At 36.1% G+C, this 72089-nt stretch overlaps 1 protein-coding gene across 1 annotated transcript; it reads right to left on the reverse strand.

Moving 5' to 3' along the window:
* Positions 1-34463: 34463 nt before the first annotated feature.
* LOC141707269 (cytosolic enolase 3) lies at positions 34464-50331 on the reverse strand. The gene is made up of 13 exons (XM_074510329.1): positions 50115-50331; positions 49852-50006; positions 48899-49073; positions 48016-48087; positions 47805-47921; positions 41159-41239; positions 39310-39386; positions 39136-39239; positions 38742-38840; positions 38522-38607; positions 37321-37407; positions 36699-36896; positions 34464-34932 (listed from the first exon to the last, which is right to left on the reverse strand). The coding sequence occupies exons 1-13, from the start codon at positions 50217-50219 to the stop codon at positions 34864-34866; spliced, it is 1425 nt and encodes a 474-aa protein (XP_074366430.1). The 5' UTR covers positions 50220-50331; the 3' UTR covers positions 34464-34863.
* Positions 50332-72089: the final 21758 nt, after the last annotated feature.

A 72089-nucleotide genomic window follows, 5' to 3' on the forward strand; every position in this document is an offset into this window, starting at 1 on the left:
GGATAAAAATTCCAGAAATGTATATGACTTTCAACGGATAATGAACATCCGTTGACAGAACAATTTTGACTTTCAACGGATAGGGAATATCCGTTGATGGAATAATCTATTTAAAAATCAAATTTGTTCTTGCAGCTAATACATTTCTGGCTTCAATTCAAATTGCAATAAGGACATGAATATTAAGAGTAATTAAGCATACCTAGCTCACTTACCAATCTTGTGAATGTTGATTCATCAAGTGGCTTGGTAAATATGTCTGCAATTTGTTGTTCACTTGGAACAAAATGAAGTTCCACTGTACCTTTCATCATATGTTCCCTAATGAAGTGGTACTTGATATCAATGTGCTTGGTCCTTGAGTGCTGCACAGGATTCTCTGTTATGGCTATGGCACTTGTGTTGTCACAAAAAATAGGAATTCTATCAACATGTAGTCCATAATCAAGGAGTTGATTCCTCATCCATAACACTTGAGAGCAGCAACTTCCAGCAGCAATGTATTCAGCCTCAGCTGTAGAAGTAGAGACTGAATTTTGCTTTTTGCTAAACCATGATACAAGCTTGTTTCCCAGGAATTGGCAGGAGCCTATTGTACTTTTCCTGTCAATTTTGCAACCTGCATAGTCTGCATCTGAGTAGCCAATTAGATCAAAACCAGACTCTCTAGGGTACCAAATTCCTAGATTTGGAGTCCCCTTGAGATATCTGAAAATTCTTTTAATAGCTACTAAGTGAGATTGTTTAGGGTCAGCTTGAAATCTAGCACAGAGACATGTAGAAAACATTATATCTGGTCTACTGGCAGTTAAATATAAAAGTGAACCAACCATGCCTCTATAACTTGTAATGTCCACAGACCTTTCAGTCTTATTTAATTCAAGTTTGGTGGCAGTGGCCATGGGAGTTTTTGCAGATGAACATTCTATTAAGTCAAACTTCTTTAAAAGATCATAAATATATTTAGTTTGACTAATAAAATTCCATCACTAACTTGTTTAACTTGTAAACCAAGAAAATAGGTTAGTTCTCCCATCATGCTCATTTCATAATTACTTTGCATTAGCTTAGCAAACTTTTTACAAAGCTTATCATCTGTAGATCCAAATATTATGTCATCTACATAAATTTGAACAAGTATACTAGAGCCATTAACATTCCTAAAGAAGAGAGTTTTATCAACAGTACCTCTAGTGAAGTGATTCTCCAAAAGGAATTTTGATAAGGTTTCATACCAGGCTCTAGGTGCTTGCTTCAGTCCATAGAGTGCTTTCAACAGATAATACACATAGTCTGGAAAATTTGGATCTTCAAACCCTGGAGGTTGACTTACATAAACTTCTTCCTCCAATTTCCCATTTAGAAATGCACTCTTGACATCCATTTGATAGACTTTGAAATTGGCATGGGCTGCATAGGCTAGAAAAATTCTGATGGCTTCAAGTCTTGCAACAGGAGCATATGTCTCATCAAAATCTATTCCCTCTTGTTGAGAATAGCCTTTAGCAACCAATCTGGCTTTATTTCTTATGACAATGCCATTTTCATCCATCTTATTTCTGAATACCCATTTTGTGTCAATAGGACTCTTGTTCTTTGGTTTGGGTACCAGCTTCCAAACTTTGTTTCTCTCAAATTGGTTCAGCTCTTCCTGCATAGCTAATATCCAATCTGGATCCAATAAAGCTTCTTCCACTTTCTTAGGTTCCTCCTGAGATAGAAAACTACTATACAGACATTCATCTTGAGTAGCTTTTCTTGTTTGCACTTTAGATGATGCATCACCAATGATCAGTTCAAAGGGATGATTCTTGGTCCATTTCCTTTGAGGTGGAAGATATACTCTAGATGAGGTGGCCTCAGTATTGTCATGATGTGAGATAGAGTGTTGATTAGTTGAAACTCCCCCTGAGTTGTTGGTCCTTTGCAGGGAACTTGGAGTTCTATCAACTGATGATGTAAATCGATTATCCGTTGATGAACTATGATCAACGGATGCTTCATTTTGTACTTCAACGGATGATGCATTATGTCTTTCAGCGGATACTGCATTGCCTCTATCAACGGATGCAGAATTTTGTGTATTATCCAAGGGCATGTTTTGAATCCCTTTTGAAGTGTCATCTCCATCAGTCTCTTCTTCACTATCATCACAATATATCTCAATGTTGTTAAATTTGAGTCTCTCATGGTGTCCCTCATCTGTTAGTCCATCAATCTTTTTATCATCAAACACAACATGCACAGATTCCATAACAATGTTGGTTCTTAGATTGTAGACCCTATAAGATTTTCCAGCTGAGTAACCAACAAATATCCCTTCATCAGCCTTTGCATCAAACTTCCCTTTATGGTCAGATTGATTTCTCAGTATAAAGCATTTACATCCAAAGATATGAAGAAAGTTTAGAGTTGGTTTTCTTCTCTTGAACAACAGATAAGGAGTCATGCCTTTAGCTTGATTGATCAAAGAAATATTCTGAGTGTAGCAGGCATAATTAACAGCTTCAGCCCAGAAATATGTTGGTAACTTTGATTCTTCAAGCATTGTTCTAGCAGCCTCAATTAAAGATCTGTTCTTTCTTTCAACTACCCCATTTTGCTGAGGTGTTCTTGGAGCTGAGAACTCATGCATGATTCCATTTTCTTCACAGAACAGCCTCATTGTCAAATTCTTGAACTCAGTTCCATTGTCACTCCTGATATTCCTAACCTTTAAGTCAGGATGATTATTGACTTGCCTGATGTGATTGATAATGATTTCACTTGCTTCATCCTTTGATCCAAGAAAATAGACCCATGAAAACTTTGAGAAATCATCTACAATCACTAAGCAATATCTTTTTCTTGCAATTGACAATACATTGACTGGTCCAAACAAATCCATATGTAGCAGCTGTAATGGTTCATCAATTGTTGTTTCAAGCTTCTTTTTGAATGATGCTTTCCTTTGTTTGCCTTTCTGATAAGCATCACACAAACCATCCCTTGAGAATTCAACAAGAGGAATTCCTCTAACTAAGTCCTTTTTGACTAGATCATTCATTGTCTTGAAATTCAAATGGGATAGCTTCTTGTGCCATAACCAACTTTCAACTGGACTTGCTTTACTGAAGAGACAAGTAATAGATTCTGCATCAGTAGAGTTGAAGTCAGCTAAGTACACATTTCCTTTTCTAACTCCAGTTAGAACCACTTTGTTGTCTTTCTTACTGGTGACAACACAGGCTTCAGAATTGAAGGAAATTGTATTCCCTCTATCACATAGTTGACTGATGCTCAGTAAGTTGTGCTTGAGACCATCAACTAATGCAACTTCATCAATGATGATATTCCTTGTTGAAATCAAGCCATATCCCATAGTAAACCCTTTGCTGTCATCTCCAAAGGTTATGCTAGGGCCAGCTCTCTCCTTAAACTCTGTGAGCAGGGAGAAATCTCCTGTCATGTGTCTTGAACAGCCACTGTCCAAGTACCATAGATTTCTTCTGTTTCCCTGCACACCATAAAATCAATCAAGTTGATTTTGGTACCCAAGTTTCCTTGGGTCCATTCATGTTAGCCTTTCTCCTAGACTTCATTCCTCCTGCATCTTTAGACTTAGGTAACTTTGAGTCAACCTTGATCTTAGATGTAGTTGGTTGAGGTGTAGGGTTAGTCACTGAATCATTTAGCACATTTGGAATTTGATAAGGCATGGATTGTGCAAACATGTTATTCCACATAGGCATTTTGTATGGCATTTGAGGCATACTAAATGCAGCAAGATAAGGATTGTTAAAATATGGCATGTTTGCAAAATGTGCATAAGGATTCTGTTGAGACATAACAGGCATAGCATGCAGAGGTGATGCAGACATATTAGGCATGGAAGAGGGTACAGGTTTGGGAGTTTTCTTAATAGATTTGCAATTAGCAGATAGATGATTAACACTATTACAATGCACACAGCTTTTTCTAGGAGCATACTTATCAGGTGTGTAATTGTTATGTTTGTTAACCCCTACCTTCCCATTTCTATTAGATTTCCTTTTTGTTTCCTTTTTATCCTCAACCACTTTGAGCCTATTCTTTAACTGTTCTAAGGTCATGTGTCCTATATTCACCTTACTGAAATCTTTGGATGTGCTTGCTTCTTCTTTGACAAAGTTCTTGGAAGTTGAACCAAACTTTTTGTTGAGTTTCTTTAGTTTTTCACTTTTAGAAACATCTGCCTGTTTTAATTGAGGAACCTTCAACGGATGCTCCTTTTCTTCCTTCAACGGATAATTTTCATCATCCGTTGATTCCACATCCGTTGACAGCCCATCAATTAATTCCATTTTCTTTTTGTTTTTATCCCAGGCAGTCTCACAAAATGATTCAATTCCTTGGACCTTGACAATTTGAGCACTAACATCCCTAGATGTCTTCCAGGCTTTAATCACCTCTTGCTCTCTCTCTAATTGATTAGAAAGTATTTCTACTTTCTTAACAGATTCAGCTAGTTCATTTTCAACAGATATACAATGTAGCTTAGTTTTCTCTAGGTCAATCAACTTATCTTCTAACACAGCATTTCTATTACTTAAGAACAGATTGTTCTCTTTAATCCTACTATTTTCTTTAGCAAGAGATTTAAGAGACACACGCAAGTGATACAATTCAGTAGACATGTCATTAAAAGCATCATTGCACTCTTCTTTAGTAAGCTGTGTTAAATCAGTAGTGATTACCTGGTTGCTTGATGAACTAACTTCATTTTCCTCAGAATCAGCCATGAGAGCCAAGTTGACATATTCCACATCTTCATCCTCTTCTTCTCCATCAGCTGCCCAGTCTTTTTCTTGAGTAATGAAAGCCTTCTCCTTTTGCTTGAGCAGATCAAAATATTTCTTTTTGTAATCTACTTGGTCAAATTTCTTCTTTTCAGTAGTTGGCTTTCTGCACTCACTTGCAAAGTGTCCACTTATACCACAATTGAAACACTTGAACTTGGATTTGTCCACCATGTTCTTATGAGGTTTAGTGGCTCTAGTGTTTTTCTTAAATTTCATCTTTGCAAATCTTCTGGACAGAAATGCAAGATGCTCATCAATTCCATCAGAGTCATCTTGGCTGGAGTTGTCTTCATTCTCAGCAACTTGCTCCTTCCCCTTGCTTGATTCTGATTTGCTTGTGCCATCTTTGGAGTTTAATGTTGATCTCACAGTTTCTTGTCTGCATTCTTTCTCATTTTCAGCTACCAAGGCAACTGAACCTCCTTTCTTTCTTCCCTTTTCCAATACCTCATCCTGTTCCAGCTCTAGTTCATAAGTCTTCAAGATTCCATATAATCTTTCAAGAGTGAAGTCCTTATAATCTTGAGAGTTTCTCAAGGAGACAGTCATGGGTTTCCATTCCTTTGGCAAGAATCTTAAAAATTTAAGATTTGAATCCTTCACCTGGTACACTCTACCATACAGCTTCAGTCCATTCAACAGCTTTTGGAATCTATTGAATGTGTCATTTAAAGATTCATTTTCTTCAAAATGAAAATACTCATACTGTTGAATGAGAAGCTGCATTTTGTTTTCTTTTACTTGTTCTGTACCTTCACACAGTAGCTGAACTGTGTCCCAAACCTCTTTGGCAGTTGTGCAATTTATCACATTATCAAACATATCCTTGTCAAGACCATTAAACAAAATGTTCATAGCCTTCTTATCCTTGTGGACTTCTTCTGTGTCTTCCATTGTCCATTCTGCTCTAGGTTTTGGAATGGATTGACCAACAACAATTGTGGCTGTAGCAACTGTGGCTACTTTGTGGGGAATGTGAGGACCATTCTCAATGCAGTTTACATAACCTTCATCTTGGGAGAGTAGATGAAGGTGCATTTTCACCTTCCAATGGTGATAACTGTCTTTGTCAAGAACTAGGATTTTTACTCCAATATCCTTCTTACTCATCTTTGTTAGTTTCCAAGAACTTTAAACTCTTTGTGTGTCAAGAGCCTGCTCTGATACCAATTGTTATTCCTAGTGAACTAACAATGAGATTTACAGAAGGGGGGTTGAATGTAAATCTCAAAACTTTTTCAAGTTTTGAGCAGTTTCAAAGGCTGTGTGTTTAAGATAAACAAGTGTGTGAATTACTTTAAGCTAATACAGACAGATATATATTCAAGCACAAAAGTACAGAACACAACAGACCTTAAAAACTTTTCTGGTGGATTTGTTGTTCCACCAGAGATGGTATTTCAGAAAATCTGTGATTCAAGAAGTTGATCACAGCTGCATCCTAGTACAAACTAGATAATTTTTCTCAAGATTTTTCTAAATAGCTCTGGAAAAATTCTATCTAATTACTAGCTGCTACTTGGTTTATATAACACCAAGTTTACAAGTGAAGACAAAGATAAAAAGTACAATAATAAAATAAGTTCTCCACTTGTTTCTTCTCCATTTTACTCCAGTGCATTGTTGACTATTGCCTCTTTATACTAGAGTAGAACGGCTGCTTTTTCTGATGTTCCTGAAATAGGCTACCACATCTCAGTTGTCTCTGTCAACCCATGTGCCTCTGTTTGTAGGTACAACTACCACTTGTCAACTGCTATTTAACAGAACATCCGTTGAAGCCTTCATCCGTTGATGGCTTTATCCGTTGATGTGTTAGCAGTTGAAGCTCTATCCATTGATGCACTCATCCGTTGAAGGATGTTATCCGTTGAAGCTTTAGAGACACCCGTTGAAGCTTTGTTTCTCATCCGTTGAAGGTCTTTAAGTTATCCGTTGACACCATTTCATTTATAAAAAATTACAAGGCATGAGATATTTACAATTGGCCTTCCTATCTGCATATCCTTTAGTAGTCAACATGACTTATAATTTCCCTCAACATTTAAGAATTATATCTCAAATTCAGAGACTGAAATGTGCTACAACACTAGACTTATTTCTAAGTAAAGCTACACCATCAACGGATAGCCAAAGTGGTCTTATCCGTTGAGGCTACAAACACTAGATTTCTACTTAAGTGTTTTGTTAAACATATCATCAAACTAATGCACATATATTCCTAACAATCAGTTAGAGTAGATGCAGTTTCATTCTTCTTGTGCAAGAAATACACCCAAGTGTACCTTGTGAACTCATCCACTATAACCATAGCATATTTCTTCTTTGCAATAGAGATAACATTAACTGGACCAAATAGATCAACATGCAGTAGGCGATAAGGCTCGAGAATTAAGGATTCAGTTTTGCTCTTGAATGTAGATTTTCTTTGTTTTGCCTTTTGACATGAATCACAAAGGCCATCAGGAGCAAATACTGATTTTGGCAGTCATCTCACAAGATCTTTCCTTACAAGCTCATTTATATTGTTAAAATTTATATGAGAGAGTCTTTTGTGCCAATTCCAGCTTTCTTTAATTGATGCTCTACTCAACAGATAGATTGCAGAACCATCAGAATTTGTTGAAAGTCTGGCTTCATAAATGTTACCATGCATGTAACCTTTCAGAACCACTTTGCCTGTAGAATTGCTTACAACTTCACAGTGTTCTTCAAAGAAATCCACATGATAACCTCTATCACAGATTTGACTCACACTTAGCAGATTGTGTTTAAGTCCAGAGACAAGAGCTACTGTTTCAATGATGACATTCCCAATATTTATATTGTCATATCCCAGAGTTTTTCCCATGTTGCCATCTCCATAAGAAACTCCTGGGCCAGCTTTCTCCACAAAGTCTGATAGCAGGGCTTTATTTCCAGTCATATGTCCTGAACATCCACTATCCAATACTAGGATATTTTTCCTGTTGCCCTGCAATCACAAAGACCACTAATGGTTAGTTTTAAGGACCCAGACTTGCTTGGATCCTTTGGCCTTTTTAAGTTTGTTAGCATTTGCAGCGGATTTAGTTTCAGAGTTTATGCTAACATGCTGTTTATCAGAGTTTATATCAGACTTTGCATCAGACTTTACACTAGAAGGAATAATGCTAACTTTCTTTAAAGAAGGTTTTATTTCATAATAATCATAGGACAAACTATGATATTCCTTACAAGTATAAATGGAATGCCATAAACTACCATAATGAAAACAAGGATTTTGTGGCTTAAACCTAACAAACTGACTCTTAACTCCTGATTTAGGAGGTAAAGAATTTATATCTTTATTTTTCCTGCAAAAAGAAGCAAGATGGTTAGTGTTTCCACAGTTATAACATTTCTTTCTAGGATCATTAGGAACAGGCATATAATTATTGCTTTTATTCACACCTTCCTTTTAATTCCTATTTTTCCTAGCTTCCTTTACATTATTCATATTTCAAATCTCTTTCAGCTTATGCTTAAGCTGCTTCTTCATCATTAAGCCTATATTTACTTCATCTAGTTTACCCTGTTCTAATTTGTCAGAAGTTGACTTTTCCTTAACTTCTGTCACAGACTCTTTCATCTTTTCAGAATCAGACTTTACAGTTTTTGCTACAAACTTAACAGGATTTACCTTTGGCTTAGCAGTCTGTTTAACAACAATTGGCTCAATTTGTTCAGTTCCTTTTTCACTTTTATCATCTCCATAACCTAAGCCCTCTTTCCAGTTTTGTTAGGTCCCAATATGTTTGTAGAAGGGGGGTTTAATACAAACTATACCGTTTAATCGAATTTAGTGCGGAATAAAAAATTGAAATAAAATTTAAGTTAAATAAAAATATTATTAAACTTGAAAGGTGTTATAACAACGGTATCGATTACAAGGGATTAATCTCAAATTAATTATCACAAATCTAGAATAAATTCGACATGAACTTTTTCTATTTTTGCAATAAAAAGATCAAATGCTAAAAGCAATTTGAGATTAAGTTCTAGGGATTTTGATCCGCTAGATAGTTACACAAGAACAAGAGAATGATTTCTAGTGGTTTGGATTTAACTTAAATAACTAGAAATTGATGATCTGAATTTAGCAGATGAAAGATGAAATATTTGCAGTTCTGCTTTTCTTTTGTTCTTGAAAATGGTTGACTTCTGTTGTAATGTTGAGTGAGATTGTGTTCTACTTCGTTTCTTTTATAATTCAATCAACAGAATTGAATTGAAGTGGCAAGACAATCGGTTGAACTAGCATGACAATCGGCATGACAATCTCCTGAACTAGCATGACAATCGGCATGATAATTTGTTGTACTAGCATGACAATCTCCTGAACTAGTAGAACTTTCGGTATGACAATCTGTTGAACAAGTATGACAATCTCCTGAACTAGTAGAACTTTCGGTATGACAATCTGTTGAACTAGTATGACTTTCGGTATGACAATCCAGATTGTCATACCAGTTCAATTGATTGTCATGCTGAATTAATATTGAATATAAATTCAAAAATCAATTCTGAAAATTCATAATATTAATTCAGAATTAATTAATCAATTAATTCAATTAATAAATAAATTAATCTTTGCAGATATAATTTATTTTCTTAATTAAACTATATGACTTAATTAATTAATAGAGAATTAATACTACTCTTCAACATCAACCATTCTTCTGAAAATCACTGAAACTTATGAATTAATTCCACCACTTCAATGTTGACACTCGATGTACTGTCTGGTTCATGAGTGACTAACTTCCATGACGTTTCTTCATGTCTTAACTTTGATAATCTTGATTTTCTTCAGATTAAATCCCTATAATTATCTGATACCCTGATGAGATCTCTGTCACTTGATTAAATCCACAATCTTCATTTATATCACTTAGGCTTGATCAATTTCTTGAACTTCTTCCAGTGAAGTAATTCCTCAAGTCTGTAGATGAACCTTGTTTCTGAATCCTTTGACAGATGTTACTTTGAGAGATCTCTTTGACGGTAGATCCACTATTTACTTGTTACATACTTATTTGAGTTAAGTTAAATCCTCGAATAAACAAATAGGCTATGACATATGCCTTTCAATCTCCCCCTATTTATTTGTTAGACAATAACAACAAATACCTAGAGGATAACTCAACTAACAAATAAGAAAAAGATGTAAACAGAAATGCAAAGTAAATAGCAGAAAAGTTCTGGATTATATTTAACATTTTCCAGATTCCAAATAGATGTTCCTCCAGACTGAACATATCTTCAAGTAGTTTCATCTTCTTTTGTACAACCACATTTCCTGTTGAGAAGCGCATATCTCTCTTGCTTCTCCCCCTATGAGAATCAACTGCTTAAAGGAGATCACCTTCGTTTACCACATCTCCCGTACAATAGGATCCGCAGATAAAAACCAATGGTACTCCCCTTTTGGAAAACAGTTTCTTCCCTTACTAGGAAATCACCTTGTGTTTACAACCTCTCCCGTACAATAGGATCTGTAGTTACAAACAACAATGGTGTAGTATAGTGTACAAGTGCTTTACCTTTTTCTTCCTCCCTGCTATTTCTCCCCCTTGGTTGAGGAATCCTCCAAACTATTACTTAAGCTTTTATCTCCCCCTTAGAGAAGGAATGTATGCCATTGTCTGAAGGAGTTCTCTTGTTTCACTTGGTTGGAAAAGAAATAACAAGTAGTTTCATCTTTCTTCCTCACTGTGAGTGTGTGATTTTGTTTAGTGTACCTCACATGTGTTTCACTCTTCTCTCTACTCGTGTTTACACTCATTCTCACAAGTGTATCACTCATCTCATACCTCCAAAATTCAGCTGTACCTGCAAGGAAAATCACCTTAGCCATCCTTAAGGAGGTCACAGGTGTTACAATGGGAGTTCGCAAATCCCCATCCTTGTTAAACTCGTCAGATGAATCTGAGTCATAATCTACAAGTTGCTAGTTTCCCTTTTAGGGTTCCAGATTTGAATTCTGGGAAAGTAAACAATGATCCAAAGAATTTAGCATAAAGATCAAGGTTCCCTTCTAATGTCTGTGAAGACACTTCCTTGTGACTCATCAGGTAAAATCTGAATCATTGTCAACAAGTTGCCGATCTGCGCCTATGTCAGATCCACTATCCGTAGATGCATCCAGGGGATTTAAGCCTGGGGAGGTAGACACTGATCACTGACATATGGCTTTTGGATCAGTATCATCTCCTAACACTTGTAAAGGCAATTGGTCCATTAAAGAACCTTGAATAATCGAATCTAACCTTAAAATGGTCGAAACTTTTGTTTTCGTCAACTCATCCTTTGTGTGTGTAACCTTTCCTTGTGCATCAAGAATTGTTTATGTTTGAGGTGGTGACACTACAACGGATACCCTGGCCGACAGACAAATTTCAATAGACGCACCCTGTTGAGAGAATGAATCTAGTAACTGTTTTTGTGCCTTTTCAGCCATTACATCATTTTGAGAAGATGTATGGGGGCTAGCAGTTGTCTCGGTTTAAATACTACTCATCTATGTAGGAGACAGAGCTGCTGGGTTGACTTCAGAACCTTCCTTATGTGGTGCACTAAGGCACTATCTCCCTCACGCCCATTCATACTTCATTTTAGTGGTAAGAGAGTGTTGGTTGGTTCTGTTTCTGTGTTTGTCTTTACAATCTTGGATAGAAGTTGTGGGTTTTCAACCTCATGACTGTCAATGAAAGAAAGCCATTGGAGACTGAACCTGTATCACAGAACATATGGCAATATAGAGATAAAATGTACTTAAGATCTATAATGAATGAAAATCAACCATTCTTCTGAAAATCACTGAAACTTATGAATCAATTCCACCACTTCAATGTTGACACTCGATGTACTGTCTGGTTCATGAGTGACTAACTTCTGTGACATTTCTTCATGTCTTGACTTGATAATCTTGATTTTCTTCAGATTAAATCCCTGTAATTATCTGATACCCTGACGAGATCTTTGTCACTTGATTAAATCCACAATCTTGATTTATATCACTTAGGCTTGATCAATTTCTTGAACTTCTTCCAGTGAAGTAATTCCTCAAGTCTGTAGATGAACCTTGTTTCTGAATCCTTTGACATATGTTACTTTGAGAGATCTCTTTGACGGTAGATCCACTATTTACTTGTTACATACTTATTTGAGTTGAGTTAAATCCTCGAATAAACAAATAGGCTATGACATATGCCTTTCAAGTTTCCACTACTTAATAAATTCTGAGTTGTTCTGCCAGAGTTAGTCCAAGTTCTGATAATCTCTCTTTCCTTTTCTAAGTCAGCTTTTAGAGATTCATTCAATTTTAACACTTCATTTGTAACATATAAAGCATCATCTTTTTCTTTCTTAGTTTGATGAAGAAAAACTAACTCCTTTTCTAAATAATCATTTCTCTTTTTATAAGCAAGATTTTCAGATGTTAATCTTTCACATGTTAAAGTCTGATCTCTATAATTAATGAACATGGTTTTAAGATATAATCTCAACTCAGTAATATCATCAGTATGAAAGACATAAGTTGTTTGAGGTACCTTCAATTCAGCAGTTTCAGGAATGCTGTCAGCATTTGCCATTAGGGCATAGTTCACTTCATGTTCAAAATCTGAAGTGTCTGTCCAGCTTTTCTTCTTTGTGACAAGTGCCTTGCTTTTGTCACTTTTTTCTTTCTTGCAGTCAGGATATATGTGGCCTCTTTCACCACAGTTGTATCATTTGACATTTGAGTTGTCTCATCTGTCAGACATTCCTCCTTTGCCTTCAGACTTTCTGAAACCTTTCTTATCAGAACTTCCACTTTTCCTGGAAAACTTCTTGCCTTTTCTGAATTTCATTTAGGCTATCCTTGTGATACCCTTCACCATATGAGCACAAAATTTCATCATCTCTTCATCAGCATCCATTTCAGGTAAACTTTCAGTTTTTGAATCATCATTATCAGAATATGATGACTCTGAATCAGACTTTATGACGAGAGCCTTTCCTTTGCCTCTCTTTGAGGCGACAACTTTAGGAGATTCCTCCTTAGCTTTAAGAGCAACTGTCCTTGACTTCCTTCAATGCCTCTTGCTCCTTTGATCAATCTCAAGTTCATAAGTCTTGAGCATACCATAAATTTCATCAAGAGTAGTTTCAGTAAGGTCATAGTTGTCTCTTATGGTAGTAGACTTCAAATCCCAATTTTCAGGAAGAGCTAAAAGGAATTTTAGATTTGAATCTTCAAGATCATATTCCTTGTCCACTAGTGACAGATCATTCAAGAGTTTGACAAACCTGTCATATAAGTCAGTTAATGACTCATCAGCGTTTAAGTCAAAGTGCTCATACTCTTGAGTGAGTATTGTCCTCCTATTCTTCTTGATTGCATCAGTTCCCTGGAATCTTATCTCCAAAGCATCCCATATTTTCTTTGCAGTTTTGCAATTAATTACCCTGTTTGACATGACATTATCAATGGCACTATGCAGCAAATGCCTTACCCTTACATCCTTGGCAATAGATGAGATGTCTTCAGCTGTGTACTCACCTTTCTTGTGGCACCCAAAAACCCGGGGTCAGGAGTCTCAGAAGCCATGCCATCTAAACTCACACAACTCACACTACAATTTGTAAATACTCACGCTTCACGACCCCATACTTATCAGACACACACTTACAGGTTATTGTCTTGGAAACGAACGATCATCACTAGAGTAATTTTATTACAACCCAAATATAATTAGTCTTACCGGGGAGTGACCTTTAGGTAAGGTTAGTCCGCCGGACAAATATACATTTCTCGTTTCTTATCTTACATAAATCATACTTATAAATAAGCCGAACTATAAACAACTGAAAACTAATCCAGCTTATTTTGACTACCTGAGGTACATCACCAAACAATCTATGGAACAGCTGGCCATTTCCTACCCGTTTCCTGGCTGTGGTTCTCATGGCAGGCATCTTGATTCACTGTTGTGTTGTGTCAATTTAAGAAAATAAGCGTGAGCTATAATGCTCAGCATAATAATGTACAGTATGGAAATGACTGTATGAAATCATCATATATTATATATATGTTTTATTCAAAAATAGTTTTCCTTGGTGTTACACACCTTCTTACGAAAATAATTCTTTAAGGGGGTTTTTATAACTTGTGAATACCTTGATAGTAATCTCAGCACCTAGGCTTGGGTTACGGTATTGCATCTCAATTCCAATTGGAAGAATTTGGACATTCACTGGAGCCACCGCATACGATGATCAGTCGTACTACGGATATAGTAACCTTTTTTACTAGTAGAAGGACGAAACCGTCATCTCTCGGGTATCACCCTGGCCGCATACGGGCTACGTGTCCTCATTTCGGGTATACACACACTTCGCAGGTCCATAGGTACATATTGTACCGTCTCCTGCGGTACCAGTAGCCTATCCAATACACGAAGTACTTGGATTCTACCCTTCCCTTGTCCTTTAGGAAATCCTATCATGTCTTGAGAACTCGAACCACATCGAAGTTCCTCCAAGCGTTTTGTTTGTTGATAGGCATATCTTTACTGTATATATATATGTACTTCCAAAAGTTTCGGAGGAAGTACTAAGGATGTGAGTTGACCGTTGTCAACAGATAATCAATAAGGGGAAAAGTTTCTCCTTGAAACTATATTCAAAATATTAATAAGTCGGGATAATATTCACCGACGATCTGAAATTATTCGAATGATACTTCTAAATCAGAAAGTATGTTTTATATCAGGATCTATGATTTTTAAATCAATAATAATCCTTTAATAAATAATAATTAATTAAATAATAGTCTATAATTAATTAAATGATAATTGATATTAATCATACCTCGAATGAGTTTACTCTCTAAAAGGCTTATTTAAAATAATATTCCTCAACTAGTTTGTATCTACATAATTAATAATCTATAATGATTAATCGGGTTTGAATAAATAAACGTTGAAGTATACTACTCCTATAATAAAGGAATACGTATATAATATTTATTATCCGAATAATAAAATATAGTTGAGGGAATATGATCGTTGGAAAATCGTTTTAATAAAAGTTCGAGGTGTTTTAATGTTTCGTAAATGGACGATGAGTCCCTTTAAAACGTACTATTATGGACTTATACCCGTCCTATAATATCTCCAGAATGATTTCCGAGTTTTATCTTAAATCCCGACCGATCCTCGGTCTTATATAATACATCACGCCTAAAGCGAAATAACATTTCACGATATATACTTATCGTACAACATCGCTATATTATGCGAAAATTCAACAACTACGTATCATGGCAAACATGATATTTATGCGAGAATATTAAAACAATCCTTTCACAACACAACAGTAAAAATGGAGTTGGGTTTGTAAACTTGCCTGGGTGTCTCGAGGTGGAGGATGCTCTAGGTTCCGCTCGGAAATCTATAACCATAAACACATTTCATTTTGTTAGGTTTCGTTTTAATTTACGGCAACTCGCACTCACGCGCTACTTATTATGTACCCTTTCAACTCATACTACCCTTAACATTTCTTTTAAGTCATAATCACATTATGGTTACTTCATTTTCCTAAGAATCTTGGGTTCATTCTCATTATCGTCGTCGGCTCCGCTTTAAGGATTCTTGCGGTTTCTACCCGCGCGGTCTCGGCTTCGACATTTTTATAAAATTGAGAAATCATTATTTTTACTTGAAATTTTTTATGACAGTTAGGAAACTCAATATGTTACTCTCTGTAAAAATTTCATGATTTATGAATACTTTTAAGTCTATCCTTTATATTTTCAAAGTTCATAATTCGTAGCAGTTTTTGTCGCGTAAATCACTTTTACTAAAATGACCATAACTTTTGATCCGTAAATCGGAATCAAGTGATTCAAGCGCCTAAACGATCCTTATAAAATTTTATACCTAAAAAAAGGTTATTTTTCACCAATATACAGTTTACAACTTCGGGACTTTCTGCAGAAACTTAAAGTTACGGTTTGTTGGTTTTAACGAAGTTACGTTTACGATCGGGGTTTCGTTTACGCCCTAACTATCAACACAACCACTAAAAATCATCATATCATCATCAACACACAAACTCATATCAAGAACATCATGTTTTTGAGGCAACAACAACCAACCTTAAATCTACTTAACTTAATCATCAAGATTTCATCAATAACACTTAGTAAGCTAGGTTTACTACCTCATACTAAACGGATCTTAAAAATGAACCTTAAATAAAGTTGGGCCAAAGATATTTTTTACCTTTCTTGAAAGCTTGTGATGTGTTCTTGAGGATGGTGGAGGCTTGGAAGTGCTTGGTATGATTTTTAGAACCTAAAACCACCATTGAAATCAAGAAACCAAAGAGAGGTTACTATTCACACTATTCACTAGTGAGTTTCTTGAATTTATTCCACCCATCAAACCTTGATAAAAAGAGATGAAAAATTTTCTTACCTTAGTTTAGTTTCTAGGAGGCTTGGGAATTAATTGGGTGATTTTACAAGAGCTTGAACTTGGAGTTTTGAATTCCAATTCTCCCTTTTTCTTCAATATAGCCGAATGGAACAAAAATGGGGATGGGGGGGGGGGTATTTATACTACTTGGTTGCTTCTCTTGGATGTTTGGATAGGTTGCTTCTTGGAAGGTGACTTGATATCTTTGCAATTTGATTTTATTCTTCCTAGGATAGCATTCTAGGTTTATTCCTTGTTGCCAAATCCATGGACATATCTTTGTAGCTTGCTAGCTTACAAGCTAACTACAAGGTTAGCTTCTTAGCACACTATTTGCTAGCTAGCTTGGTCATCCTATGGTTAGCTCACTATTTTATTAAGTAACCATGGTTACTTCCTTACCATGGTTTAGTTAGTGTGTTACGTTTATTTAATCGTTTACGCGTTTGCTCGGTTACTTAAACGTTCTCCGTAATACTTACTCATAAGTGGTTCGCAATGTAATTCCTTTCGTATTTATTCCTTATATTTTTATTTATCCTACTTGAATATAAATTCGTAGGATTTTAATCTCGTAATTATATTGTGATTCCCTTAATCCTCGATAAGTCGTAAAGACGGTCATTTTTCAAAGTTCGTTTTCTTCGAAAACTAATAGCGTTTACATACACTCATTTGGTACGTATAGTCGTAATATCAATTCTGAAACTCATTTTCTCATGCGCTACATAGTGTGGGCTCAAAAGTTTTTTTCCCGCCTGTCAGGGTTACTATTCATTAAACGTTTTACAAGGTCTCAAAAATTCGAGTTATTACAGTCTTCCCCTCTAACAAGGATTCCGTCCCGGAATCAATTAGAAAATAAGTGGGGATATCTATTCCTTATTGCGTCTTCAAGTTCCCAAGTTGATTCCTCAACATTTTAATTTCTCCAGAAGATCCTAACTAGCTTCACCGTTTTGTTCCTCAGCACTTGTTCTTTCTGGTCCATTATCCTTATTGGCTGCTCGATGTAGGTCAGGTCTGGTTGTAAGTCTACCTGCTCGTACTCTATTATATGTTGTGCATCGGCATGGTACTTTCTCAACATGGACACGTGGAACACGTTGTGTACTTGTTACAAATTAGGAGGCAAGGCGAGCTCGTAAGCTAGAGGTCCTATTCTCCTCAAAATTTTAAAGGGTCCTATGAATCTGGGACTCAGCTTCTCTTTCTTTCCAAATCTCATCATTCCTTTCCATGGGGATACGTTTAATAGCACAGAATCTCCTACTTCATATTCCCTATCCTTCCTGGTCTGGTCAGCGTACTTCTTTTGTCTGTCCTGGGCTGCTACCAGTCTTTTCCTGATGAGTCCTACCATTTCTCTGGTCTGCTGGACTAACTCTGGTCCTAATATCTTGTGTTCTCCGACTTCGTCCCAACACAGGGGAGAGCGACATCTCCTCCCGTAAAGAGCTTCATACGGGGGAATTCCTATGCTAGCGTGATAGCTATTGTTATAAGCAAATTCGATCAGGGGTAAGTGGTCATCCCAATTTCCTTTGAAATCAATGGCACACACTCGTAGCATATCTTCTAGGGTCTGAAAAGTCCTTTCGCTTTGTCCATCGGTTTGGGGGTGGTAAGGTACTCATGTTTAGTTTGGTGCCTACACATTCCTAGAGGCTTCTCCAAAATCGGAAATTAAACCTCGGGTCTCTATCTGACACTATAGCTACAGGAACGCCATGTCTCACTACAATTTCCTTCAAGTAAATATCTACCAACTTCTCTACGGTGTACCTTTCGTTGATTAGTAGTAAGTGTGCGGACTTGGTCAGTCTATCAATGATAACCCATATAGCATCGTGATTGGTCTTTTTCCTTGGTAAGCCTGTCACAAAATCCATGGCTATATGCTCCCATTTCCATTCCGGAATTTCTAGGGGTCGTAATAGTCCACTAGGTCGCTGATGTTCCGCCTTCACTCTCTGGCATGTCAAGCACTTGCTGACCCACTCTGCTACTTCTCTCTTCATGTTAGGCCACCAATAATATTTCTTAAGGTCACGGTACATTTTCGTACTTCCTGGGTGGATTGAATATCTAGAGCAGTGCCCTTCGTGCAGCAGCTCATCCTTCAATTCTTGCACATTCGGAATCCAAATCTGGGATGCATACCTCATGATCCCTTTCTCATCCTTCTCGTATCTCATTTCTTCACCGGTCAATGTCCCTTTTTCCTCACTCATCTTCTTTTCCTGACATACTCGTATCTTTTTAGTCAGTTCTGGTACTAGCTTAACCTCAAATAATCCTTCCGTTCCCTTACCGGTCACTCTCACGTCAATTTCCATCTTCTCAAATTCCTTAATCAACTCCTCCGATGTCATTATCATCTTGATTCTTTCCTTCCTACTAAGGGCGTCATCCACCACATTGGCTTTACCCGGGTGATACAAAATTTCACAGTCGTAGTCTTTTATCAACTCTAACCATCTCCTCTGTCTCATGTTCAGTTCCTTTTGAGTAAAAATATATTTGAGGCTTTTATGGTCAGTGTAGATCTCACATTTCTCACCGTATAGGTAGTGTCTCCAAATTTTTAGGGCAAACACTATGGCTGCTAATTCTAGATCATGCGTAGGGTATCTGCTCTCATATTCCTTCAATTGTCGAGAGGCATATGCTATAACTTTACCGTGCTGTATTAGTACACATCTTAATCCTTTAAGCGATGCGTCAATGTATATCACAAACTCTCCCTTTCCATCGGGAAGAGCGAGCACTGGTGCTGACACCAGTCTCCTTTTCAGTTCTTGAAAACTCTCCTCACATTTCTCTGTCCATACAAACTTTTTTGCCTTCCGGGTAAGTCTAGTCAGTGGACCGGCTATCTTAGCAAAGTCTTGCAAGAATCTTCGGTAATATCCTGCTAAACCCACAAAACTCCTAACCTCTGTTGGGGTAGTTGGTCTTTCCCAATTGGATACCGCCTCTATCTTGGCAGGGTCAACTAAAACTCCTTTGCTACTCACCACATGTCCTAAAAACTGAACTTCTCTCAACCAAAATTCGCACTTCGAGAACTTGGCATACAATTTCTCATTCCTCAAGATTTCTAAGACTATCCTCAAATGTTCTACGTGTTATTGCTATGTCTTTGAGTAGATCAGAATATCATCGATAAAGACTATCACACATATATCCAGGTACTTTTTGAACACTCTGTTCATCAAATCCATAAAGGTTGCGGGTGCATTGGTTAACCCAAACGACATAACTAAGAACTCATAGTGTCCATACCTAGTGCGAAAAGCAGTCTTCGGTATATCTTCCAGTTTGATTTTCAACTGGTGATATCCTGTTCTTAAATCTATTTTGGAAAAATATACAGCTCCTTTGAGTTGGTCGAATAGGTCGTCAATTCTGGGAAAAGGGTACCTATTCTTAATAGTCAGCTTGTTCAGCTCTCGATAGTCTATGCATAATCTCATGTTGTCATCCTTTTTCTTTACGAACAGTACTGGCGCTCCCCATGGCGACACACTGGGCCTTATCATTCCATTATCTAATAATTCTTGTAGTTGAGAAGCTAGTTCTTTCATCTCAACTGGGGCTAACCAATATGGGGCCTTAGATACTGGTGCCATCCCTGGTGCTAACTCTATAGCGATCTCTATTTCTCGGTCAGGTGGTAATCCTAGTAAGTTTTCTGGAAATACATCCTCGAATTCGTTTACTATGGGTATGTCCTGTATATTGGGGACTTCATTCTTGGTATCTATCACATAAGCCAAATAGGCCTCGTTACCTTTCCTTAACAATCTTGTTGCCTGAAGCATGGTCAGAAATTTTCGGTTCTGTCGTTGACCTTTAAACACTACTTCTTTTTTATTTTGCACTCTTATCTTTACTTTCTTTCGTTCACAATCTATTTGCGCTCCGTTACTGGATAACCAATCAATTCCTAAGATCACATCAAATTCTCCTAATGCGAATGGGATTAGGTCGACCTCGAAGATCTTCCCTTCTAATTTCAACTTGCATTTAGGGTGTACTTGATCTACAGGGATTATTTCTCTGTTTGCTATTTCCACTCGCAATGTCTCACGTAAGGGTATGGCATTAAGTTTTAACTTTTTAGCAAAATCTTGAGATATAAAAGACTTGGTTGCTCCGTAATCAAATAGGATATTTGCATGTTTGGAATTTAACAAAAGGGTACCTGCTATCACGTCAGTGTTTCGGACAGCATCCTGAATAGTCATGTTGAAGGTCCTAGCAGCTGGGGGTCGGTTAGATGCAGCTTTTCTCATCCCTGAGGCTGGAGGCTTCAACATTGGGCAATCCTTCTTCATGTGTCCTACCTTTCCACATTGGAAACACGTTACAATAGACCGGGTGCAGCTGTTGGCAAGGTGTCCGATTTGGTCACACCGGTAACATCTCAGAGGGGCTCTTGTCTGGGTACGCACTCCAAGGTGCCTCTTCTTACAGGTTTGATACTCTGGCATTGGGGCACGTGGTTTACTATGAAATGTTCCCCTAGATTGTCCGCCGCCTTGGCCAATGCTCTCACTCGGGGCCTTTCTGAATTCGGGGCCTCATGCAGGTTGGGACACCGCTCCCCTGACGAACCTGCTTGTAAGGCTCCTATTCCCGGTTCCTATTCCTTGACTTCCTATCTTCCTTCTCCTATTTTCCTTTTCTTTCACAATCTACTCACTGCCAGCTTCAATAATCGAGGCTTTCTGTACTAAGGTGGCATAGTTTGTCAGCTCTAACACTGCTACTCGGTTATGTATCCACTGTTTCAGACCAACCTGAAACCTTCGCGCTTTCTTTTCTTCGGTATTCACAAACTCAGGCACAAATCTAGATAACTCAGTAAATTTGGCCTCATATTCTGCCACAGTCATCTTATCCTGTTTCAACTCCAGAAACCTAATTTCCATCTGGTTTTCCATAAACCTATGGAAGTACTTGTCTAAGAACAGTCGGGTAAATCTATCCCATGGAATCACAGCATCTATTTCTAGATTTTGTTTGGACTCCCACCAGTAGTTAGCTTCTCCTTTCAGGATGTAAGAAGCGAAAATGGTCTTATGTTGTTCCTCAACACCTAGTATCTCAAAGGATTTTTCTATTTCTTTGAGCCAGGCATGTGCTTCAACGGGGTCGGCAGATCCTAAAAACTCTGGGGGTTTGAGAGATTTGAAGGCTCTAAAGGTAGTAGCTGCAGTCTGTTGGGCAGCATGGGGCTATAGTGGAATAGGCTGTTGGTTCAGATTTGCTCTTAGCAGTTCCATAAATTCATTCATGGGGTTCCCTCCCTGATGGGTATCCTCATCCCCTTCTTCTACATATTCTTCCTCATCATATTCATTATAATCTAGGTCTTCTTCACCTTCCTCATTTACTACTGGGTCACCTCGTTGTTGGTTAACAGATTCTGCGGGCTGTGCCCTGGTTCCTCTTATACAGGGTGGCATTGTTCTGATAAAGAAAATTGGTCACATAATTATAACAGTTGGGTTATTTTATTCATATGTAAGCATGTCATTTATTATCTAACAGGTTTTATAAAGTGTAATAATATAGACATCATTTCTTAATAACTGCTTAGATATATATTAATAAGATCTCCCATTTATATCTTGGGGGATGAAACAGCTAGCCGAGTTCATACATGCCTGATTACAATCTATCACTACTAGTTCTGAATACTGAAATGAAAATACATAATCCGTGTACCCTGAAAGGCTAGGAACGCTATCTACTATTAGCAATCCTATCAAAATTGGTGACAAGTCACCCAGCCTTCTTCAAGGTCTACATCTAGTCACTAGTCTCTCAGTCACTATCACTGCGAGTGAGGTCACGCACCCTCCTCATCGCTCCTGCAATCATCATCTCTGCATCAACTACCGGGATGTATCCTCTCACTGATGCCATCCTCATCTGAACCCTGGTACGGAGCTCGATCCCATCGATCTCTCTGCGGGCTATGGCTGGGGAAGCAGCTCTGAAATCTCCTGGGTATCCTAGTCGGGTGGCTCTCTCAGCTGTCAGTGCCTGGCGTAACTCCGCAATGCGAGCAGATGCCGCAGTGATCTCAGCGTTAAGCTGACCCACTATCCAGTCGTGTACGGCTACATGCATGGTCGCCGGTGGTGGTAGAGGTGAATCTGGGTCGTTAGAGGATATGTCATGGACCTCATGAAACTGTGCGCGTATCGCTTCCTAATCATCATCATCTATAGGACATAAGGCTCTGGATCCCTGGGGGTGGTGTAGGAGAGCGAATAGCATGGTGTGGGTACATCTCTACATCTCTCCATACTACGCCATTAGCTACGGGGACAGGAAGCTCAATTTCCTCCTCTAGGTCATCCTCAGTAGGGTCATCGTCTGAATCATTAATGGGTGGGCTCTCTGGCTCGGGAATATGGTCACGCTCAGGAATCATAACATCATCAAAAAGATCAACCTCCCCCCTAGGCTCCACTGGTACCTGACACAATAGGCAAGGTGTTACTAACTTAGAGTTGGAATTCCCTTGAGGGTAAAACAGTCAAGACTACCCGTGTAGCCCGACGACGAACTCGATTTGAGCTCTAATTGATTGTTTTATTATTCTTAGGTCTACGTATTTTATATCCTATCATTTCCAAGATTTGATAACCTAAGGCTCTAATACCGTTTCTGTAGCGCCCCAAAACCCGGGGTCAGGAGTCTCGGAAGCCACGCCATCTAAACTCACACAACTCACACTACAATATGTAAATACTCACGCTTCACGACCCCACACTTATCACACACACACTTACAGGTTATTGTCTTCGAAACGAACCATCATCACTAGAGTAATTTTATTACAACCCAAATATAATTAGTCTTACCGGGGAGTGACCTTTAGGTAAGGTTAGTCCGTCGGCCAAATATACGTTTCTTGTTTCTTATCTTGCATAAACCATACTTATAAATAAGCCGAACTATAAACAACTGAAAACTAATCCAGCTTATTCTGACTACCTGAGGTACAGCACCAAACAATCTACGGAACAACTGGCCATTTCCTACCCGTTTCCTGGCTGTGGTTCTCATGGCAGGCATCTTGATTCACTGTTGTGTTGTGTCAATTTAAGAAAACAAGTGTGAGCTATAATGCTCAGCATAATAATGTACAGTATGGAAATGGTTGTATGAAATCATCATATATTATATATATGTTTTATTCGAAAATAGTTTTCCTTGGTGTTACACACCTTCTTACGAAAATAATTCTTTAAGGGGGTTTTTATAACCTGCGAATACCTTGATAGTAAACCCAGCACCTAGGCTTGGGTTACGGTATTACATCTCAATTCCAATTGGAAGAATTTGGACATTCACTGGAGCCACCGCATATGATGATCAATCGTACTACAGAAATAGTAACATTTTCTACTAGTAGAAGGACGAAACCGTCATCTCTCGGGTATCACCCTGGCCGCATACGGGCTATGTGTCCTCATTTCGGGAATACACACACTTCGCAGGTCCATAGGTACATATTGTACCGTCTCCTACGGTACCAGTAGCCTATCCAATACACGAAGTACTTGGATTCTACCCCTCCCTCATCATTTAGGAAATCATATTATGTCTTGAGAACTCGAACCACATCGAAGTTCCTCCAAGCGTTTTGCTTGTTGATAGGCATAACTTTACTGTATATATATATATATATGTACTTCCGAAAGTTTCGGAGGAAGTACTAAGGATGTGAGTTGACCGTTGTCAACATATAATCAATAAGAGGAAAAGATTCTCCTTGAAACTATATTCAAAATATTAATAAGTCGGGATAATATTCACCGACGATCTGAAATTATTCGAATGATACTTCTAAATCAGAAAGTATGTTTTATATCAGGATCTATGATTTTTAAATCAATAATAATCCTTTAACAAATAATAATTAATTAAATAATAGTCTATAATTAATTAAATAATAATTGATATTAATCATACCTCGAATGAGTTTACTCTCTAAAAGGTTTATTTAAAATAATATTCCTCAACTAGTTTGTATCTACATAATTAATAATCTATAATGATTAATCGGGTTTGAATAAATAAACGTTGAAGTATACTACTCCTATAATAAAGGAATACGTATATAATATTTATTATCCGAATAATAAAATATAGTTGAGGGAATATGATCGTTGGAAAATCGTTTTAATAAAAGTTCGAGGTGTTTTAATGTTTCGTAAATGGACGATGAGTCCCTTTAAAACATACTATTATGGACTTATACCCGTCCTATAATATCTCCGGAATGATTTCCGGGTTTTATCTTAAATCCCGACCGATCCTCGGTCTTATATAATACGTCACGCCTAAAGCGAAATAACATTTCACGATATATACTTATCGTACAACATCGCTATATTATGCGAAAATTCAACAACTACGTATCATGGCAAACATGGTATTTATGCGATGATAGTAAAACAATCCTTTCACAACACAACAGTAAAAATGGAGTTGGGTTTGTAAACTTGCCTCGAGGTGGAGGATGCTCTAGGTTCCGCTCGGAAATTTATAACCATAAACACATTTCATTTTGTTAGGTTCCGTTCTAATTTACGGCAACTCGCACTCACGCGCTACTTATTATGCACCCTCTCAACTCATACTACCCCTAAAATTTCTTTTAAGTCATAATCACATTATGGTTACTTCATTTTCCTTAGTATCTTGGGTTCATTCTCATTATCGTCGTCGGCTCCGCTTAAGGATTCTTGCGGTTTCTATCCGCGCAGTCTCGGCTCCGACATTTTTATAAAATTGAGAAATCATTATTTTTACTTGAAATTTTTATGGAAGTTAGGAAACTCAATATATTACTCTCTGTAAAAATTTCATGATTTATGAATACTTTTAAGTCTATCCTTTATATTTTCAAAATTCGTAATTCGTAGCAGTTTTTGTAGCGTAAATCACTTTTACTAAAACGACCATAACTTTTGATCCGTAAATCGGAATCAAGCGTTTGAAGCGCCTAAACGATCCTTATAAAATTTTCTATCCTAAACAAAGGTTATTTTTCAAGAATATACAGTTTACAACTTCGGGACTTTCTGCAGAAACTTAAAGTTACGGTTTGTTGGTTTTAACGAAGTTACGTTTACGATCGGGGTTTCGTTTACGCCCTAACTATTAACACAACCACTAAAAATCATCATATCATCATCAACACACAAACTCCTCTCAAGAATATCATGTTCTTGAGGCAACACCAACCAACCTTAAATCTACTTAACTTAATCATCAAGATTTCATCAATAACACTTAGTAAGCTAGGTTTACTACCTCATACTAAATGGATCTTAAAAATGAACCTTAAATAAAGTTGGGCCAAAGATATTTTTTACCTTTATTGAAAGCTTGAGATGTGTTCTTTAGGATGGTGGAGGCTTGGAAGTGCTTGGTATGATTTTTAGAACCTAAAACCACCATTGAAATCAAGAAACCAAAGAGAGGTTACTATTCACACTATTCACTAGTGAGTTTCTTGAATTTATTCCACCCGTCAAACCTTGATAAAAATAGATGAAAGAATTTTCTTACCTTAGTTTAGTTTCTAGGAGGCTTGGGAATTAATTGGGTGATTTTACAAGAGCTTGAACTTGGAGTTTTGAATTCCAATTCTCCCTTTTTCTTCAATATAGCTGAATGGAACAAAAATGGGGATGGGGGGTATTTATACTACTTGGTTGCTTCTCTTGGATGCTTGGATAGGTTGCTTCTTGGAAGGTGACTTGATATCTTTGCAACTTGATTTTATTCTTCCTAGGATAGCATTCTAGGTTTATTCCTTGTTGCCAAATCCATGGACATATCTTTGTAGCTTGCTAGCTTACAAGCTAACTACAAGGTTAGCTTCTTAGCACACTATTTGCTAGCTAGCTTGGTCATCCTATGGTTAGCTCACTATTTGATGAAGTAACCATGGTTACTTCCTTACCATGGTTTAGTTAGTGCGTTACGTTTATTTAATCATTTACGCGTTCGCTCGGTTACTTAAACGTTCTCCGTAATACTTACTCGTAAGTGGTTCGCAATGTAATTCCTTTCGTGTGTATTCCTTATATTTTTATTTATCCTACTTGAATATAAATCCGTAGGATTTTAATCTCGTAATTATATTGTGATTCCCGTAATCCTCGATAAGTCGTAAATACGGTCGTTTTTCAAAGTTCGTTTTCTTTGAAAACTAATAGCATTTACATACACTCATTTGGTACGTAAAGTCGTAATATCAATTCCGAAACTCATTTTCTCATGCACTACATAGTGTGGGCTCAAAAGTTTTTTTTTCCCGTCTGTCAGGGTTACTATTCATTAAACGTTTTACAAGGTCTCAAAAATTCGAGTTATTACATTTCTCCTTTGGTGTGGTCTTTGATGGTTGATCAACAACTACAACAGAGAGCTTGGTAGGCTTATGTGGTCCTTCATTAATTCTTTCAAGGTATTCTGGATCTGTAGCTTCCAGAAACATAGCCATCTTCACTTTCCATATGGGATACTCAGAAGGTCTCAGTATGGGAACTCTAATAGTCTCATATCGACTGTGGGTTTGAGTCTTTTGAGTTTCTTCAGTTTTGGTGGGCTTGGTTGGAGTTTGTGCTTCTTCAGACATGATTGTTTGGATCTTTACTGTATGTGTGTTAATAGGCAGGCTCTGATACCACTTGTTAGGTCACACAACACTTTAGAAGGGGGTTGAATATAGTGTTAATACAATCAAATCGATTTAACACAAGTATGTAACAAAGATCAAGATATTGAATAAACGCTGTTACAATAAGAACTGTTGTTCTCTCTCAGTGATGAACAAATATCACTAAGAGCTGCTAGGTTACAATGTATAATCTTCTCGATAATGATAACACATATAGTATAAACCCTAATTCTGTGTTTATATAGTACACAGTTACAAAATAACTTCTAATTGATATGGAATACAATTCTGTCTCCTAAAATATATCAATCAGATATCTTCTACAAGTCTTCCAGTCTTCTAACTCTTTCCATGCATATCTTCTTTTATTTTAGTCTCGATCTTCTACTGTAAATCAGCTTCCTTCCTTATATGAAAGTCTTCCCGCACTTAAGTTCTGATATGACCTTAAGTTCTGATATTAAGTTCTGACTTCCAGTAAGTCCTGATTTCAGTAAGTCCTGATATGTCATATTTGTTAAGATCTGAAAACTAAACATGAATCATATTAGACATGACATCTCAAATATATCTAACACAAAGTGACCAATTGTAATTCAAATTTTATATAACAATCTCTTATATATTGTTATGTCGTGCTTTTAGTTCCACCTCATTTTGCTAACATGCTTTTGTTCCACCTCATTCTTCGGATGACGAGTCGGTGTCTCACATTAGCAACACATTCTCGGACTCGGACTCCGAATTCGAGGATTGTAAGTCATCAACATTTAGCGAGTTGGATGTAATCGCTCGTGAATGGAGCGAGGAACTAGCACGGTTTAACGAAGGACCTCCCCTAGTGGAGGAAGAATATCCGAAGTTGCACCCTCCAGAAGAAGAGGCATACCGTTCAAGGCTTTGGGCCAAAGCATGCCACTGGTTAACCTTTTCTTGCATGTTTGTAAGAGTTTGGAGCAATGTGCCGCCTTACTTTCTCCCATTTTTGAACTTGGGTAAGGAGTCCCCCGATGGCCCTTGAAGACTGTCTGAATGGGATGGCGGTAAAATTGTGGAATGTGATAGGATCACGGACATAGGTAAGTTAAAGCCTCGTGAGGGTGCCACCCGGGACCAAGTACGCATTGATCACGTCAAGGGTTGGGTGTCCTACTTACGTGGTGACGATACCACCGCATGGGCTTGGAGGCGTGCATCATGGTGCAAATTCACTCTCTACGACAGGTCAAGCACCATTCCCGTCATAATATGGAATGATCACGAGACCCATGTCGAAGTCACTGAAGGTGTGCTCCGTGAAGGATGTGTTGTTGTGCTCTATTGGGTTACATGCATTGTCAGGGTCAACGCCCCCCACCCCCTCGGGGTCTCAACGCAGGGCCAATGCCCCCACCCCCCGGGGTCTCAACGCACCGACTATCGGGCGGCTTCTCTAACTTTTTAGAGATATTTAGTTAGTTAGGGTAGTTTATACGAGAATTCCCTTTGTTTAAGTATTTTGTTGTATTTCGATGTAATTTTGTCAAACTAGACAAGTTATGCACTTATTTGGATTTGAATTGCGATAATTATGTAATTTCTAATTTGTCATTGATCCATTACTTGAAAACTTATTATGTCGAAACACAACTCTTTTAATGTGATATGAAATAGAATGCACATTTATTTTATAATATTTATGCTTGTTATGCATGGGAATTTACATGTAAAGTTGGCAAAATGACCATATGCTAGTCATTATAGCCAAGTAATTCTTAAATTTTGGAAGTCATAAAAAACGATATTCTAATCAACATTTTATTACATAATGCAGTTCATATAGTTGAAATACATCACTATTTTACAGATTTCACATAAAATAGGGGATAAAATTTTCAGAATCTTTATGTCCCTTCCGCGGAAAATAACCGCGGAAGGCATTAACCCTTCCGCGCTTATTTTCCGCGGAAGGGACAGAAAGTTTTTTGGAAATGTGCCTTTTGTAAAGGCACCATCCCACCTGTTTTACAGGATACCAACCAAACAACCAATAGTATATGCATACTTAAACAACAGCAACCTGTAAATTGTAAAAAAAAATTGCTAAATTTAGGCACCCCTAAATCGCCAAAAATTTACAAAACCTCAAATTTTGAAATTTCTCCAAACCTTTTAAAATTTGCACACAAGTGCATGGGGGCCATTATATATACAAATCAATAAAAAATAGAAACAATAAAACTAAATAAAGGGATAGGAAAGGGACATGGTCGATAAATGACCGATATAAATGAAACAAGTTTCAATTGTCATTAAACCAAATGAAGGGCACGCGATGATGTTCGAATGTAACGAAACAAGTTCAACTACACTATACAAGCATAAGATTAAGTCACAAGTTCGACTAAACTATAAAACTAGATGAATGACCTAACTACTACTCTTTCCAGCTACCCTCTCCATCATTTGCCTCATGCGATGTGTTGGTATATGTTTAGCCATCCCTCTTTGAAGCTCCTTCGCAATCTTATAACGAAAGGTCTCCACGTCCGAGGCATCCCAATGCACTTTAGCGAGGTCATATCCCTGCAACGTGTAGTCCATATATTTGCACACGTACACACCGCAATCTGAGTAGCTATCTTGTTTAGGCATTGCATCCCAAACATGAACTAAAGGCTCTTCATCTGGGAAATTTCTATTCTTCCCAACATAACCAAGCATACCTGTAATAACTCCAACCTAACACACAACAAAAAACAACATCAGTTCATGAAAGTAATAAGGAAAGATTTAGAAATTACAATATAAGGTATCGTCGAGGAACTATTACCACGCACTCTTCCTCTTCGGGATATTTAGCGTTGTAGTTCATAGGATCAAGTACCATCACGCCCCATTCCTTCACAGAAAATACCATGAGAATCCAATGGTTCTGGTTCACGTTCGCGGGAAGAAAATACCTGGTTAATTGGTGAACCTACCCCACAACTCGCCCAATTAAGAAAGAAATGCAAGGTCCTCGCAGAATAGGGACGTGAGTAGTCCACTTTCTTCGCCAACTCCATAAAAAGTGGATCCATGAAGTAGTATAAAGGCATCCTCGGATACACCCTCGCGGCAGCTATGGCCTCCCCACGATCACGCAACAACCACTGCAAGAAACAGGTTATACCATAAATGAAATAAAAAGAACAACATAAATGAAAGAAGGTCAAAGATTATACCATGTAGGCATATATGATCCTATCATCTAGCCATGCTTTGGGTTCCAAACTATGCATAACATTTGTGTCCAAGGTCCACTTATAATGTGGAAAACTATGATACTATCATGCCTACCTATAGCCTATTTTCTCTTAACAACAATCCCAGTCCCAGGAACATCCTCATCCATAGGATCATCAGGAACAACATCAGCCTGCACCTTACCCTTCCCTCTCTTTCCCCCACCCTTACCTCTAACCTCCTTCATCTACGTCACCTTCTTCCCCCTAACCTCCTTCCCCTGCTTCCCTTTCACCTCCTTCCCCTTCACCTCCTTTCCCTTCTTCCCCTTAGGCTCCTCCTCCGCCTCCTCCTCGGCCTCCTCCTCCTCCTCATCAACAACCTCCTCAACCGGCCTAGCCCATAACTCAGCAACTGGATATGAATCCTTCATAGGATCAGGAAGAGGTCTCCAAATCAAGAACCGCTCATATGCCCACAGCTGCAACAACCACGTACAACATGCAATCCTCTTGGCCCCTTTCTGTGTTGCATGCTCCAGCCCCCTATACAGATATGAAAGAACCGCAGAATCCCAAGACCATCTCTACACACCCGTAAGATAGCAGAGGTGTCCAATGTACTTCGGGTGCACCACATTCCTACTACTGGTAGGAAATATAACAGAACCAACGACCAAGAGCAAGTATGCCTGTGTGTGGATAGCAATCCTCCTCGGATCAGGACCCGGATCAGCCCTCCCATATCTCTAATACAATCATATGTACTTTATGTCGGCTCTGGCCCATGCCTCCTTCACCTCGTCTTCATCCAACGGTTCAAACCGGTGTCTCAAAAAATACGCCAAACCATTATCCAGACCGTCGCCAACTAACGCATGTCCAGCAACCGGTAAACCCAGGATATAACCAACATCCTCCAAAGTCACTGTCATTTCCCCCTGTCTCATGAAGAAGGTGTTGGTCTCGGGACGCCACCTCTCCACAAGTGTCGTGACAAGCCTAGCATCATTCTACAAAACCACACCCGGATTTGCAAACACACCAAAACCCATGCTATGCAACAAGTCCTTCTGTGCATCAGAAAAAACCCACCTACGCATATTCCTATTCCCATAATAACACTCCAAAGGACCCCGCTCATGTCCCTCCCAAACATCCGAACTCACATGATAGGAGTTATCAAAAATAATGTCATGACTAACTGGACCCGGCAATATGTTATCCATCCTGAAACAATAAACAAACAATTTAACGTTAGATGCTTCCACATTTAAAATTGACCGTATAATCACATTCACATGTACCAAAATTCAAAATTTAGGCCTTGTTAATTCAAATCTCAACCAACACATATCAATCAATCAACAACATTACGGAACCAAGACATTCTCACAAATACGACACAACCACAATCAACAACATTGAACAAAACGCAACCAAGACATTCTCACGTTACATATTCCTACACAACCACAACCATCAACATTCGACAAAATGCAACCATTACGATTAACTAATCACGATCAACTGGAAACAATCAACACCATTAACCTAGCTACTGTGTGTATAACTTGTACTTGTTCTGTTTTACTGCTCTCAATTAACAAATCAGAATACGCACAAAAACTGGAACAAATCACGATCAACCATTACATCGCACAACTCACAACCATTAATCGATTTTAACAAGGATGAATCGTGCTATTTCACATCCTGAGAATCTGCCTCAAATACAAAATCAATTTAAATTCCTTAGTCCGAAAGGTGCAATACAATTAGAGGTGACTAAAATTGGAAACATCGAAAATTAAGTATCAAGTCAAAGAATATCACACTATACGAAGCATATGCAAACAAGTACATATACAATCAAGAGTTCAAAACAGTTGAAGAACCCTAACCCTAAAAACCTGAAATCATCCCTAATTGCAAATAATTTACGAACCTTGGAACGAGAAATCAACGAAGAATGATGGAATTGGGTTGTAATCACCTCAAAGTCGCTGCAATCCCCTGGAAACGAACTGAGTTGGAAGATTGTGTGAAAAAACTGAAAAATGGGTTTATTTTTAGGGTAAAACTGAGAACCCGTCCTTCCGCATATATTATTAGCAGAATGCAATTAATGGTATTTTTGTCTTTACCCGCTCCGCGCATAATAAATGCGGAAGCCAACCCTTTTCGCGGAAAAAAATCGCGGACAACAGATTTTTTTTTTAATCCTGACCGTTGGATTAAAAATTCAACGGTCAGGAAATAATGTGTTGGTTAAGGTCCCCTGACACATGATTGTTGGGGAATAGGACCCATATTTATTTATCGATATTTTACTATACACAAACGTTTATTTTTTTTATATCGAAATACAAAAGTTAAATTTCAGTTCTTTTAAAAAACAAGAATTAAAAAGTATTTGTTTGAAGGCCACGCAAAAAAGGCGGTTCTTATTCCAAAATTGTTTTTCTAATCTTATAATTCCGTTTCCGAACATAATTAGAATTTCATTACTAGGGTTATGAGGAGCAAGTCGGTGCGAGGACGCCTATAAATACAAGGACAATGTCCCATTACACGGTTCATAACACAAAGGTATCGAATCATGAATAATACTTTGGCTAATGCTTTTGCTCTCTTGGGCGTCGAGGAAGATAGCGAGGCTTCCACCATCGTTGTTGTCAAGACTGCTGAGGTTAAGAAGGTTGTGGAGGAAGACAAGAAGACTGTTGCTCAACAGAAGAAGATTGACGCTCAAAACAAGAAACTCCAACAGAAGAAGCTTGCCGCTAAAAAGAAGAAAGCCGAGGCCCAGAACAAGAAGATAACTCCTGGCCATGGAGGTAATGCTGTGAATGGCCAGAGGTATTTTAACAATAATGGTCATCATCAGCGTAACGTACAACCTACTCATGTGGCTCTCCCAAAGGAAGACTGGCTTGCTAGAGAAGCCGAACGTAAAGAACGATGGCTTGCTAACCAACAACGATGGCTTGCTAGAGAAGCCGAGAGCAAGAAATTAGATATGGCTTTGAAGACTTTGAAAGAATATGAGGAGCAGAAGGCCCTTGAGAAGCAGCACAAGTCCGAAAAATCGACTTTGACGAGTGCTCCAGAGGCGCCTCTCAAGGAAGCAAAATCTGACAATTTTACCAAGAATGGTCAAGCCAGAGGACTGGGTACCCAAGGTTCTCGAGAAAGCAAGATTAATGGTAATTGGGCAGGAGGACACTCCAGGCATAACCAAGATAATGCATTACCAGAAGAGGATAACATTAATGCTGACAAGGTCAAAGCAGAGGCTGCTCCTGCTCCTGATTTAAGCGAGATCAATTTCCCTGTCCTCGGCCAACTTACAATGCTCTCTGTGAAGCACAACACAAAGCATAATGCCCAATGAATGTTTTCATCAAGAAAATATTCTTTCATCTGTAAAAAAATATGAAGTTCCTGATTAGAGTCGTGTGAGAAGAGAACAGTAGTTGTTATTTTGATTGTGTATTGAACAATTGCAATGACACTACTTCTATAGCAGTTATGGGTGTACACGTATCGTGTTGGGCGGGTTGTGGGAATTTAGCAACCCAACCCAATTAATTAGGGTTTTCAAAATTTCAACCTAAACCTAACCGTTTAAATTTGTAACCCAAACCAATTTTTAATACTTCGGTTTGAAACGGTTTGGATCGGTTTGATCAATTTAGTAAATATTCAAAACTAATATTAATAATTATAAAATAAAGCAGAAAGTCTCAAAGTCTACAATCATCCATGTCGTATATGGCTTAAACATCCAAAAGAGAGTGATATTACAATATTTAGTCTTTTAACATTGAACTTGATAAACAAAAACAATGCACATTCTTTAAACATGGAGGACTGATGCTATAAACTACAAATAAATCAGCTTATCTATTAGGCCCGAACATATTCATAGTTATAAAATTAATAAATTAACGTGCAAGTATATTTTTAATCAGGTTGGACTGGATCAGTTTAAAAATATTGAAACCCATATCCAACCCAATTAAATCGGGTTGACATTTTTTCAACCCAAATATGTATCGGGTTGAAAAAAATCGGTTTGAATCAACCGAAATAGGGTCGGTTCAGATCGGTTTAGTCGGATTGTGTACACCCCTAATAGCAGGATATGGATACATGAAAGTAATCATCCTGCTCTGGTAGCCAATTGGGTTGTGACTTGTGAGTTTGGATATATGCTAAATTATCTGAACTGCATCTTGCATAACTAATAAGAAAGGTTGGTATACATTCTGTCACTTGGATATTAATTATATACGCATCACAGTGAGCAGATGTGTAAAGCTTTGAACAATCTTCGTAAACTAAAATTATGCTAATAAAATCTACAATGCCAAGATGATTTTACAAATTGAGCATTCCTGGATACTTGACAAAAATATTGAAAGTCTGATACAGAAGCCCCGTCTCAAACTCCTTGTATTCCACTGCAACACGCTTGAGCTAAAGAAGATACAGCTACCACCACATATCAAAGTTCCAATTAGCAAGAGACGTACTACCAACACTGGTAACCCTCATTAAAGATGGTTATGATTTCGGTAGAGTGGGGGAAGCAGAGAGAACAAAACTTGAGCAATTGATCAGGATTGCCTCCAGTCATCACCAACATATAATGCTTGATCTCCAAGCTCTTCTTCGATTCTGAGCAACTGCACAAAGAACATTATTATTTTAATATGAAATTATATAACATCAAAATTGGATAAAAATAAGTGAAAAATGAAGCAGGTCATTGTAGTTACTGTTATCAATGCAAGAAACTACTATGTGATTCGTAGGTTTTACAAATGCATTTCCCTGGAAAAAATTGTCTTCTTTTTTCCTTTCATATCATTTTTTCTCGTACTTTTTGTTAAATTATTATGTTAGTGTATACTGAAAATATTTATTTGAAGTATATACATTTATTTCTGGCCAGTTCAATTGAGAATCATTTGAATGTTTACATGTTGTCTAATATTATATATTGTGAACAATCTAGTATCAAATGGGATACAGAATATTAGATTGTTAAATACGGTTATATAATATAATAAGGTTCACAGCACAGGTGGTGTTGGACAATCCACTGGTATGGCTGTAGTATTATTTAGATTAGTTTATATTGACTAATAAATAATACTAATATACTTTGTGTATATTGAACAGGATTAAAATTAGAATTGTTCCCTTAATACTGATTAAGAAGGAGAACTAAGATTCTATGTTATTATTAATGCTTAGGTTCTTAATCCGGAAATAATAATTGACACGTGTATATATGAAGTAATTCTTTTGAATTATATCATTATATTTTGGGTGATGGAATTATATACATGGTGAATATTATTTATTGAAGAATTCATGTCCTGATAATATTCGGGTTAATGATGTCCCCTTGAAAGCTCAAAAAGATTTAATTATGAGAAACCCTGCAGGTGGAATTTATTCTGGCATAATTAAATAAAGGTTGAGTGGATGATCAAGGATAAAAGATATTAATTAAATAAATTATCAGTAATTTATTTAATTAATGGACATGTGATATTTTAAACATGGGGAATTTAATAAGCAAATAATATTGGAACCGAATTAATTAAATTACGGTATTAGGAAAGGTAGTGCAAATATTAATTCTTTAGTGGATTGAATTAATATTTAATTACATTGGGCTAGGCTCAAGATGTAATTAGAAGGCCCAACCTAATTATCCATGGTCCCTATTGTAGTCTATATATATTCTTATTCTCTTCTTGCTTGGCAATTGTGTGAAAACATATTGTAGCCACCAAGGAGCAAGAAGAGAGGATAACTTGAGAAGACGGAGGCCACACTTCACTCAAGGGAATTTGGGAATACAATAGAAGAGCGTGGAATCAACCATTAACAAGGTAATCCTCTTTTCGTAATCTTTATCGTAAAACGTAGTAACACCCTAAGTCCGTGGTTCCCAACATATGTCCCTTCGTAGTTCATACCAAAAAAAAAAGGCTCCAGTATCCAAATGTGAATTTAGGTTGCAATTGACTGGGTGGAATGGAACGGAATTAAATTTACACATGATACCATTTATTTGCTCAACCCATTCAACAAAGGTAACTTATAAGCCTCGGCTCCTTATAATTTATAAAAAAACGTATCCCGCTCGTCTCTTTCGAAAAATATATCCTTTATTCACAGTCTATCATCTTCTTCAATTTTGTATTCTTTTATGTCACCTATACTTCTCCACTTTTAACATCCTTCACACTATTTATTCCACTACCACCTCCATCTTTTATCAACTTATCATATTCAAGCATATTTGTGAACCTGACACTTTAAAATTAGCTGGATCTAGTTCAGTATAACATGGTTCCTCTATCAGGTTTTACTTTTATAGGCATCTGTGTAAGGATTAAGGCATCAATATTAATGTAAGAAAGGTTAGAAGAACCTGATTATATTTGGCAAGCCGCTCTCCTCGGCAAGGGGCGCCTGCTTTTATCTGACCTGTTGCGAGGCCAACTGATAAATCTGCTATAAAAGAATCATCTGTTTCCCCACTTCTTTGAGATATTACCACACCCCAGTGAGCATCCTTAGCCATCTTCACAACTTCAACAACCTCGGTCACAGTCCCAATCTGATTAACCTACAGATTTGAGAGTAGTTGTGTCAAAATTTGACTAAACTGTAAAATTCGCATACCACCATATGCAAGTAATTATTTTAACGCACGAGGATGATTAGTTCCAGATTTCCGGGGAAAACTCTAAACCCAAATTAACTATTATCTCTATGAATACTATCCACATAACACATTAACGTCAAAGGTGCAACTAATTTGAATTTTTTTGGAGGGGGGGATGAGATAGAGAGCTTCACATCATATATCTCAAACACAGAAACAAACATTACGAGTTACCGGTCTAACGAAAGACTCCCTATGAACTATTTGTAAATTATTAGCATAAAATATCTCATTGGGAGTGGGGTAATATTGACTTGGGATTGGGGGAGGGGGTTGAAGGGAGTCTAAGACACCAGTAAACATATTTCTACAAATAAGTTGGTACCTTGAGCAGTAGTGCATTACAAGAAGCCTCCCCGATAGCTTTTTCAATGCGTTTTGGAGTTGACATCAATAAATCATCTCCCACGACCTGCAAAAATAACTCATCTCAATATTTATTTGGCACTAGTAAGAGAAAGGGGAGTCATGCTCATTATATCCAAACTATGTATTATAGATAAAGAACATCTACTTAGATGTATAATACAGCCTTTCATAGCAAATTTTTAAACCTTGCCCAGGTCATTTCAGTAATTCACGGAGAATAGTGAATAAATCGAATGGACCGAAACCTCTAGTGCTAAACACATGTGCGGCATTATCACAGTTTATTATTTCTCATAACTGTTATTGCAAAAATGACATATTGTAATCTCCACTTATTTGATCTACTTTCACCCCCAGCCAAAAACGTTAAAGCTTTCTGTGGAACTGAGAACTGTTGGTAAAATATTCAATACCTATGACATCAGAATCGCTTCATCTCAATTTGAAATCTTCATCTAATACATGTATATTATCATTCTACATCATAGGGCTTTAAATAACAGACCTTAAAAAGTACTATTAACACAAAAGCTCCACCTTTGAAAGCAACGAAATCCTGAAGACTACTTTTGAATTTTAGAAACTCCAAAACAAATATATTTATATACATCTATTGATTGGGAGTTATAAAACTGTTTGAGTTATTGTTACATGTCATTTGCGATCTCCAAAATGCAGGAGGTTGTGCTTGTCACTTGATGATAAGAATTATTATGAGAAAAAGAAAAAAGTTGATTGAGTTAAAATGGTTATATGACATTAGAATTTGGTTCGGCCACGTTAACCTTTGTTACCGTCTTACAACTCAAAAATGGTTGTCCATGCTGAAAAAATTAGTGTAAACGTTAAAGCTGGCTACTGATAATTTTTCTAGATCACACTCGGGAAAAAAGTTATGTTATGTGTTGGCTTGTAACTGAGACATAGTATTAGAAAAAAAAACCTCTAAATAAAAACCTAAGGAAGTTTACTTCATTTTTTAGTTCAGAAATAGAGTTGAAACCATTGTATAGAATTTTATCCTGATTTCCCAAGTAGGCCCTCTTAAACATATAGATTACTCAATATCTCATCTTGTAAAGTCTAAATATGCTGAATAAATTATTTATATATCATTTACATATATAAGCAAAACTAGAGAATGAGAACAGACATACCTGGCAAAGTCCAAGACTAGAGAGGCTTTTTACATGATCCCAGTCCTCCTTGTCAAATGGATCTTCTATCGACACAATTGGGTAGTCTAAGATGCCAATTTATTTTGAACAGGAGAAGGTGAAAACCCAAAAAGAAAAGAGATGTGTCAACACCTTGCTTATATTGCTAAAATAGAAAACAGTATGTAAACATCAACATTGTGATTGAAATACCATATACCTGCACAGAGTTCTTTGTACATCTCAATCATATCTTCGCCAGACATGAAATTTTTTCCTGACCTATTTGGAATTTTATTATCTAGATCATACTTTGTGCCTACAATAGGATGACAACTAGTCAATATCCTAAAAAAGAGTTACGGATAGAGAGCTTAGCAACCCAGATGATGACCTTATGTTGTGCGTGCATGCATCAGGAATCGATAGCTAATTAAAAGAGAAAGGAGAGTGATATTCCTATTCTATACCATACATCAATACATGACATAATGTCTTAATTACTTATTTACAATATCAAGACAGAAATGTAAAATGTTATTCTTTTAGCTAGTTATAAGTAAATTATCGATATTATTACCATTAGTGAAAATATCAAGAAAACTAGGCATCACCTATGCAGAAATCAGTTGCCGCGACATCAATTGCAATCTTAATTTTCTCATTGTACCCTGTTCTCCCAATAGCCTCCTTGACAAGATCTAAGCCTTCTCTAAAGCTGCAAATGCAGAAATAGTAAGATCACATATAACCATTAAAAGGAAGTACCTTAAAGGAGTATGACATGCCTGGAGATATTTGGGGCCAAGCCACCGTCTTCACCAACATTGCAGCCAGAAGCACCATACTTGTCTGTAATAATAGCCTTCCATATTTGCCAAACAATAACAATTAGTATTCAACCAAAATAGCACCTCTGCATGTAGTCTAGAGATTCTGAAATGTCTCAGAGATAGGAAATAGTATAAGATGAGAAAGGGATGAAATTTCATTGCTAGATTGGCATTAATAACTGATTATTTGTCTTTGAGGTTACTTCTGGAATCTCAAACACATGCACAGCTTCATCGATGTAGCCAACTCCCTAAAGCCCATACACGAAAATGCCAAAGGAACCCACAAGTCCACCAAATGCATGCATATCAGTTACAGATGCAAGAAATCACAATTTCACGAAATTATTGACAGTAAAAAGTCCACTATAATTTATATGATATTAAAAAACTTCTGAAATCTACTACTTTCTATTTGAAGTCGAAGGGCTATTACTTTCCATATTTAGGTTAGCATCTTTTCCTAACTTTTATATCTAGGTTCTAATATCTGTCTTTTAACATTTCATTTTAAATATTTTCATTAGCATTCTGTGAGAATTACGAATTAAACTAAATCCTATTAAAATCACAATTATAATTAGAGAAATGCTCTACTATCATTCACATAATATTAAATCAATTTTACCAAATTAATTGTTCAATATAAACTTAAATTTTAAGTTTTTATCTATTATCATTCCATAATATAATTATTAACAATCAAATGCCGAATATTACTATCATTTTTATATCTAATATCTAACAATTATTGTATAATTATTTGTCTTCGGACATTTGGTGCACAGTTCATTCAGTTAGACATTATAACAGGAATAAAAAGAAACCATGTCCATTTTAATAAATATTATTAACAATTTCTTCCAATTATAATTATTCAAAATTAGTGATCCATAATTATCTTCTAAATAACTATATTAATAACTTAAATTTTAATAAATAAGTATTTTAAAAAAAAAGTTTTTAAATGAAATACACAATTCTGTATTTAACTTTGTATTATATCAATAACCGTGAATATTTTTGATACGATGGGAATTTCTTTGGACGATACTTTTCATATTTTATAATAAATTCATGTATATTTTTGAAAATATCAGTATCAGCCTGTCCTCTGCACATGTTGACTCTAAATAAAAATTCAAGTATAAGTACTGTATTGAGTGACCACTTATTCCCCCAAAACAAAAGGACTTATGTTTTATCCTGGATCAGCATTTTGTATTAACACATAAATTATTAAATTATTTGTGCCTAAATAGAAGATTGAGTTGGCTCAGTTTAAGATACCGACAGAATCTAGTCTAATCTAATCCAATTTAATCTATCATAACGCTACCACCACATAGTGTGAAAATGCTTCCATATCGTATCACCCGATATGTATTGCATAAGAAAAACACTGTACCTAGTGCACTACGCTCCCGCGTCTACAGGTGTTGAGAAAGTCCATGCATATGCAACCTTACCTCTATTATTTCATAAAAGGTTTCAAACGAATGCCTAGCGAATACCAAGAAGATTTACCCATCTTTCCAAACCCAACCTTCACTAATTACCATATATGTGTAGCATCAAATAACCTTCATTAATCCCTATGTGTGTCATATATAGTCAAATAATGAAAACTTATATATCAGATACAAAAAATAATCCCTTTAAAACAAATACACACAATGGAAGCAAGGAAGAATATGAACTTGCATCAAAAAAGAAAGATCAGTCTACTTAGGGGACACAATGAACATGGTTATGACTTTAAATAATACATTATGTATGTGCTTCAGAGCTGAACTTGAATCACCTTGAGGTGATGATAAGTCTCGGCGCCCATTTGAACAGCCTCCTCAAACCTTTTTGCACCAACAGGAAGAATCATAATTTCCTATATCATTTCACCAACGATAACCATTTCAAGGCACGAAAAAACAAATTATATAATCATATGTCAAGGATATTTAACAATTTGGCCCTTTTTGGAAGTTAGTTTTTTGGCCAAAATAGCTTTTTGAATCAAATTAAAGGTTTGACCAAATGAAAATTCTAATATTAGTGTTTGGTAGTTAGCTTTTTGAAATAGCTTTTTGGTCCCAAAAAACTAGTTTTGAAAAGGCTACTATGAGGAGCTTTTTCAAGTTTACAATACAAAAAGCTAACCGAAACATCTATTTATCAAGCAGTTTTATTCGTTATCAACCAGTTTTATTCGAAACAGCTAAAGTCAATCAGCTAGTCAAAACAGCTATTTCAAACCGCTACAGCTAAAAGCTAACGGTTATTTGCCAAACAGGGCCAAAAGCTTTTCTAGGATAGCAAAATTAAGGTTTTTTGCCATTTAAATAATACCACATAAGTATTTGGTATCCTTGTTCTCACACATGTTGCTCATGTTTTTTCGTATGCAGGTCTATATGATATAAATTTATCAATCTAACCCCTCCACATATATGTGTGTGCACATAGACAGGAAACACACAACACATCATCCAGCACCATTTTTTTTCTTCCAAAAACATATGGGATTCGTAATAAGAAAGCACTATAACAAGAGTTGCATGTACCACATGTTGACAAATCTAATATCTAAGAAATCTGGGCAAGCAATTTGAATTATTTTCTTCTATGGGATTGGGAATCATGAAAAATATGTTACAACCTTTAATGTGGGACATGGAGTAATAAGCATATATGTTGTGGATGCATTCTTTGGTCAAAAGTACCAAAAGAGGAATAAAGGAAAGCAGCAAACTATTGGAGTAATTTCAGATATATGATCGCATTCTTATTTCTAAAATATTTTCAGGGATTTGTTTTTAAGTAAATCTTTATGTCAAATAAGTTATAGCTGATTTTATGGCTATGTGATTTGGTTGTGTTCCTCAGTCATAGGTAGAGTCAAAGATAGCTCCCTGATTGTGGGAATCACTATTTATGTATTTCTCTTAATTGTGTGTTACCTTATTCGTTCTTTTCCTATATATGGAGAGACGATTGAAAGAAATAAAACCATTACTCATTCGGTAAACAATTGTGTAAGGAGAGTTGAAGAGCTCTCTTGAGTAAAACTCTTATTCTGAAAGATAGGTTCCTCTAAGAATAGGGGAATCAATCCATCTATTCCTGGTAATAGACCCGTGACGAGATCCATAGCCAGGGACTATAACAACTTGGTATCAGAGCCTCACGTCATGGGAGATACTGAACAAGTGATGTCCATTGTAAAAGAGTTGGACAAGAAGGTCAGCCAAGAGATTCGAGAGTTACGAGAAGGGATTCAAGCAATTCAGCGCGCATTAGCAGTACAACAGAGATCAAATGGAAAATCTGTAGGAGAAGCTTCAGCAAATTCTAATGGTGCAGAAACGGAATCAGAAGCCAAGGATGAGAATCACAAACATGGGATTGTTCCGAGGTACTCTAAATTGGAATTTCCATCCTATAATGGTACTGAAGACCCTCTGGGTTGGTTGTATCGATGTGAGCAATTTTTTGTTAACCAGAAAACAGGAGATAAAGATAAGGTGGGGCTAGCCGCTTTTCATTTAATTGGAGAGGCTCAGCTATGGGGATACAAGTTGGAGCAAGAGGAACCAGAAATAACATGGGATCAGTTCAAATCCTATTGCCTTCTTCGTTTTGGTCCTCCATTAAGCGGAAACCCTCTGGGAGAACTAGTTAATCTTAAACTAGAAAGCACCGTGGAGGAGTATCAACGACAATTCCAAACACTCTTAGCAAGAGCAACCACGGTAAGGACCGATCAACAAGTAGATTTGTTTACTGCGGGATTAAATGAAGGATTACGGGTAGATGTAGAGATGCAGGGCCCTCCTAATCTTGTAACTGCAATGAATCTAGCACGTGCTTTTGAGAGAAAGTCACAAATCACCAACAAAAGTAGTGTGCAACGTACTACTTCTTCCTGGAATATTAGTAAGGCTGCCTTTTCAAGCTTGTCGGCAACACCTCGTCAAGAAGCTAAGACTATAGGACAAAAAACATTTTCGGGTACTTCCAAGGCATCAAGTGCGGGAAGCGTGACAAGTCCATTTATTAAGAAGCTTTCCAGGGCTGAAATGGCGGAACGAAGAGCAAAAGGGCTTTGTTACAATTGTGACGAATCATACTCCGCTGATCATCGATGTAAAAGAATATTTTGTCTAATGGTGGAAGACTCTGATGGGGAGGATGAATTTTTAACAGAGCCTGAGATATCCCTACATGCTATCACAGGGATCAAAACAACTCAAGCGATGCAGCTTAAGATTCAGGTGGCTGAAAACATGATCCTAGGGTTGGTGGATTCAGGCAGCACACATAATTTCATAAGTGAAGAGGCTGCATTGCGATTACAATTACCTATCTCCCGTCGTTCTTCATTGCAAGTAGCTGTAGCAAATGGTGAGAAAGTATCTAGTCCAGGTATTTGTATTGTTGTTCCATTACGCATTCAAGATCAAATTTTTTATTTGGATTTGTATGTTATAACTCTTGGAGGATTTGATGTGGTACTTGGTGTGAAGTGGTTGCAAACACTAGGTCCTATCTTATGGGATTTCAGCACCCTTACCATGAGGTTTAACCTACAGGATCAACACATTATTTGAAAAGGGGAAGTTGTCAAAAGAGGGGATGCTACTGTTTTTACATTGCAAGAAGAGGCAACATTGCGCTCAACCTTGGAAAAATTATTGGTTGATTACGCTGACCTTTTTCAGGAACCAAAAGGGCTCCCACCTACACGAGGATGTGATCATCGCATCAATTTGTTGCCTGGTTCATGCCCTGTTGTTGTCAGGCCTTACCGATATCCTCATCGTCAAAAGGATGAAATTGAAAAACAATGTGCGGAAATGATTGTGCAAGGCATAATTCGTTCTAGCAGGTCTCCTTTTTCTTCTCCGGTATTGTTAGTTCCCAAGCATGATGGCTCATCACGTCTTTGTGTTGATTATAGAGAACTCAATACTATGACAATAAAAGATAAATTTCCGATTCCGGTAGTGGATGAGCTATTGGATGAACTCCATGGTGCAAAATTTTACACAAAACTTGATTTACGCTCGGGATATCATCAAGTGCGGATGGATCCAAAAGATATAGAGAAGACAGCATTTCGTACACATCACGGCCATTTTGAATTTCTGGTACTCGCATTTGGTCTCACAAATGCTCCTTCAACCTTCCAAGCATTGATGAATGAGATCTTTCAACCTTATTTGCGTAAATTTGTTCTCGTTTTCTTTGATGATATCTTAATTTATAGCAGGACATGGGTGGAGCATATGCAACATCCGTCAGGTGTTTGAGCTTTTACGAAAGCATCAACTATTTCTTAAAAAATCTAAATGTTCATTTGGTGAGCACCATGTCACCTATTTGGGACATGTTATTCATGCAAATGGGGTTTCAGCTGATGTTGGTAAGATTTCTGCAATAATTGAGTGGCCTTTACCTCAGTCTGTTAAAGCTTTGCGCGGCTTTCTAAGGCTCACAGGTTATTATCGTAAATTTGTAAAAGATTATGGAATTATAGCAGCACCTTTGACAAGCCTATTAAAGTGCAATTCCTTTAACTGGTCTCCAGCTGCTGAAACGGCATTTTATGACCTGCAGAAAGCTCTCTCTACTGCACCCGTGTTACAACTTCCGGATTTTGATCGAGAGTTTGTTGTAGAATGTGATGCCTCTAGTATAGGCATTGGAGCCGTCTTACACCAGGGAAGCCATCCAATTGCATTTTTCAGTCGCAAATTTGCTGATCGACATTTAAAACTTCCTGCTTATGAGCGAGAACTGATTGGATTGGGCAAAACAGTGCAACATTGGCGACCATATCTTTGGGGACGCTCTTTTCTTATTAAAACTGATCATTACAGCTTGAAATACTTGTTGGAACAACGTCTTACCACTGCTCCTCAACAACATTGGGTTAGTAAGTTGCTTGGGTTTGATTTTCGAGTGGAGTACAATCCCGGGACACTTAACAAAGCTGCTGATGCCTTGTCACGTCGCGAAGATGAGGTAGGGGTTGTTTTCGCCATCTCACAACCTCGCTTGACACTTTTAGAAGATTTGAAAAGGGAGGTCGTAACCACAAAATCTATCCAAGAAATTATCACTCTCATTCATAAAGGTACTGCAGAAACACATTTTACTTTCCGTGATGGATTAGTATTTTACAAGGATCGAGTTTATTTATTGCCCACTTCTCCGTTGATTCCTACCATTGTATCTGCTATTCACAATGCAACTCATGAAGGAATTCAGAAAACTCTTCATCGTGTGCAGGCTGATTTTTATTGGAAGGGGATGAAAACTACAATTCATGATTTCATTCAAAGTTGTGTGATATGTCAACAACATAAGTGGCAAAATCTTCACCCAGCTGGTCTTTGGCAGCCATTACCGGTTCCAAAAAATATTTGGGCAGATATTTCAATGGACTTCATCGAGGGTTTGCCTAAGATAGGGGGAAAATCTGTGTTATTTGTGGTGGTGGATCGCTTATCAAAGTATGCTCATTTCCTTCCTCTTGCACATCCGTACACTGCTATTTCAGTTGCTCAAGTATTTTTCAGCCATATTTTTCGTTTACATGGTCTGCCTGAGTCAATAGTAAGTAACCGGATGTTGTGTTTACTAGTACATTTTGGAAAGAATTGTTTCGCTTGAGTGGTACTCGATTATCTTTCTCTTCAGCCTACCATCCTCAGACAGATGGTCAAACAGAGGTAGTTAATCGAACAATTGAGATGTATTTGCGTTGTTTTGTGGGTGATACACCAAGAAAATGGGTAGAATGCCTGCCTTGGGCAGAATATTGCTATAATACATCCTTCCACACAGCTCTCCGTACCACTCCCTTCCAACTAGTTTATGGCAGGCCACCTCCTCGTTTGCTATCTTATGAACCTGGTTCAATGCGCGTTGACGTCGTGGATCGTTGTTTGCAGGATTGTGATGAAGTTCTGGCTACAACTCGTGCTCATCTACATCAGGCTCAAGACCGTATGAAACGTTTTCATGATGCACGCCATCGAGATTTGTCTTGCAGTCCAGGTCAACTTGTGTGGCTTCACCTGCAACCTTATCGACAACGCTCTGTAGGCAACAAACAGATCATGGCCCAAGTTAGCACCCAAGTTCTACGGCCCTTTCAAGATTTTGAATCGGGTAGGTTCAGTTGCTTATACACTTGAGCTTCCTGTTGATTGCAAACTCCATAATGTTTTCCATGTTTCAGTGCTTAAAGAGTTTAAGGGAGAGAAAATTGCAGAAGAACCCACTTTACCTCCTACTATTGATGGAAAAGTAATTCCCCAACCACTATCTGTCCTTCGTTTTCGTGTCAATAGAGGTGTACCTGAGCTACTAGTAAATTGGGCTGGTCAGTCAGAATCTGATTCTACTTGGGAGAATGCAAATACGTTTAAAGAAGTTTATCCTGAGTTTGAGCTTGAGGACAAGCTTGTTGTCGAGGAGGGGAGTAATGTTGTGGATGCATTCTTTGGTCAAAAGTACCAAAAGAGGAATAAAGGAAAGCAGCAAACTATTGGAGTAATTTCAGAGATATGATCGCATTCTTATTTCTAAAATATTTTCAGGGATTTGTTATGAAGTAAATCTTTATGTCAAATAAGTCATAGCTATGGCTATGTGATTTGGTTGTGTTCTTCAGTCATACGTAGTCAAAGATAGCTCCCTGATTGTGGGAATCACTATTTATGTATTTCCCTTAATTGTGTGTTACCTTATTCGTTCTTTTCCTATATATGGAGAGACGATTGAAAGAAATAAAATCATTGCTCATTCGGTAAACAATTGTGTAAGGAGAGTTGAAGAGTTGTCTTGAGTAAAACTCTTATTCTGAAAGATAGGTTCCTCTAAGAATAGGGGAATCAATCCATCTATTCCTGGTAATAGACCTGTGACGAGATCCATAGCCAGGGACCATGACAATATACCACCCCTGGCATCGCATTTAATTTTCAACCAAAAACCGATTTGTACAAAAACTATATTGATCGACCAAAGAAGGATATTACTTATTTATGAGAAAAGTGAGAACTTTTAACCTGGCTAAAATATAACTCTCCAACTCACCCGTCTACAGTCCTATTACATAACCCTTTCCCTAATACATAAACTTGCCATCCCTAGCATTGTAACCTAGTGGATAACTCTCACCCTTGATAACAACTAACAAGAGGTTGAGGGTTCGATACCCTCACCCTTTGTACTCTTGTAAGTTCTAATGTTAATAAGCACATCACAAATTTTAGACTACATAGCTGCACTCAGTTTTTTAATTACCATCCATGATCCTAAAATATTTTTATTTAGTATCAAAATATCATGAAATATCTAATTAGAATTAACAACAATTTACAAGATATTAATAAAAAGAGAGACGTGCGCATACGTAAGCTTCTAAATTCCAAACGTACCTGAACAGCCAGATTATTCCCAGCATGTTTTCCCCCACTTATGAGGGTAAAGGCAGGTATTGGAAGAATTAAGCTGGTTTTACCAGAGAGATCAGCAATGTGTCTGTAAAGAGGGACCTGACAGCACAGTTACAACGGGTAAGGAAAAGGTCAGGGTGAAATTAAGGGCTATGTAAGATACTTATATTGTCATAGGTCACATAGTGCATGCCTCTTTTTCTGCCGCTCCTGCTTTGCAAGCAGCAATTGACACAGCTAAAATTGCATTTGCTCCAAGATCACCCTGTACAATACATGCAAAATATCTAACCAAATTCTATAAATGTATAGCAGAAAGGTATCAGTCTAAATGATAAGTATTGGCACTTGTAGTTGCAGATTAGCCAAGGCAGTAAATGCATATATAGGACATTTATAACAACATACAAACATTATAGTTAATCATGGTTTTCATGGCAATGTGTGGTCTAGATTCTCCATTAACAGAACAGCAAGTTCATGAACTTGAGTACTAATTCGATCCATTTAAGATTTAATGTGGGTACATTCATGTTTAATTTTACTTGAAATTTTTACATGGCCAAAGATATTACTCTGCAAAGATTTCATTCTGATTAATTGAAAGTTTAGACATCATAAATGTAACTTTTATGATGCTTGTCCACATATTCCTCGTTCCTCAATCCTCATAAAATCGTAGACATAGTGATCTCAAAGTGGACACAATTACTTTGGGTATATCAAGTAATTGTATTTGGATATCCTAAATTTGTCCACAGAACAGATGTAAGTGCATAAGAAGTCACTGAGCTTCAACCTCACATAAACAATTGGTCTTCCCTAAAATAATTGGTTAAAAGTTTAAACTCAATACATGGAAGTAATTACATTAAAAAGGAATTACATCACTCAAAATCCATAGCTGAAAATCTTAAGATACAACAAATTTCATTGAACCATAAAATTTAATCAAATTGAGGACATTGCATACAGCATTTTCATATAAATGTGTGTTTTAGATTAATTTACTAGCATAGTATATACATCGAAAAGCTTCCAGGTTCAGTAAATCATATTAATAGATGGAAACCAACCTTCTTTTCTGTCTTATCCAAGTCAATCATGGCTTGGTCAATTTGGGACTGAAGGGTTGGATCCATACCAATCAAAGCCTCAGATATCCTCTCATTGATATTCTTTACTGCTTTAGTCACCCCATTTCCAAGATAGGTTGCCTTGTCAAGATCACGTAATTCAATAGCTTCATACCTGGATTGAACAAAAACATTAAGCACACTTCAAAAGCTAGAAGCCTGAAGATCTTAAGACCTAATCTTCATCGCAAGGAAAAACAACATATAGGATATTTAATCAAACTGTATACAATTACATCTACAGATGTATGTTGCTAAATGCCATAAATGGACATTACGATTCTACTTACTACCAAAAGAACAATATTCGGTTCTAATTTAACATCTGCAGAATCCAATTAAACAATGGACTCGACCACAAACAGCTCTTAATCACAAAAAAATGAAGCAGGTGTTAAGTAACCAACCAGTCGCTCTAAAACCTTGAGGTGTTAGAGAAAGACCATATCCGGGATCTTATATTAGTATTCTAACAGCAAGCTCCCATGGAAAGAAACTAACACACTACCTATGCAATTTACAAGGGAACCCTATTTCACTTGGTAATAATTATCTCCACATTACACCAATAATAAAAGAATCAAAAACAGACCTTACGGATTAATCAACCACAAAATAACATCATAACGAAATACAAGTGAATCTTAATTCATAACACGCCAGCTGCATTTTAGGTCAAATGATAACTTAATCTGTATTTTTATGTTCGCCAAACAAAACACGAAGATAAAACTAAGTTTTTATTCAAGACGCGGCAGCTGCATTTTAGGTCAAACTATGACTTAATTTGTGCACATACGTTCGCCAAACAAAACACGAATCATACAATTTAACTTAAATCAGCTCGAAACAATAAAGCACAAAAAACCAAAAATGAAACATAAGAAACATACATTCCGGAAGAAACACCACTAGGAGTGGAAGCTCGAAAAACGCCTTTATTAGTATGCAAATCAACTTCAACAGTAGGAATCCCTCTACTATCCAAAATCTGTCTCGCAATCACTTTCGTAATCACTGAAGGAACTGATTTTCTCATATGATTAGACTGCAATTCATATACACACGCAATAACCAATAATAATCAATAATGATAATAATAAAGTAAAATAAATATGTAAAAAATAAAAGCAAAAATAGAAAATTATATACTGACGATGAAGAGAACGGGATCGGCGGATTTAGCCCTAACGGCGGCATTAACGGCGTCTTCGATTTTGCGAGAGAGCGAGTGTTTGTCCAAGTATTCTTGCACCAACATTTTTTTCTCGGGATCTGTGTGTGCATCTAACTGTGTGTAATTGTCAAATTATTTGTAGAAGAGATCCAAAGGGCAGTGCTATAGAAATCTATAGCAATTATAATAGATTTGCGAGTGCAGTGAGTTGATAAAAGTGAAATCAATTGTTAATTGTTACTCCTAGGTCCCACGGGATTATTTATGTTATTTTTCGGTACGTTTTTTTAATTCTCGTTTAAAGTATAACTTCATAATAATTTTTTTAATTTTCTTTTTCTGAATACAAATTTTGTGTTTAAACTTTTATTAGAAAAAATTGAAAAAACATTATTATATTATACTTTATAGAAGTCTTGAAATGTGTGTTGAATAGTAACGTAAAAATCTCGGTGGGACGAAGGGAGTAATTAATACAGAAAGATTTCTACCAACTCTCAACAATATTATTTATTCTAAAAGGGTTCGATATTATGATATTGTATAATTTAAATTATATATAATTGTCTTTTTTTCATTCATGATTTACAAATGTTTTTTTGGCAATTATTAAATTTAAGTTTAGAGTATTCGTATAATTAACTTTTTAATTATATCCTCATCCATTTTGTTCATTATTGAAATTGAAAAATTCATATTACTCCGTCAATCCCATTGGGTTCTCCCATCGGGGAGGGGAAATTTGGTACACATTTTAATATTCCTCTAAATTATGGTTAAATAATTTATTTTAATTTTTTAAAATAAAAATTTAATGTTTAAAATTTAATAAAAAATAAATTAAAAATAAATTGTGAAATGTGTGTCAAGTAGTATGATTGTTTAATGTTTGATTTACTTGGATGATCACATGAACATAAATCTTGTTTTTCTTTTCATTACCATCAAGCTTAATTGTACTAAAATAAAATCAGTTTAATTAAGTTATTAAACTTTTTATTCATTAAATTTCAAAAAACATAATAATAAACTTTCTATTTTAATTTTTTATATTAAAATTATAATTCTTTTTATGCATAATTTATTGGAATGAATATCTAAGTTACTAAAATGATATGATTTAAAAACCGCAAGGGTTGTCTCAGTTGGTTAAATAGGGGATAACTATCCTCTTGGTCATAGGTTCGAATTTCACGGGAGGAGAATTTATTATTATGGCTCCCGAGCCTAGAGCCTGTCGCTTAAATACGATTTATCTTCGTTCATGTGGTTTGCAGCCTATTGTGTGAGCGGGTTACCTACGATAAAAAAAATTTGCGTTCCACAAACCTTCAATTTGTGCAACCGTTTAATTTAATCATTGTATCCTCTAAATCTGTTTTTTTTAAATTAAATAAAAATAGCTTAGTTCTGCATGTTGTATTTGTATTGGTCCAAGTTGCAGGACTTGCATTCTACAAATTTGGGAAATATTTTTGTTCATGGTAATGACCAAACTCAACTCACTCATCTACTTATTTTGTTAAATGAATGAGTCACTCGTTAAAAGAAGTAATAAAAATCTTTGAGTGATCCTCTTTTTAGTGAACTGAGTGACTTTTATAATTTAGGCCAATTGACCAAAATTTTTAACTCCTATATACAAACAACTAAAACAACTTTCATTGGATTGCACTACTTTATAGCACCGGTTAATCAGCTTCATTAGAGCCCAAGGTCTTGAGCAACGAACCCTTGGCTTGCTTATCTTGCTGAATTTCATACCGGTGGCTGACAAAAATAGAGTAACGACTGTTATTATCACCACATTTAATCACAGTCAACTCCAGAACCCATACATCAAGTAGTAAGTGTCATTAGATACTCACGACAATTATTTTTCGTTTAACCAAAGTCAGCACTGCTCTTCCATCAAAGTCAAATTCTTCATTAACAATTAACTTCATTTTCGGTGGGTACTCAATAACACTCAATACATTACTTTGATGTTTCACTCTGTCTAAAATGCTTCATGTTTATCCATGACTGCAAATGTAACAGGGATTTAAATTTAGAAATTCTTGTTAATTAAGAGGGGCTTGGGTAGTTAGAAAAAATGGGACCAAAAATTTCCGTAGAAAACAACTCGGTGAGTGTAATCTAGAGTGTAGATGCACAATTTATGTGTATCAATAATAGGAATCTAAAATATGAGAGAGTAGATGTTTACCATCTCCTATATATACCGGAAATGGAAAACTTGCATCAAGTTGATCAAAATATAAAAATACAGATAAGTAATCCTTACCTCTTTTTTATTGATTATCGATGCTTTTGACTATTCCAAAATTTTAAAAATGGATAGCAGAATGCAAGATATAAAACCTGTAAGACCAATAAACAAAGGGAGAAAAAAACATGCAAAATCACACACACAAATCTTATAGCATATAGATGATATAGTTGAATATGCATATAAAAATACATAGACATATATAGAAAAATCACATGCTTACCATGTTAGATATATTTGAGATGTCATGTCTAATATGATTCATATTTAGTTTTCAGATCTTAACAAACAGGATATATCAGGACTTACTAAAATCAGGACTTACTGGAAATCAGGACTTAATATCAGAATTTAAGGTCATATCAGAACTTAAGTGCGGGAGGACTTACAGTTAAGGAAGGAAGCTGATTTAAAGTAGAAGATCATGACTTAAACAAAAGAAGATATGCATGGAAAGAGTTAGAAGACTGGAAGACTTGTAGAAGATATCTGATTGATATATTTTAGGAGACAGAATTATATTTCATATCAATTAGAAGTTATCTTGTAAATGTGTACTATATAAACACAGACTTTGGGTTTACACTATATGTGTTATCATTATCGAGAAGATTATAAATTGTAACCTAGCAGCTCTTAGTGATATTTGTTCATCACTGAGAGAGAACAGTTCCATTGTAACAGAGTTTATCTTATTGAATATATCTGTTTACTGTTACTTGTGTTCTAAATCGATTTGATTGTAGTAACACTGTATTTAACCCCCTTCTATAGTGTTGTGTGACCTAACAAGTGGTATCCGAGCTTTTATGCTAACACACATACAGTAAAGATCCAAACAATCATGTCTGAAGAAGCACAAACTCCAACCAAGCCCACCAAAACTGAAGAAACTCAAAAGACTCAAACCCACAGTCGATATGAGACTATTAGGGTTTTCATACTGAGACCTTCTAAGTATCCCATATGGAAAGTGAAGATGGTTATGTTTCTGGAAGCTACAGATCCATAATACCTTGACAGAATTAATGAAGGACCACATAAACCTACCAAGCTCTCCGTTGTAGTTGTTGATCAACCAGCAAAGGCCATACCAAAGGAGAAAGGTGAGTACACAGCTGAAGACATCTCATCTATTGCCAAGGATGCAAGGGTAATGCATTTGCTGCATAGTGCCATTGATAATGTCATGTCAAACAGGGTAATTAATTGCAAAACTGCAAAGGAGATATGGGATGCTTTGGAGATAAGATGCCAGGGAACTGATGCAATCAAGAAGAATAGGAGGACAATACTCACTCAAGAGTATGAGCACTTTGACTCAAAAGCTGATGAGACATTAACTGACTTATATGACAGGTGTGTCAAACTCTTGAATGATCTGTCACTGGTGGACAAGGAATATGATCTTGAAGATTCAAATCTAAAATTTCTTTCAGCTCTTCCTGAAAATTGGGATTTGAAGTCTACTACCATAAGAGACAACTATGATCTTACTGAAACTACTCTTGATGAAATTTATGGTATGCTCAAGACTAATGAACTTGAGATGGATCAAAGGAGCAAGAGGCATGGAAGAAAGTCAAGGACAGTTGCTCTTAAGGTTGATGAGGAATATCCAAAAGTTATTGCCTCAAAGAGGGGCAAAGAAAAGGCTCGCATCATAATGTCTGATTCAGAGTCATCATATTCTGATGATGATGATTCAGAAACTGAAAGCTTATATGAAATGGATGCTGATGAAGAGATGGTGAAATTGTGTGCTCTTATGGTGAAGGGTATCACAAAGATAGCCTACAGGAAATTCAGAAAGGGAAAGAAGTTTTCCAGGAAAGGTGTAAGTTTCGATAAGAAAGGGTTCAGAAAGTCTGAAGGCAAGAGAGGAAAGTTTGACAGAGGAGACAACTCAAATGTCAAATGTTGCAACTGTGGTGAAAGAGGCCACATATCTCCTGACTGCAAGAAAGGAAAAAGTGACAAAGGCAAGGCACTTGTCACAAAGAAGGAAAGCTGGACAGACACTTCAGATTCTGAAGATGAGGTGAACTATGCCTTGATGGCAAATGCTGATAGCAGCCCTAAAACTGCTAAATTGAAGGTACCCCAAACAACTTATACTTTTTATACTGATGATATTATTGAGTTGAGATTATATCTTAAAACCATGTTTATTAGTTATAGAGATCAGACTTTAACATGTGAAAGATTAACATCTAAAAATTCTACTTATAAAAAGAGAAATGATTATTTAGAAAAGGAGTTAGTTGTTCTTCATCAAACTAAGAAAGAAAAAGATGATGCTTTATATGTTAGAGATGAAGTGTTAAAATTGAATGAATCTCTAAAAGCTGACTTATAAAAAGAAAGAGAGATTATCAGAACTTGGACTAACTCTGGCAGATTAACTCAGAATTTATTAAGTAGTGGAAACTGGAAAGAGGGCTTAGGTTATGGAGATGATAAAAGTGAAAAAGGAACTGAACAAATTGAATTGTTGTTAAACAGACTGCTAAGCCTAAGGTAAATCCTGTTAAGTTTGTAGCTAAAACTGTAAATTATGATTCTGAAAAGATGAAAGAGTCTGTGACAGAAGTTAAGGAGAAGTCAACTTCTGACAAATTAGAACAGGATAAACCAGCTGAAGTCAACATAGGCTTAATAACAAAGAAGCAGCTTAAATATAAGCTGAAAGAGATTAGGAATGTCAACAAGGTAAATGAAGCTAGGAAAAATAGGAATGGAAAGGAAGGTGTGAATAAAAGCAATAATTATATGCCTGTTCCCAATGCTCCTAGAAAGAAATGCTATAATTGTGGTAACACTAACCATCTTACTTCTTTTTGCAGGAAGAATAAGAATATAAACTCTTTACCTCCTAGATCAGGATTAAGAGTCAGTCTGTTAGGTTTAAGCCACAAAATCCTTGTTTTCATTGTGGTAGTTTATGGCATTCCATTTATACTTGTAAGGAATATCATAGTATGTACTATGATTATTATCAAATAAAACCTTCTTTGAAGAAAGTTACTTTAATTCCTTCTAGTGTAATATCTGATACAAAGTCTGATATAAGTTCTGATAAACAGCAAGTTAACATAAACTCTAAAATTAAATCCGCTGCAAATTGTAACAAACTTAAAAAAACCAAAGGATCCAAGCAAGTCTGGGTCCTTAAAACTAACCATTAGTGGTCTTTGTGATTGCAGGGCAACAGGAAAAACATCCTAGTTTTGGACAGTGGATGTTCAGGACATATGACTAGAAATAAAGCCCTGCTACCAAACTTTGTGGAGAAAGCTGGCCCAGGAGTTTCTTATGGAGATGACAACATGGGAAAAACTCTGGGATATGGCAATATCAATCTTGGTAATGTCATCATTGAAATAGTAGTTCTTATCTCAAGACTTAAACACAATCTGCTAAGTGTGAGTCAAATCTGTGACAGAGGTTATCATGTGGATTTCTTTGAAGAATACTGTGAAGTTGTAAGCAATTCTACAGGCAAAGTGGTTCTGAAAGGTTACAAGCATGGTAACATTTATGAAGCCAGACTTTCAACAAGTTCTGATGGTTCTGCAATCTGTCTGTTGAGTAGAGTATCAATTGAAGAAAGCTGGAATTGGCACAAAAGACTCTCTCATTTAAATTTCAACAACATAAATGAGCTTGTAAAAAAGATCTTGTGAGAGGACTTCCAAAATTAGTATTTGCTCATGATGGCCTTTGTGATTCATGTCAAAAGGCAAAACAAAGAAAATCTTCTTTCAAGAGCAAACTGAATCTTCAATTCTTGAGCCTTATCACCTACTGCATGTTGATCTATTTGGTCCAGTCAATGTCATGTCTATTGCAAAGAAGAAATATGTTATGGTTATAGTGGATAAGTTCACAAGGTACACTTGGGTGTATTTCTTGCACAAGAAGAATGAAATTGCATCTACTCTAACTGATCATGTCAAACAGCTGGATAAGTTGGTCAAAGATTCTGTTAAAATTATAAGAAGTGATAATGGCACTGAGTTCAAGAATTCAATCATGGAAGAGTTCTGCAAAGAGCATGGAATTAAACTGGAATTTTCTGCACCGGGAACTCCACAACAAAATGGAGTTGTAGAAAGATAGAACATGACTCTCATTGAAGTTGCACGAACTATGCTTGATGAAGCAAAGCTACCAACCTACTTTTGGGCTGAAGCTGTGCAGACTGCTTGTTTTACACAGAATGCAACACTCATAAACAAGCATGGAAAAACACCATATGAGATGGTGAAGAAAAAGAAGCCAAATACTTTCATGTATTTGGTTGTAAGTATTTTGTTCTTAAGACTCATCCTGAACAGCTGTCAAAATTTGATCTAAAAGTCGATGAAGAAATTTTTGTTGGATATCCACTTTCCTCAAAAGCCTTCAGACTCTACAATTTCAGAACAAGGGTTGTCATGGAATCTATCAATGTATCTTTTGATGATAAGAAGATTACTGGACTTGAAGATTTCAATAATCATGATCAGCTGAGATTTGAAAATGAAGATTTAAATTCTGATTCTATAAATTCTGATGACTTAAACTCTGATCATGTAAGTTCTGACGGGTTAAGTTCTGATATCATTGAAACTGTGGTAACAATTCCAAAGGAAAATGCACTTGTCCAGGAGGAGCAAGCTGAAGATCCTACCACAACTCAAGACTCTCAAGAAGCATCAGAACCTGTCACTGGCTCTTCAAGTTCTGATTCATCATGTCTTGATTCATCAAGTTCTGATGAGCCAAATTCTGATAATTCTGGAAACTCTTATTCTTTAAATCCTGAAGTAACCAACTCTGATTCTGAAGTTTCAGAGAGCATAACTACAGGGGAGCATCAGAAAATGTTGATGGAGATAGCATGGATCATGGGGGAGGATCCAGTTCAAGAAATTAACTTCTATCTGCAAGGAAGTGGACCAAATCACATACACCTGACTTAATAATTGGAGATCCTGAAGCAGGTGTCGGAACTAGAACTGCAACATTAAATGAATGTCTCTATCATTCTTTTATATCTCAGACTGAACTAAAGAAAGTGGAAGAAGCTCTTCAAGATGTTGATTGGGTGCAAGTAATGTAGGAAGAGTTAAATGAATTTGAAAGAAATAAAGTCTGGACCCTAGTGCCAAGACCAAAGAACAGATCAGTTGTTGGCACAAAATGGGTATTCAGAAACAAAACTGACAGTAATGGCATAATTACAAGGAACAAAGCAAGGCTGGTTGCTAAAGGCTACTCTCAACATGAGGGTGTTGATTATGATGATGTTGAAATTGATGAACTTCCCAATTTTTCTTAGCTGACAGTGCTAGCAATAGTCTCACAGTTTCCAGCCTTGTGACTGGTGCATATACTTCGTCATAATCGACACCCCTTTTCTGTACATACCCCTTTGCCACAAGACGTGCCTTATGCTTAACGATCTTCCCATCTGCATCTTTCTTGAGTTTGAAGACCCACTTTAAAAATCAAGTCTTTTTCTGGGAATAAAAATCAAGTCTTTTGCAGGCATATTAGTGAATGCTTTCTCTGTCTCTTAAACAATTGATAGGTAGTATTATATAGTATACACCCTACAGATGAAACATTTGCACCAATTGCTAGATTGAAAGCCATAAGAATCTTTTTGGCTTATGCTGCTCACAAAAAGTTTAAAGTCTTTCAAATGGATGTGAAAAGTTCTTTTCTCAATGGAGAATTGGAGGAAGGGGTTTATGTGGAACAACCTCCAGGCTTTGTAGATTCAAAATTTCCAAATCATGTCTACAGGCTTGACACAGCACTTTATGACCTTAAGCAAGCTCCTAGAGCATGGTATGAGACTTTAGCTCAAATCCTTCTCGAAAATGGATTTCACAGAGGTACAATTGATAAAACACTGTTCTATCTCAACCATGGAAAGGACTTACTTTTGGTACAGATATATGTTGATGATATCATATTTGGTTCTACAAATACCAAGCTCTGTGAAAGTTTTGCAAAGCTAATGCAGTCAAGATATCAAATGAGTATGATGGGAGAACTTAGTTATTTTCTGGGACTTCAAGTCAAGCAAAATGAAGAAGGTACTTTTATTTGTCAATCCAAGTACACCAGAAATTTACTCAAGAAATTTAGAATGCAAGATTGTTCAACTGCATCCACTCCCATGGTCACTACAACCAAGTTAGATAAAAATACAGGTACATCAGTAGATATTACTAACTACAGAGGTATGATTGGCTCTTTACTCTATTTAACTGCTAGTAGACCTAATATCATGTATGCTACATGTCTTTGTGCAAGATTTTAGGCTGATCCAAGAGAACCTCATTTAATAGATGTGAAAAGAATTTTCAAGTACCTCTAGGGTACAGCTGATCTAGGATTGTGGTATCCTAGAGAATCAGATTTTAAGCTAATAGGTTACTCAGATGCAGATTTTGCAGGATGCAAAATAGATAGGAAAAGCACAAGTGGAAGTTGCCAATTTCTTGGAGGCATATTAGTTTCTTGGTTTAGCAAGAAACAGAAATCAATTTCAACATCAACTGCAGAAGCATAATATATTGCTACAGGAAGCTTTTGTGCACAGATTCTTTGGATGAAGAATCAATTACTGGATTATGGGTTAGAATTTTCTAAAATACATATTTACTGTGATAATTAAAGTGTTATTTCTATGATAGGTAATCCAGTTCAACACTTAATGACAAAGCACATCAACATAAGGTACCATTTCATAAGGGAACATGTGATGGAAGGTACAGTGGAATTGCAATTTGTTCCAACAGATCAACAACTAGCAGATATCTTCACAAAACCACTATGTGAAGCTACTTTTACAAGACTGGTAAATGAACTTGGAATGGTTTCACGTTCTTTCTCTAAATCTGCTTAGTTTTTGTTCTTATGCATCAGACTTTATGATCAGTGTTTACAGGTTGTCTTATCTTCATGTAATCTGTGCTTAAATTGAAATACATTAAATGCTGATTGTTATCTGATGTGGATCTATATACTCTGATAGTGATTTGAATGTTCTGTGTCTATTCAATCCAATGAGGATACATGTGCTAGATGTTGACCTAGTAGTCTTTAACATACTAGAAATCCCATGTCTGAATTAGTTGTTTATGTGGAAACTCATTAACACAAGCAAATTCTGATTTTGGGCTTAGTCAAATTTACTTTGTGTATCTTATTACTCAGTCACAAACTAGATTCTTGCTTCTTATCTGTCAAATTCTGATGTCAGTAAATCTTAAGGATGAACTAAATGCTGATAAGCCTCACTTATTTGAAGAAAAGAAAAGAAAATTTAAAGTCAGGTACTCCTTTGAGATCTAGAGTAAATATGTGGAAGGGAAGACTCAAGTGCATTGCTGGTATTAAGTTATATGCATTAGAAAAGCAAATAATTTTTTCTTGGTGACTTTTCACATTCTCTGATTACTGGAGAAATACTCTGATAATAGCATAAATTCTGATAAGCAGTTGTGACTCACTTATACTGAGAAGCCACTGTAAAAAGGAATTTCAAAAGATGCATAAAATGAGCACAAACAGTTGAGGCGGACTCATGCACAAATTTATTCTATAGTAGACTTCATTATTAATGACAGTTTTTAAGCACTTTTCTTAGTTATGCCTTATTTCTAAGATGTACTGAAATTTATCAGACTTTAATCTTTATCTGATATTTTGCTAATGCACACACTCTCACTCCATATGAATGATGAAAATTACTGTGGTGATCAAGTTGTTTCAAATAAACAGTTAAGTGTCATATGCATAAATTCTGAGGACAAGTTCTGATGGAAGTTCTGATGATTAAACTCTGAAGAAACAAGTCAGTATTTGTATGAAGAATCACAGATACAAACATTCACTTTTTGAGTACAGAAGCCATATTTTGATAACTGTTAAAATCTGATAATAGTCAAGTTCTGATATTAAATCCTGATGGAAACTCCGATGCTTACGTGGCATTATTCTTTACTTGACTTATTTGTGGTAAATACTAAAACGGTCATAATTAATCAGAATATAATTAGGTGAGATAAAAACAATCATAATCATTTGGGTTAGTGGTAAACGTGTTTGTCTTGAAAAACTGCATGTGCATAGTAATTGTTACTTATTTCTCGTGCCCATTAACTCCTGCTTTAACTTTTTACTGACTGTTATTATTACACATCGGTCTAGGGAGATGAGGCATCATTAACTCTACACTTAATCATTAATCAGTCCTCTAGTCCCTTGGTATTTCATTGGCTATTTAACAACCATTTCATCACAGACGAATCATCTTCTATTCACACACAAAATCATTCTCTCTCTTTTAATTCTCACCATTTTCATTCTTCATAAAAATGGTTATTGTAAACATGTTTATGAACTATGAAAACTTCAATGTCGAGTTCAGTTGTGGTGACTGGGAACAGGAATGACACATAACTGTCATTCCTGATGAGATATGAAACTTGGTTCCACAAGAGGTTCAGACAAATCTCTTGTTCTTTAAGATGGACTGCCAACTCCATCTTGATCGCTTGGAAGAAGAATGGAGAGAGGCTCTTGTTCAACAAGAACAGATCATCCGTCTTGCAGTGCTATTTGTTAGCAGCAGGAGGAACCAATCTTAGACTAGGATTATCTTGTAATCTTTTACATGTAATCAACAAATTTCATAAAATGTACTATTTTGATATTTTAATGAAATTTCTGTTGATTGCAAGATTTAGTCTTTGTTTATCTCATATTATGTGAATGTGAATGTTCTCATTGAAACCTGTTAATCTTTACATCATCTACTTGAATTGTATATCTTGATGAATGTTTTGATTAAAATTGTGGTTACTAATACTTTGTGCTGATTTGACAAACAAATGTTGAATTTGAATCGACATATCCTGAGTTTCACTTGAAAAGGTAGAAGCAATTGAGAAAACTCAAGAGAAGCAACATGCCCAAATCACTGAGGTTCTAACTAATCAAGCTTCTCAACAGGCTCAATTGGATGAGATCCAATCTTCAGTTGAACTTCTTCTCTCACTCCTACTATCAGATGATGCTAAAAAAATGGGAGAAGATAGTTAAGTCCAAATGCTCAAATGATCAATTACTGAAGAAGAAAGATGATGAAGCTGATGACCAGGGAAACCCTAGCAAGGGTAAAGGTCAAGTTCAGGGAAAAGAGCATAACAACAAGGTTTCTTCAAGGAAACTAATTACTGAAGCAAACAAATCTTAGACTCAAAAGAAGACAAGTTCTGAAGCTGCTCAATCTCAAAATCTGATAGCAAGTACTAATACTCAAAATCTGATATCAAGTTCTGATGAGCAAAATCTGACAAAGCATGATGTTCTGATACAAGGTGGAAGTCAAGATTCTCAAAAGTTCATGTAAACTCTGAAGCTCAAGGGGAAGCAGACAACAGTCTACTACAAAGATCCCAAGATTCAGACACTTGATGAGAAAATTGCTTGAAGATTATTTCTGAAGCATAATCCAGGAATGGATTTAGAAAATCTCAAGGAGGAAGAAGCTAAATTTAAAGCTGAAAAGAAAAATCTAAAGCCAAAAGCTTATGTTGCAAAGAAACCTCCAAGTCCTAAGGAAAAAGGAATTGTGATTAAGGAGAAGTCAATTTATGAGGCATCTAAAGCCAAGACAGGATCACAATCTGAGATTGATCCCAAGGATAAAGGGAAAGGGAAAGTTGATGAACCAACCAAGCCACTGAAGATGAAAATTCCTCAAATTCTGATAAAGCCAGTGTGTAAAATGGTTCAAGTTATTGATGATGATCTTGCTGAAGATAAAGATGTTCAAACTCTAAAAAGAAAGAAGATTTTTGAAGAATCAAAGGCAACCTCTGACAAGGTTCAAGTTGTTCAGAGTGAAGAACTGCAAGTTATAACAGAAACAGAAAGTTTTGATAAAGTCATCAAGTCAACCTCTGACAGTGCTCAAGTTGATTTAAACAAAATGGAAGTAGATGATAAAAAGAAATTTCTGTGGAAAAATGTCAAACCATCGGATCCAAAGAAAAACCAATTGTTGTCTACATTCATGACTAATGGGTTAAAAGCTAGAGAACCAAGAGACAGGGCTGGATTAGGTTCTAATGAAGCTAAGATCAAAACAGGAGTTGAAGTTGCTACTAGAGATCTATTTCTATTGACTGACAGACCGCTTGAAGATGTTACACAGAAACATCTTGATAAGGTTATCTCTATTCAAGTGGTACTGGATTCTCATGACAAGCACAATGTCAAGGAAAATCTGATTCTATTTCTTGAAGATAGAAGGACATATCAAATGTCAGAATCAGATGTGTTAAACAAATCACTGAAAGAACTTCAATTCTTTCATTACCTTTTAGAGGTAAAGTCTGATATTACCAGGAGATGGTCAAACTTCATATTGAAGACCATCAGAGATAAAGCAAGAATTTATGGATCAAGAGTTATAGAATTCATTCCTAGTATTGTTGAAAATGATGGAAGTGAAATTCCAATGAAGAAGGATTCTGCTAAGCTTGAAGTGATACTGAAAGGGAAATGTCTATGCTACAATGAAGATTCTTCTCATCCTAGGGTAATAAGACTGAATGATGGTTTAGAAAGAAACCATATCTCTATTTTAAGGACTGCAATCTACCAGATTGGAAGTCAGAATGAAGAGATGAAGCAAGTCAAGACTACACTCTCTCAAGTCCTGAGGATTAAAGAAGAAAAGCTGATATTAAGCTATGTCAAGAATCATCATGGATTCAGATTGACTCAGTGAGATTGGTAAAAGCTACAAGGACTGTAAGTTATAGTTGGTTATCTAGTTAAACTCTTATTGCATTTGTACTTAAATGTTTTTGACATCATCAAATCTATTAACTTGTATACTTTGCATAATTTATAATTTGGGGGAGATTGTTAGATATATTTGAGATTTCATGTCTAATATGATTCATGTTTAGTTTTCAGATCTTAACAAACAGGACATATCAAGACTTACTGAAATCAGGACTTACTGGAAGTCAGAACTTAATATCAGAACTTAAGGTCATATCAGAATTTAAGTGCGGGAGGACTTACAGTTAAGGAAGGAAGCTGATTTATAGTAGAAGATCGTGACTTGAACAAAAGAAGATATGCATGGAAAGAGTTAGAAGACTGGAAGACTTGTAGAAGATATCTGATTGATATATTTTAGGAGACAGAATTATATTCCATATCAATTAACAGTCATCTTGTAACTGTGTACTATATGAACACAGACTTTGGGTTTACACTATATGTGTTATCATTATCGAGAAGATTATACATTGTAACCTAGCAGCTCTTAGTGATATTTGTTCATCACTGAGAGAGAACAGTTCCATTGTAATAGAGTTTATCTTATTGAATATATTTGTTTACTGTTACTTGTGTTCAAAATCGATTTGGTTATAGTAACACTGTATTCAACCCCCTTCCACAGTGTTGTGTGACCTAACATACCATATGCTTACCCTTAGCCATGACAAACAATTCAGGAAACTTGTGAGGCGAGTACATATAGACACCTCCAAAGAATCCATAAGGTCAAGAATTAATGACAAGTATTTATTTGAAAAACAAAAGGTCATCGGTTAGGAATGCAAGGAGTTTTGCATCACAAGCTGAGGAGTGAGGGAAATTAACAAAATAGCTAAAATATGAGAATTTGAGAAAAATTAGTACTGATCATCTGAGAATGCTACGTCATCTCCCCGAGATCCTCCTTTATATAGATATATAGATATATAAGAGAGATTGAGAGAGGGCTAGATAATAAGGAAATAGATCATCTTATCATTTAATATCATAAATAAAGTTCAATTAAGCCTTGTATAGACTAGTAGAATGGATGTTATATGGAAAATGGAGAGTTAAAGGTTGCTAGTAATTAAGATAACCATATGAAACGTTAGAAGTCATTTATTAATACATAATACTCCCCCTAGATCACTCATAAGAACACCATACCTCGTTAAAACCTTACTAGGAAAAATCTTGTGGGAAAAACCCTAGTGAAAGAAAAAGAGAACATGTGTTGCACGTGTAATAATGAGGGTATTATATCCCCCCTCATTTTGACATGACTTTTAATATCAACATAGATCTCGAAGTTTGCTCATTCTAATTTTGTGCACCAATTTCTCGAACGAAGATGTAGGAAGTGATTTTGTAAACAAATCTGCTGGATTTTCACATAAACGAATCTGACAAACATCAATCTTTCCCCTTTGCTGGAGTTCACGGGTGAAGAAGAATTTTGGATCAATGTGCTTCATCTGATCTTCTTTAATGTAGCCTTCACGAGTCTGAATGATACAATCTTCATTGTCTTCATACAAAGTGGTAGAAATTTTTTTGTTGACTGAAAGACCACACGAATCTCGAATATGGTGAACAAGAGACCTTAACCGTACACATTCTCGACTTGTTTCATGAAGTGCTAACAATTCATCATGATTCAAAGAAGTTGATGCAATAGATTACTTTGTAGATCACCAAGATATTGCAGTATCGCCATATGTGAATATATAACGTGTTTATGATCTTCCTTTGTGTGGATCATACTGATATCCTGCATCTGCATAACCAACTAATTCTACTTTTGAATCTTTTAGAATTAATAGTCCCATATCCATTATTCCTCGAAGATATCTAAATATTTGTTTCACACTAGTCTAATATCTTCGAGTTGGAGCAGAACTATGTCTTGCCAAAAGGTTAACTAGAAAATACGATATCATGACGTGTACAATTGGAAAGATACATCAGTGCACCAATGGCACTAAGATATGGTACTTCAGGATCAAGAAGTTTTTCTCCTTTTTCTCTTGGGCGGAATGGATCCTTATTTTTTTCTAATGATCGTACAACCAGGAGTGTACTTACAAGGTATGCCTTATCCATAATAAATCGTTTAAGAATCTTTTCAATATATGAAGACTGGTGGACAAAGATTCATTTAGATAAATGTTCAACTTAAAAATCAAGGCAGAGTTTTGTTTTACCCAAGTCCTTCATTTCAAACTCTCTTTTCAAATATCCAATCATTTCATGTAGTTTGTTAGGTAATTAATTACACACAGAGGGGGGTGAATGTGTTTTTGTGTTTTTGTGCTTTTATTGAAGTATTTATGGTTTGAACAAAGTAAATGTAAATCTTGCAGTGATATATGTTAATACTGAAATTAAACAAGCAATAACAGTGGACACAAATCTTTCAAAACTCACTCAATTTTATATTAAAATTAAGAATGTTTTGCTACAAAATTTCTAGGCTCTTTGTTGATAAAGAGTTTAGCTTCTTCCCGGAGAGTATACAAGATTTCTAGTCTAAATTGTTACATCTAACAAAGGACTAGTGTTAACTTTATATGATGGTTAACTACTGTTTACACAGTGTACAAATAAGAGATGCTATTCACTTTAGTAAACTGTCACTTATCATTTCCATTTTAGGAGAAGTATATCTTTCATTTCCGGCTTAGCATATCTTTGCATACTGTGTTAATCTTGATCTTCCTTTGTCAGTTAATCTTTACCCTTGATCTTGCACACTCTTCAAGCTGCTTTTTGTAGACTTGCCAATCCAACTGGTTGGATTATTTGTTGATTGTTAATCTTGGATATTGAACTGGTCTGCAAATTGTACTTTGATATTTTACCTTGAGATCTCCAGTTAGGCTTATAGAGATCTTGACATCTCGATAAGAATATTGACTTATCGAGATCTCTCATCTTCATATCCTCACTTTGGCTTATCGATATCTCTGAGTTCTCTAGTGACTTATTGACTTGTCGATAACTCAGAGTTCTGTAGTCAAATTTGACTTGTCGATAACTCAGAGTTTTTTAGTGAATTTTGGCTTGTCGATATCTCTGAGTTCTCTAGTGAAATTTGACTTATCGATAACTCAAAGTTCTCTAATGAATGTTGACTTGTCGATAACTCTGAGTTCTCTAGTGAAGAATTGACTTGTCGATATCTCCAATCTTCATGTTTTCAATTTGGCTTGTCGATATCTCTGAGTTCTCTAGTAGTTTTCCTGAGTTCTCTATAAGTCATTCTGGAGTTCTCGAATGACTTCTCTATAATACTAAATCTGTAACTTGTAGAGATCTTGACTTAGAACATTTTTCCCAAAACTGATTTATTCAACTCCAAGCTTCTTCATAATTCTTTCGAGGCATGATCTTCTTGATCTTCTTCCAAATAGAATTCTTAGGCTTGATACTGTATAAAGAAAAAGACTTCAGTCTGCTCCTTTGACTTTTTTACAGACTTTAAATGTTACAAGTACAAAATGCAAACTAAGATTACAATACAACTTACTTAGGATTGTCAATTTGACTTAGTCTTGTTAAAGTACATGCATGTCTTGCACAACAATCTCCCCCAATTTGTGAGAAGCTTTCTTAACACAAATTTATGTCTGTTAACAAGACTAATCCTAAGTTATAATGGAAAATAAGACTAATAAAAAAAATGACACAATTACAACAATTTTACATTAGATGATTTTGATTTTGAGTATTTATAAACATCAGACAAAGATTGGAACTTCTGATTCTGCTCTAATGAGGTCTTTTAAATATACAAGAATTTCAAGTTCCTCTATGATTGGAGTCCCTGTTAGATCTTCTATCAGTTTGAGTCTGTCTTGCTTTGGATAACCATTTAACATTTCAATTCTGAATCTTGAAAATGAGCCAGCGTTTATATTTAGAAATCTTTCATCTTTGGAGATTATGCGTGTAACGACCGAGGAATTACGCTTGTATTATATTATAATAATGATAAATTATGTGTATTATTATGTGGTTAAATGTGTTAAGTCGTTAAACCCTAACTGCTATGTGATATGTGTTGGCTGTTTTGATCCAAACGTGTTTTGGATATTTATTGAGCATTTTATCATCAGTTATATATATATTATATCAAAACCTGTACAGCTCAAAACTATGTTTTAAAAGCTCGTATTTCAAACAAAATCATTGGCCCTATTTTGCCAAGAATGCCCTATCCCATATCGCTATTCTGAACCCCTAAACGTTTTACAAATTTACCTTTTTCGCGAAAAAACGACTTTTCCGGACCCCTTCGGGTACCAAAAGCCCCACAAAAATCACATTTTTATTTTTATATGATCATGAAATTATCATATATCATTTTTTCTTTGCATTTTTGTAATATTCACAATTTTTGGGAATTTTTGACATTAATTTTGTATTTATTGGATATTTAAAAATTCATTATTAATACCCAAAAATTATAAAAATTGGGGCCAAATATTTTTATTAGAGGTATAATTAGACCCTTAATTTTATTTAGGGGTATTATTTTCATTAGTATAAATACCTGTTTTATTATTAATTATTCATTAATTAATTGTTAAAAAAAAATCAGAAAATAAAAATTAGAAAGTGTGGGTGAAGTTTGTGTTCTTGAAGAAGGGAGAAGATCAAACTGTGATTTTGGGAGATTTACTAATCCACTGAAAACGCTCGAGTAACCAATACAATCCTTGTGAAGAGACGAATCTATTGATACTAATATCAACAACTGAGGTTTGTTTAATCTCAAAATCGATTTTTATGTTCTTGGCATGAATTTCGGTTTTTGATTTTGAAGAATCATTTGATGTTTGGATTCTGTAGTTAGTTTCGTTGTAGTCTTAGGAGTAATTAGGTATTTTTATTATGATTTTACAACCCCTGAATCGATATGTCGAGTTCTTGAGTTTAACTATTTTTGATTTTGTTTTTTTTAGATTTATATATGTTTTTGCTCGCGATTGATGTTAGAAAGTAATTATAGAACTCTGTAGCTTTAATTTGACACCGGAATCACGTTGTTTGGTTTTGTATTCGTCAAAAACGATTTCCCCGGCCATGGAGTTGAAGGTCGCCGATTTTGGATCGGTTTTCGCCGGGAAAGATGAGACAGGCGACGGGGAAGGAGGAGAATGGCAGGGATGAATGGCTGGGATGGTGAGGAATTGATTTGCAGCAGGAACGAGTCGAACCACACGGTTTTTGGTCAGGAATTGGTATCGCCGGAGTTGGGTTCCGGTGGCCGGAACTTCGCCGTGTTCTGGAAACGTGAAGAACACCGGCGGGTGTTCTTGCCAACCCGGATCCGACCCGGTTGGGTTTTTATTTGACCCGGAGTTGATCCATATAACCCTAACCCTGTTTCTGTTTTCATGTTTCTGGTTTTTTTTATTTTTATTTTATTTTTCTAAAATCAGAAATTAGTTTTAGTAATTCTAAAAAGTAAATAAAAATCAGTTTTAAATTTTGAAAAATATTATAATTAATTTTTAAATTATTTTATTAATTTTGAAATTCGAATTTAATTATTTAATTAATTATTTATCTAATTATTTATTAATTATCTAAGTAATTACTAATTAGGTAATTAATTAATAATTAGGTAATTAATTAATAAATAAGGATTAAATAATATGAATAATAATTCGTTAATTAGTTAAATATTCCGAGTAACTCGTACCTATTCGAGTCGTGATTCGTTAAGTTAGAATTATTATTCGAGCAATAATTTATTCGAAGAATATCGTACTAATTATTCGTATCGAATAATTAAATATCGATAATTAATTAACGAATTGTATAAGTTATAATAATAATAATAACAGTTCGATAGTTATTCGAGAATTCGCGAGTAGCTCGTATTTATACGAGTAATTAATCATTGAGTTAGATTATAATTCGAGTAATTAGTATTTATTCGATAAATAGCGTATCAGTTAGTTGTATCGATTTTTATTTATAAATAATCGATCTGATCGAGTAAGTATTATTAATTTGTAAATAATTGTAATAAATAGTAATTAATCCTAATAATTAGGGATTAATTATTTTAAAATACAATAATTATTAGTTAATTATTTAAAAATGTAATTAAGGATTATTTAATTATAATTAATTATTAATTAATTAAATCTTGTTTAATTCATAATAATTCAACCGTTAATCCGATTTGAGCGAAACGAAGACCCCTAGACTCAGAAAAATGAAACGAATCCAATAAAAATAATTGTGAGTTATAATTTCCTCCAAAAGAGAATGTTTTGGTGATAATTAATAGTTCGTAGGCCCTAATAGGGGTATAATTTAATCGAATAATCCCGAAAAATTATAATAAAGTCAGATAAGGCTAGTTAATGCAGGTATGAGTCTAGAATCAATTCTAAAAATAATTATAAGTCTAAAAATTGATTATGTGCTTTATGTGCTATGTGCTTTATGTGATTATGTGAACCTATGTGCTATATCAATATATGTGTATATATGCGAATCAGATGGAAACGCATGGGTAGACTGATAAGGTTACGTGATATCAATTCCAGATACACGTATATAGTAAGTTATCTAAACAACTATCTTTCCATGATTGGTTCAGTGTTAGCAAGGCAGAGTAAGCTAGGGACAGAAAGCGGTGAGTTGAATCAGGTTAAGTACGCGCGAGGCAAGTTTTTTTCCCCTATTCTAAATTCAGAATAGTGAATTATATTCCATTTTACATATCAATTACACTTTGATAATTCTTATTCATATGCACTGATACATATCTATTGATTCTTGTTTCTATTTCATTTCGATTCTTGATTTCTCCCAATTTATTGAATCCTCTATTCATATTCCAATATTTTTACCCTTATTACATATATTATGATATATCCTGATGTTGGGATACATCAAAAGCATTCTGATTGTTCCGGATGCTAAACTTCGGACTGGTTGGTTACGATACAGGCTGGGTTTTACTCAGACCTTTAATTAATAGGCCATAGCTGCCTGAGTACTCCTTATGTTGGTTGGATCTATACAGTTGGGTATAGATTCGTATTGTATCCTGACTGATCAGCAGGTTATAGTGCATATGTTGGTTCTTGTTTCCAGTCTTGTTCATTTGGCACTCGCCAGTATTGGCAAATTATTAGTCTATACAGACTCAGATGGTTGATCAAACCAGCAGCTTATTGGTTCACTTATTTCTTTCTCTTTATACTATCTATATTGTTGCAGGCTTGTTGAGCAATTTTGGCTCATCCTCTTTTATTGTTATTCCTATTGTCTTACAGTTAAGGTAGAGAATGAAACCCATCAGAACCCGCGTAGTCAAGAAGCGAGTCAAGCAGCGGGACCCTCTTATGCCAAGGGTGTTCATCCCTATCCCTGAAAAGAGCTTTGAGTTATCAGATCAGGTGTAACAGGATAAGTACTATTATGGTTTGAATAAAAGTTGTGTGGTGAGCATGTAGATAGAATAAAGTTTTGTAATAAAGAGAGTTCTTGAGACGGATTGTTTTTTATTTGGTTTGTAATAAAGTTAGTATGTGATTCTTGTTTTCAAATCTTAACCTTAAAAGATCCTGAGTAGTAGTAGTTCGGGGTAACTATTTCAATTATATTCCGCTTGTGCGAGATTAGTGAGTAGTTATTATTAGTAATGCCCCAAATCTATACCCCGGATTTGGAGGGTGTTACAGTTGGCATCAGAGCTTAGGTTTGACCTTTGAAAACAAGAACGCTAGGGCTAAGATAAGATAGGAAAAATGAGATAGGATGAGAGTAAAGAATGTTAGGATTGTTTGTCTATGTGATTAGAAGTTATGAGTTTAGGATTGTGATTTGATTGTTTTTGTGTTATTATTTTTATGTATATTAGATGGCTTCTTTATCATCATCTACGGAGAGGACCGAGACAGATCCAGGGGATGCACCGGTAGTAGCCCCAGTGTCAGAGCAGATCTTACCTCCATTGCCACCTGAGCCAGCACCAGAGATACCACTTCCCCCAGAGGTACCAGGTTTTGTAGATTATTTTCCATATTTTGAGCCAGAGATACCAGATTTTCCACCACTAGAGTTCCCGATGTTCGATATTCCTGACATATTGATCTTCCGCAGTGGGAGGATTTAGAGCCTCAGATTCCTATGCCACCAATCGAGATTCCAGAGCTGCCACATATGGAGCTAGAGGCAGAGCCGCCAGTGTATGCGCCGATGGAGCAGCCTGTCTTATTTCCTGCCCCATTAGCCATTTATGCACCTGTTCCAGGAGTTTATCAGTTTCCTCAGCCAGAGTTTATGGATGATATTGTGGTAGATGGACCATTACCTTCTCGAGGTTCCAGCACTGATCTTCGGGAGCATCATACCGTGACTTACCAGCGCTTTCAGGCAGAGAGGGAGGAGAGAATTAGATGGCAGAACCAGTGTAGGGAGATCCTTGGGTTGTATGAGACACAGACGGATGGTCCTGTCAGAGCATTATGACCGGATTATATACTGAGAGAGAGGCTACATCATATTCACCGGGTTAGTTCGCAGCAGCTTACTGAGTTGAGACAACAGGATTTTAGTGCGGAGACTGCATATCGCAGAGCATTGGGACTTACTGAGGCAGTGCTAGAGGCATTGCAGGAGGAGTTGAGCCACGTACCACCAGGATTTTGAGACCAGTAGATCAATGAGTGTGGTATTATGTATATTTTGTAGATAGAGGCAGCATAGTATTGTATGACTAGTGTGTATGAGTGTAGTTACTGACTTTGACCGATAGTAGTAGTAGCAGTATGACTGTTATATCATAGGTTTTTGTATCA

This window comes from Apium graveolens, chromosome 2, assembly GCF_009905375.1.
Source record: "Apium graveolens cultivar Ventura chromosome 2, ASM990537v1, whole genome shotgun sequence".
NCBI classification, from domain to species: Eukaryota; Viridiplantae; Streptophyta; class Magnoliopsida; order Apiales; family Apiaceae; genus Apium; species Apium graveolens.

Bases quoted from the DNA above. Each gene is read 5' to 3' on its own strand.
- LOC141707269 (XM_074510329.1), bottom strand. From the start codon at position 50,219: ATGTTGGTGCAAGAATACTTGGACAAACACTCGCTCTCTCGCAAAATC. The intron at 50,007-50,114 runs GTCAGTATATAA...TATGAATTGCAG, and splicing joins CCGATCCCGTTCTCTTCATC to TCTAATCATATGAGAAAATC. The intron at 38,841-39,135 runs GTGATGCCTAGT...ATCCTATTGTAG, and splicing joins GGCAACTGATTTCTGCATAG to GCACAAAGTATGATCTAGAT.